The sequence below is a fragment of the Ictidomys tridecemlineatus genome, unplaced genomic scaffold (genome assembly GCF_052094955.1).
Source record: "Ictidomys tridecemlineatus isolate mIctTri1 unplaced genomic scaffold, mIctTri1.hap1 Scaffold_145, whole genome shotgun sequence".
Lineage (NCBI taxonomy): Eukaryota > Metazoa > Chordata > Mammalia > Rodentia > Sciuridae > Ictidomys > Ictidomys tridecemlineatus.
Window position 1 is genome coordinate 594,925 of NW_027521284.1, and position 72,089 is coordinate 667,013.

The 72,089-nt window shown below is 36.2% G+C and overlaps 1 pseudogene across 1 annotated transcript; it reads left to right on the forward strand.

Moving 5' to 3' along the window:
- Positions 1 to 26,072: 26,072 nt before the first annotated feature.
- Positions 26,073 to 48,147, forward strand: LOC144372686 (protein Spindly-like; annotated as a pseudogene). Its single transcript, XR_013432614.1, has 11 exons — positions 26,073 to 26,207; positions 30,566 to 30,742; positions 32,471 to 32,665; positions 33,248 to 33,397; positions 33,491 to 33,589; positions 33,676 to 33,786; positions 35,083 to 35,223; positions 37,409 to 37,512; positions 38,038 to 38,224; positions 45,276 to 45,597; positions 47,762 to 48,147. The product of XR_013432614.1 is annotated as a protein Spindly-like (transcript).
- Positions 48,148 to 72,089: the final 23,942 nt, after the last annotated feature.

Consider the following 72,089-nt stretch of genomic DNA (forward strand, 5'->3'; position numbering starts at 1 on the left):
TTAACAGTTTTGAAAACGTAATGGTGGAAGAGAGAAGAAAAACTAACAGTCTCAAAGTGCTTATCTCCCTCTCTTATTATTGGATGCAGTGTAAGTGTGTACAATTAGTTCCCCCTTTTAAGTGAGTTTGCTCTTTCTACACTATCATGCAATATGAAAACTGATTTTTGTCAACCCAGATAAAACAGCAAAGAACCTTTCAAAAAAAAAAAAGGTGCGAATTTCACTGTCAGATGGATTTAGATGAATCTTTGATAATAAAATTCCATGTTCCCTAAACACTGATCTGAGATGTTTCTGAGGATAAACCCATTCCTTCCAGGAAGAATCTGTATGATGTTGCCAAGATCATCATTTCTAACTGTCACAGTGCAGTACTCTGATGGATTTTGGACTGATTGCAGAGAAAGGAGGAAAACTTTCTTTTTCTAGGAAATGTTTCTTCTCCATTTTAATTAGACAAGATAACTGTTTTTCTTACCCTTAATATAAATCACACATCATCCTAAACTTGGCAAATTAATATCTATAATATATGAATACTTGGGAATTGTTTATAGCCTTCTGCAACTTCATTTTGGGGATGGGCTTTATTAAATGTAATTCACATTGAGGTTAGGCCTGTCTGACTGAGGTGAAGATGGAGTTAACATGGATTATTTATAGGGCTGCTTGATAGCCTATTTTACAGCATGTTTTCCTGGGGATGTCAATTTGTAACAACCTCTTTCTTCCTTGACGGCTATTAATGATATTTGGCACTGCATACTTAACAGACTATACAATTAAACACAGACTTTGACATTTTGACTGTGCCTTGGCTGAAATGATATGTGTGACTGCTGAGATTCTTATCCTAATTCACAAGATTTGTGATTAATAAGGATAAGCACCAAAACAAATAAAATATTCTGAGGTTTTGCTATAAAATATTGATTTTCAGTCCAAATCAATGCTTACTTTGAATCCACTAATTGATCCAGGGTTTTCCCATGAAAAAATTTCCTGTTTTCTTTTTTTTGCCATCCAAATGGTTTCACTGATACTGTAGGGACATCATTTACTAGGCACAATGGTCAATGCTTTCTTTACATACATGGTCTCTTCCACCACTCATCAGTAATATTGTGGAAAAAAATACTATTATTAGCCATATTTTATGGATGAGAGAATAGATGCTTAGAGGTGGTTAAGTGATCTCAAATTCACAGATTTATCATAGAATATGGCAAAAAGCTAAAGCTACACCTATCTCACCTGTACCCTTGTAGATTATGTTGGGCTTATGATAATAGAATGAACTATTAAACCTTAACTATGGTTGGAAAACAAAGAAACAGTTTGATGACATGAAGTGGATACAACTTGAAAGTTTTTAAGTATAACTTCATCTAAAAAATTGTAATTAGTTTCATCTTGGGTAAATTATTTGTAGCTATCCAGAAGCCTCATTTTGACTACCATTTTGAATTTCCAAGCATCTGTTTCTCTCTTGTTTTCCTTTCCTCTCATTTGCCACCATATTTAGAGCTGACAATTAATGTAGTCCAACCTAACCTGATCAATGGTAGAAGAGGTTTCCATTAGTGCCATTGGATATCAGGAATTTACATCTTCATGAGTGTGAGCCAAACGCTCAAAGGAAGAAGTGGGGGGACAAATTTCTTGACAATTGTGCACCAGGGGAATTTCAATGACGTTCTGGCTCAGGGTGCATTCCAGAACCTCCTTTACCTGGGATCCCACCAGAACTTCATACCTTTTATGAATCTAAGCTTCATTGTAAATAAGGTGGTAATATTCATTTCACAAACTTTCTGGTAGTTTTCTTGAAGATTTATTAATTTCAGTAACATAGATAATGTATAACATATAACAATATCTCACACATTAAGCATGACCCAACCCGAACATCTGAAAACATTCTCCATCAATACTATTAAAAAACATCCATACAGTTTGCACATTCTTAATCCCTCATTAGAAATTCAAAATGGTTCAGAATGCAAAATATTTTATGTGCTGACATGATGCCACTAGTTAAGAATTTCACATCATGAAACTTTTGTTTCATGTACAAAATTATTTAAAATATATAAAATTACCTGTAGGCTATGTGTATAAGAAACACGAATAAAATTCCTTTTTAGACTTGGGTCTCATTCCAGGACACCTCATTTTGTGTATTCAAATATTCCAAAATTTAAAAAAAAAAACAATCTGAAATACAAAATACCTTTTGTCTGAAGCATTTTATAAAGGGATCCCCATCACATTCCACCATCATCATTATTATCCAAAGTACAGATATGAAGAGACAAATTGGTGTGAATATACTGTTTACAACCAGAGATATGTAAATTGTGCTCTAAATATGTAATAAGAATTATAATGCATTCCACTGTCATATATATATATATATATAAAGATCCCAAACCTCAGCCTTTCAATCGTAACTGGACTTTAATTTAGGACTGTTCTGTCTAAACCTGGCTTCTCAGACCTTCTGGTCCTGTTACATGGCTTCCATTGGTCACTTCGATGTCTCCTGGTGCTAAAGTTTGTTTTCTCTACCTCCTGTTCCAGGAGTCATTGTTTGAATGACAGCATTTTCTCTGTTTTCCTAGTTTGATTTTGAACAAAGAGATTATCTAATCCCTGAGAGTGAGTGTTATCATAACTCCATCAATATTAAAAATTGAAGGTTCCAGGGTAGCAGGGATATGAAGAAGTGGTGGGCAATGCAGAGGATAAGAACGTCATTATTTAAACTATGTGGGGATTTAAATTGAAATGTGTTCTGAAAAGGCACCACCCCTGTTTATACAAGGCTCTTTAGAAAAGGATTTAAAGTTACAACATACAGATTAGCTGCACACATTTTTTTACACCAGCTCTGCACATGCTGATCAATGAGGCATAAAGATATAATTGGTTTATAGACACATTTGTTGGAATGTATTTACCAGGCTCTTAAATACCACCATTTAAGTTTGAGCCTAAATCATTATCAAATGAATTTCAGCATAAAAAAACAGGAATTTCTCTGAGATATTATTTTAATTTATTTGTAGATGAATATTAAACTGTTTTCCATCTTATTCTAAGAAATTCAGTATAAGGAATGCCAAGAAGGAATTAATTAAAATTCAATTTGGCAGTACAATGTCTTTATGGGAAAGTCCAGAGTCATGTCCTATAGAAATCATCAGACATGTAGTTTTTTTTTTTCATTTCTTTTTATTAAGTGGTTTGTTCATATTCCTAGGTCTGAGAAAGAAAGGCAGAAATGAAAATTTGGCAGTGTTGGGGCCTTGTTTTCTGGATGTCTCCATCTTATTCTTGATTAGTCCCATTTCAAATCCTACATAGAAAATAATGCATTGAACATGAGTTCTCCTTGTTATACAACTCTCTGAACTCAATCCCTCCTGGTATTTCTGCCTTTCATCTCTATTTACAGCCAAGTCATATTTGCATTCTAATGTCAATAAATACAGATTCCCCCATTGGCATGGAGTGTGTGATGACTCATTAAACTCTCTTCCATGTGGGACTTCAGATTCCATAGCGTCACAGTGTTTCCAGGCAGCCACTGCCAATTGGTTGATGTGGACTCATGGAATGAGTATTATTTGTCAGCCTTACTATGAAACATTAGGTAAGGATAATAACACAGAAGATGAAATCATTAGATGCAAACATTTAAACATTTTGTGAATGCTAACTAAAAAAGATGAATGTCCTAGATAAATAATGGCATAACAGGAATATAAAATAAATTTAAAAATTAAAAATATAATTATATCTTAATTGATCATGAGAATTATACTTAAAACTTTTTCCATGGGTTTTTGCCAAGAATTCCCATTATTATGGTGTTATCTCATTTAAATCTTAAAGCCATTCTTTCATGGAGATATCACTATCTCTTTTGGATGGAAGACAGATAGACCATAGATTGGCTGTGTTTTTTAAGGGAATAAAATTAACAATGTAAAATCAAGGTTAAATCCCAAAATTCTATGATTCTTTATCTTACTTTTTATTTTTATAAATGTACTTTATTCTGTGAATAAGCACCAATATATATATATATATATATATACTATTAAATTGGCAGGAGGAAATTTATTTTATTAGAATTACGTATTTAGGACTATTTTACAGTTCATCTGTCTCACACCACGACTGAATAAAATAAATTCCAGAGTATTATGATTTGCTAATATTAATAATAATAGTTTAATCTTAAATGTACTTTTTGTACATCTGTGTGCTAAATGCTCTGCCAAACCATTTCAGTGGTTTCAAAAAATTCACCCATTGTTATCATTTATAAAATTCTTTAAATTAAGTGCTATTCTTATCTCCATTTTATCAGTGAGGAAATTGAGATGTGGACAGGTGACAATTTGTTAAGCTGAGAAAGTTAGAGATGGGGTGGGTTCTATGTCCAGATTCACTATGTATGCAGCTTTTCAAATGTTATGTGTATATTGAAATAAACATGTCTTCAAAAGTATATGGGGCCAGGTGCAATGATGCATGACTGTAATCCCAGTTGCTCTGGAGGCTGAGGCAGGAGGATCAAAAATTCAAAGCCAGCCTCAGCAAAAGCAAGGTGATAAGCAAACTCAGTGAGACCCTGTCTCTAAATAAAATACAAAATAGGACTGGGGATGTGGCTCAGTGATTCAGTGCCCCTGAGTTAAATCTCTGATACCCAGGGGAAAAAATTGTATATGATATCCAAATGATTTTCCATCATTCCTTTCTCCTTTTTAAGGTTGCATTGCAAAAATACAGACACTGCTCTGCTTTATCTAAACAACTGTTTCTACTTGTCACTCTCTGTTGTTTTGTTTTCTTTAAAAAATGCCACACACCTCTGATCCTAGCAGCTTGGGAGAGTAAGGCAAGAGAATTGTGAGTTCAAAGTCAACTCTAGAAATTTAGCAAGACCCTAAGCACCTTAGTGAGAACCTGTCTTAAAAAATAGAAAAGGGCTTGGGATATGGCTCAGTGGTTAAGCAACTCTGGGTTCAATTCCTGGTACTGGAAAAAAAAAGACAAAACAAATATATATGCACATACATACATATATTCTCACTGTGTCAGTAAAGTTGATATGCTAATAAGTCTGCTTATTTGATAATCAATTCCAAATAGTATTAGAAATAATTAAAAGTATTATTTATGTATTAAGTGACTATCTATTTCATGAAATGAAAAATGAAAATAATTTGTAAGAATGTATTATAAATAGTGATAAAAATGTCCACCAATCATTAGAATTCACTAAAGCACTTTAAAGTCTGTATAGTAATGCATTTCTGAGATTACAAATAAAACCACCTTAACTGTAGAAACCACCCAGGGAACTGTTAAGTGCTTTAAAAAAAAACTTGCTATGATAATGAGAAGACAATGTCCCATTAATCACTCTGTTTACCTATGCATTGAAGACCCTACAATGATTTCAATGAATTCTGGCCAAGATTCTCCCAAGAGGTTGGTCAACTATACATAGATGTTTTATATGGTGTCTTAAATGCATGAGTGTACATGTGCCTGCCTCTGGGTATGTTTGTGTGTGTGCATTTTACATGAGAAATTTACTCTAATGCTTATTGAAAAAAAATGATTTCATCAAAGTAAATTATTAAGATAACTGAAACTGAAACTTCAAAATAACAGACTACAATCTACCCTGGATCCTTTCTGAAAGTTGTTAGGAAAAAAATTATAACTTATGCAAAATGACAGTCTCAATACATAAAATATGGAATGCATTTTATTAACAATTAGTAATATGAGGTATTTCTTAAGTGTTTTCCACATAGTAGGCACTATTTGGTTATATAGATACTAATTTATTTAATGTCCATCATAACTTCATGAAATGGATGCTATATCCCCAATTTTACAATGGAGTAAAGTTTGTCCAAAGTCAGACCCCTAATGAGAGTTGACTATGTTCTAAAACTGTGCATCCCTGCTTGGTTCAGAGCTTATGTACTGAAGAATCTCACTCATATGCCCCATTATGCTCCAGAACTCATGCTTTTAAGGATTAAATTCTGCTAACTCAGGGAGTGAAAATATTTTTAAAGGAAAATAATTTTAAAAAATGATTAACAACAAGAAAGAGTCTTGAAGAATGGCAGAGCAGACACTAAATCTTTTTGTAATGAAAACACAGAAAAAAGAAAGCAAAATAAAAATAAATGAAAAAAATGGAATTACGAGATAAAGCAACTGAATCACTGAAACAAGGGCTTATTTTTTCTTATTTTGCTGAAATATTATGGTTTAATTTGTGGATTTTTTCAGTATTTATTGGATGGTGAATAAGATAGGGTTAATTTTTTCTTGGAGATAAATGCTGTTGGAAAGAGAAAAGTAATTAAAATATACACACAGATATAGAAATGGTACAGATATGGAAATAAATATGGATATGATACAGATATAGATTTAGATTTAGACTTCTATACACACATGAGATCATGCTACGTATTGACAGGCATCTCAACAAAAGTAAAGAATATAGTATGTTGTACCAGTAAAGGGGAATGGGAAACAAGGTTGCTGATGTGTCTCCCATAAGTTTCAATGCCCTTGGCCTTCTAATGAACCAAACCTTGACTATTTGACCTTCAGGTTAAAGGAAATGCTGTGCCTCCATTCCCAGAAAGGAGGAACTCCCTGAAATTAACCTTTCACTTCCAACACCAGAAGACCTATTTGACACTGATGGTCAAGTGTGGGATTATGGAAATGTATGACATTATAGAAACTAAAATCCCTTGCCTCCATTGGGGGGAAAATGCTCAGAATCTAATATATACTCCACAGTTCCCCTATATGGTCAGGTTTAAGTTACCTTTACTAGAGTTTACTCACCAGGCATCTTCTCCTTCCATTTCCTGATTTTCCAACAATCCATTCAGAATATTTGGGGAGTATGTCCTTAATAAATCTATATTGACTCACTGTCCTAGTTTGTTTAGGAATGCGGGCAAAGACAGACAGACAGAGATGGTAGGTTATTCTACAAGTTGACCTCCAAGAAACTGATTTAGACCATCAGGGAAAACCTCTCCAAGTTGACATTGTTTAGGCTGAGAAGGAGATAGCCATGTGCAGAGATGGGAGGAGTTGTATTCTGGGCAAAGAATATAGTGAGTTCAAATTGCAGGAAAGGTAATTAATAACACATTCAGCAAGAAAGACCTGTGGCTGAAGCAATATGTGGGAAAATGTGTGATAGCTGAACATAAGTAGCCTGTAGGGATCTGGCAAAAAGGTCAAAAAAAGAAGTTTGTTTTATCGAATTACATAAACTGTGGATAATTTTATTACATAAAATAAATACATACATGTGTCCTTCTGTGTGTTTATGTGCATGTTAAAAATTAACAATAAACTTAATAAAATAAAAATAAAACCATGGTTGGTCTTGAAAAGGAAAATTCACTTTTGAAAAGGGTAGTCTTTTATCTAACTGTAAGTCTGGGTGTTTGGAACTTGTATCTAGGAGGCATATGTTTTGATAACTTCACAATAAATCCATTTGAGAACTGTTTGTATAGAGGTATACCTGGACCCTCTTGCTTGATTTACCACTGTAGAAGACAGCACAAGGTGAGTTTTTGTTTATAGCTTCTATACTGAAACTATGACTTGAGGTGTTGTGGGGTTTTATTTCTATCTTCGGTACCTCTGCGGCAAAACCTCACTTGTAGTTTCCAGGAGACGCATCATGGAAGAGCTCTGCAGAAAGTTGAGTAGTTCTGGAGAGGTTCTTGGCTATGCCACTTCTTTGATCTTTGCTTTCTTTTTGCTGTTGTTCAATAGCATGATAACTTCTGAGCTCCTGAACCCCGGTTTCTTCATCTTTACAAAAGCAGATGGGAATGTTGTTCTGAGGGACAGAACCATTTTATGCAAATCATAGAGCATTATTGTCTCTGGTAAGCAAATTGATGCTTAAAATTTTCATAGCTACTGTGCCTCTATGGACCATTAACCCTCTTCAGACATAAGGTATTGTAAAATGAGTGGCAGAAGATAATAGTTAGGAGTGGTTTGGGAAGTAAAAATCTGAAACTTAGACTGGATTTCAAGAAAGAAAAAAAAAGCCTGTGGGTTTCACAATATTGTCCCCAAGACACTTTTCCTTATATTGTAACTTTTGAATAAAAGAGTTTACTTAAGAAAATCCTTATGGGGACAAAACATAAATGATTTTACATTATTCCAAGAAAAAGTTAGAGAACCTAATAGGTCTTATTTGTTGGCAATTTTCATGTTTTTATTATAATTGAAATGTGCAAAATGTAACCTTATACTTGAGGAAACATTGAGTCAAATTGTATTATTGACACATCCATGTAGCCTCTATTAACTTGAATAAAAGCATATTCACGAGAAATTAACCCTCTATATGCTTATACAGAATCGCCTTTCTACTATTTTCTAAATGCTCTTGCAATTAATTCTCTTCTGGGGAGTTAATGAGCTTACTTTAAATGCTCTCATGCATAAAAGTAAAATAGACCTACACATAACTCTGTACTAAAATATTCCCTCATATCTAATATACATATCTATACATAAATATTAAAAAATGAAATATATCATTAAAGTGTGTGAACAATATTTGCCTTATAGATAGCTTAATTTAGCTGGTACAAATTTCATTCAAAGAATAGGAAGTAATAGTATGTAGACAGAAACCCATTTTATATGAAGAAATTTTCCAGAATACCAAATTTTAAAAATGTTCAGTTGGAAAGGTCAATAACTTCTGTGTTTATACACAGAAAACACCAGCAGTGTTACTTTATAACGTCTCGTTGGCGAATTTATTGGAGCATCTTATGGCTGGCATAATGAGATAATTTTACTTTCAAAGTAGAGGTTAGTAAGCTAATTAACTGACTTACTTCCTAAAGAAGGATTTTGTGTGGCACTAAAAAAAAAGATATAAATTTGGTGGGAGGTAGGAGGTGGGAGGGATTTGAAACTGGGTAAATTTCTGGATTAGTTCTTCTGTCTTTATACATCTAACATGTAGTTGAATAAATACATAAATTATTGAACAAATACCTGATACATAATACCTGGCCAGATTCATATGGTCACAAATTTAAGTTCAAAAGGCATGCACTCTTCATTTCTCTAGGGAAGATGGGGAATTTGGCAATAAAAACCTCAGTTTTTTCCCCCAGAGGATAATGAACGTGGGATCTTGAAAAACAGGCTCTAGGTTTTTATGCCTCATGGTCATAAAGTGATATATTGTATTCTTTTCTCCTCAAGGGCCAGGCAGTGCTCAGGATTGAATTAAATGGAGACAATTTTACGAAAATCAGACCCACATGAATTCAACAGAATTAAAGGTACGCATATGTGGGCCTTGAATTCCATCGCTATTTGGATGATAACTGTATGAGATGTTCAAATATTACCTGTAGGAATATTCAGTGGAATGGAAAAAAAATTAAATAGTGGCTTTCATTTTTTAGATTTCTCTGCAAAGTCAACTCCAAGGCAATAGTCTCCCACATCACTCCCTGACTTTCCACCTCTGGGGCCTTCTTAAAACCACCCCTGGAGATGAGTGGTGTTCCCTTCCCAGGACTGAGGGTGATGCTCCAGTCCCTCTAATTTCAACCAACATGTCAGCGACCACTTGAGCAGCTTTTTTTCCTGTCCACAGATTCCCATCTCATACTTGTAAGAAGACAAGGCCGAACCTCCAGCCTTTCCCTTACTTGAGCCACCCATCTTGCTATCTCTGTGTTGCTCCTGCCATTGCCCAAGCAACTCCTGGGGAATGGGTCTCTTGGGAGATCACCAGGTCTCATGGTTGAAGCAGTGCAGATCCTGCCAGCTCTTTATGCATGTCTTTTATCCCTTTTTTTTCTTTCTCACTTTTCTATCTCCATCCTTTCTAAAACCAGCAACTTCCTTTTGAAAGTTTTCTATTCCAAGACTTCTTAAACACATTTGGCTCAAAGTTGAACGATAAATAAAGACTAACCCACTTTTGCACTGGGAAGTAATGTTTTAGTTTCTAGTTATCTCCACCTAGGAGTCCAGCATGCACTATATATCCTACCCACTCCTCTTACTTACACCCCTTTCAAGAACCCTCAAAGCATATCTCATTGTGCATTTGAGCTTGTTACAAATATGTCACGGGAAAACTCACATAGGAGATAAAGTTTATTTGAGGATGGTCACAGGGTTCTAAATCAGTATCACATCTAAAACTTTACAGAGTTGTTTAGTTGTTTGTTTGTATATTTCTTCTCCTTTTCCCTACTCTGCTAACTCGAAGATAAACATAGTATTTAGGGCTAAAAAATATTTTAATTTAAAAGAAAGAAGGCAGTGCTTAAATCCTTGGATTCTCAGAAAAAGCAGAAATAATGAATCCATTGCCATTTATAAAGACAACCAGGCTTCTTGGTAATGAGAGACCATGGGGTCAATGGATTTCTCAGAGAAAACGGGACTGGAATTGATCATTAAAGGAGACTTGGTATTTGAACAAAGTGGTTAGTATCTTTGCCAACCCCAACAGAAAATCTTTGACCACAATGAAATTATTTAATCCCTGCAAACTTTTTTATTTCCTCTTCTGCATTCCCTCCTTTGCTGGTTGCTAATTATGCCTAGCACCATGCGTAGCATCCATAGGTTTTCAATAGATACTTGTTGAATACACTTAGGCTGTTCTAATATATAATGCCGTTTTATTGCAAACTCTTACACATGGGTTTCTGTCTTATTGCATAAAGCTATTTCACAGAATATCAGTGCTTGAAAAAACGTTTGGGGTCATCTATATCCTTCCTTTTTAAGGGGGGGAAACCCACGACTAGACTGAAGGTATCAGTGTCTTAAAACTATGTATATTTTTGCTAAAAAAGAGACATGTTAGTCAACAAGTTCTAATGATAAGCAGAAGTCAGTTTCACAGAGGTCATTTAGTTTCAAGTCAAAGAAATACCCTTGAAGGTTACTGAAGAAGAAGAAGAGGAAGAAGAAGAAGAAGAAGAAGAAGAAGAAGAAGAAGAAGAAGAAGAAGAAAAAGAAGAAGAAGAAGAAGAAGAAGAAGAAGAAGAAGGAGGAGGAGGAGGAGGAGGAGGAGGAGGAGGAGGAGGAGGAGGAGGAGCAAAAAACAACAACAAAAACAACAACAACAAAAACAAAGGCACAGGTATGCCAGGATTTAGGAGGCAGACAAAAAAGAAAGCAAACAACAAAAGTGACACTGCATACCCAGTTACTCTCATGCTAATGAAATAGTGATTTTCTCCATCTTATCTTTTAGATTCTACCCTTCAAATAAGTTTTTCATTTCAGAGCTGCTTATAAACCACAACTGCATGCATGCTAATTGGATTAGCAGCCTGTTACTGTTAGCAATGTGCAGAGGGAGTATTTTTATGATTGTGTTGTTTCTGTTTTGTTTTGCTTTGTTTCATGTAGCCGTAAACACTGTTCTCTTACATAGCAAGGGTCACCTGTAGGGTTTTTATGAAGGAAGAAATTAAAGCAGAACTTAAACTAGTCCCAACTCATTCTAATTCAAGGATCACTGAGATGACAAATTATCTTCTGCTGAAAATCGGATGCTTCCATTATTCTGTCATCTATTGAAACCTTTCAATCAAATCTTATTGCATGCCTGGCCCTCTCCTTGGCTGTGAGAATACAATGGGGGAGGAAATGCATATAATACCTGCTCACAGGGAGCAGGTTAAAGAAAGAGAGCATTCATGAAATGTTCATGTGAAAGGATTAATAAAAATAAATGTATAAACAAATGTACACACTGAGATCATTTGCTAGGAATGACAGCATTGGTGACACTATGAATGCAAAAGGCCAAAGTTAGAATGAGAAAGGGAGAGAGTAAAAGAGAAGAAGGGAAGGAGGAATGAAGCAAGGGAGAGAGGGAGGGAGGCAGGCAGGCATGCAGACAATCTTACCTTACTTTTGTCTTTTCGTTGGTACATCTGAGATGGTTCCTTGAAATGTGACCTTAGAGCCAAAACCTAAATAATGAGTATCAATTAATTTGGGGGAAAATCATATGTATTTAGGCTCTGGGTATTGTGTGTGTATGTTTAGTTTATAATAACATAGAATGTAGATATTTTTGTTCTGTTTTGCATTCAGAACAAAATTGATTTTTTTAAATAAGAACATCTAAATTCAGGTTTAACTTGCATACTGACTTAATGGAATTGCTTTGAGATCAATACCCTTTCAACTCTAGGTGTGCTTAGTAAGAGGCACTCAAGGTTGCTAATCTACTTCAACAAGATACAGTAGTATCAGAATATGATGATGCAGAGGCAAAGCATTAAAAATGCAAGATAGAAACAGAATAAGAAGTGCATTACCTCTCATGATACCATTCTGCCTTCTGTGGAGATAATACAAGATCAGAAAGTCATATAGTACTAATAAAAAAAGATACTTCTAAAAAACACAAGCATCTTGAATGCCTGTATTTATGTATGTTTTCCCTCACATTTCAAAAGCATTTGGAAATTCTCTAATTCTTCATTAAAAGATCAAAATGAATTTTTGCAGAGTTAAGAGAAGAATTCATTTACAAGCAACCTTGTTATCAGTCTTGGTGAAAGTCTTACTTGAAATCAATACATAAATTACTTATTGGGCTGACAAAGGAGGGCCTCATTAAAAAAGGAGCATTAGTGACCCAGCTCATTAGTGTGGATGGCCAGGTGGAGGGCATGCCTATTCTGGACCAAGAGGTGGCCAGAAAGGGTCTTGGGAGGTCTGTTGAGATCAGTAGTGTTAACCATAAATATCTTCATTCATGCATATTTAAGATAAACATCCATATGAGAAGAGCATGTTTCATAAAAATGCCTGAATGTTAAATTCTAAGAAATTTGTAGTCTAGTTGAAGACAAAAAGACTGATTCTAAGTGGAAGCTATTGCTGTATATTTGTGTTTGAAGGGAACATTTATATCTTGGAATGCTTGTCCCCAAAATAGAGCCAATCACATGAATGCCATCGGAATAAGACACTTATATTTGGTAAGCATAAATTCACACTGAAATGCCATTTCCCTAATAACCATTTTAGTTGTTATTCTTGTTTGCCCTGGAAATACTAATGCAATGATAATAAGAAAATGTTCTTATATTTTCCACTAAATTTAGAATTTTAGTAATCGAAACACAGATTCAGGGGCTTTGGCAGGAAATTAATTTGGTGTTAAGTGCCTTGCTAGTGTTAGATATGCATAGTTACTCAGCATGGATGTATTGTTTGTACCAATGCTGATGTGCACATGATGCCACACACCTGCCCATCCACCCACAGAAATAAAACTGAAAATTCAAAGAAACATGGGCTGACAAAACTGAAAGTATATAACATATTAATGCAGAATTATGATTTGTTATCTATAAGTATGTTCTTTAGGATTTTACATAAATGGTTTTTCAAGAATTCTGTTAAATTTTGTCTTTGTAGCAAACATCAGCTGAATATACTACATAACATTCAATAACTGAAATTCCTTTAATGCTGAAAATCTTACTTTTTCCTATGGGTGACAGAAGTGAGGAAACATGGATTGAAATCTCAGATTTTTTCCTGCCTTTACAGAATAAAATTTTGCTTGTTACCATAATGAACTAAGTTACTTACTTGCTCCCATCAAAAAATGATTAGAGACTATTGTAATCTAGGCAATATACCTAGATTACAGGTATAATGTGTCAGGAAGTCAAAGAAATGGCTAATGAGAGGGGTTTCCTTCCTTGGAGAGTCTATAATCTAGTGATAAGCAGGTGTTGATGAATAACTTCAGTGATATAATTAATTTTGAGGAAAATGATCCAGTTTTGAGAGGAGTCATTGATCAGTAGTGTTAACCATTGGAGGTGAGAATTTCAGAGAAGATTCACCTGAAGAGGTAACCTTGGCACTGTAATCTGAGGAATGTTTAGGGGCTGGCTAGAAAGCTGTGTTGGGCTAAGGGCACTCCTGGTATTGGAAAAGACCTGCATAGTGACCTCAAATGACAAAAGGCTTAGCAAATTTGAGGATAGAAAAGTAGTCCTCAAGGTGACTATTAGAGACTTCTAGGGGAAAAGATGAGGGATAAGCCTATAGAGTCAGAGCACTCCCCAGAAGTCATGCATTTTGATCTTTAGCCTAAAAAATTAAAAATATTTAAGAGTTATAGTTAGAAATGTTGTAGACAGATTTTCATTTTTAATCAATTGTTCTATCTGTTTTGTGGAAAACATATCACATGAATGATTTAGGAAGTGACAATGTTGTGTGCTAATCCAGACCAGATACAATAATTCTTGGTTAGTAGGAAATAGAGAGAAGAGAAGGAGAATTTTGTTATACTTTTGAAGGAAAAGTCATGGGAATTATTGACAGATGAGGCAAAGAAAGATGATAAGATGATCCCTGGTTTTCTAAGTTAGCTCACATCACAAGAGAATATACATTAGTTCATGGTTTTTATAATCACTAATGGGTGATGTCAATCTGGAAGATGGATAATGCTCATAGATGTTAGAGAAGAAATTGTGTATAAAATATAAAAAGTCAATCATTAAGGATCAATTAAAGCCATGGACATCAATGAATGGAAAAAAAATGTACAGAATATGCCTTAATTAGCATATGTTCTATAGCATTTAGAAACAACTCCTAAATTGCATTGGCTTAACAAAATTTTTACTTTCCTATTTTTGTTTTTCTTATTTACTTGAATGTATGTATATATGTGTGGGTGTTTTACTTTGAATAATGTTACAAATTACAGATGATTGAGGAATTTCACTCCACTTAGTCTCTCAGAGAACCAGGTGGATAGAAGCCCCATCTTGTAGTTTAGGGTAACTCATATTGGGGCAATTGTCCCCCAGAGAATGGTTGGCAATGTTAGAATATATTTCCTTATTGTCACAACTGGAGAAAATGTTAGAGGGGTTATAGAGGGTACTGGTCAGAGATGCTCCTGAACATCCTACAATAGGCAAAACCATCCTGCTCCACCCCCAATCAGATTTTCCTAGGTCACAATATCAATAGCATGAAGGCTGAGAAGCCCTGTGGTATCTATACCAAGAGCACACACTTTGATGGCACCATGGGGAAGAAAACTGCTGGGTTCTTTTTTTTTTTTTTTTTGGTACTGGTAGCTATACCCAGATTAACCACTGAGCAACATCCCTAGACCTTATTTATATTTTATGCAAAGACAAGGTCTCCCTGAGTTGTATAGATCCTCACTAAGTTAACTGAGCTGGCTTTGAACTTGCAATTCTCCTGCTTCAGCCTCCTGAGCCACTAGGATTATAGGTGTTTGCCACCTTGCCTCAGTGCTTCATTTTGGAAACAAAATAAATCACTCTGTCTGCCACTGTCAGAGTCATGTGCCTCTGCTTAAATGCAAGAATTTTGGAAAATATGGTGAAGTAGATGACATGTTTTATAAGGCATACGAGGATTTCCATGATCTAAAAACAGGATCATACTGTAAATATATAGTGCCATTAGAAGCCCGTCTCTTTAATTTATGGTATGAAAGAATCAGAGCAGTGGACGTGAGCAAGGTTGACATCTGATCCAAATGCTGTGAGAATAAATGTGAGTCTGCCAATGATTTCAGACAATCCTGCTCTCACATTGAGGTATTCACTGAAACCTAGTGAAAAGCAATATATTAACTTTCCCATGTAATTTTCTCAGATATGTGTGAAAGTGCAATTCATTATACTTAAGAATTGAATATTAAGGATAATTAAAGAATTTGGCAGCTCTTTTATTCTTAGCATTAGCTGGGAAAATTCCAGTGTTCACCAAATGTAGCAAGTTTTCTAGTTTCCAAGTCATTTTTTTTCAAGTGGAAAAAGTGACTGAAAAACTATCTGCATTTTTTTTATTCCAGAATATTCTGAACATCTAATGTAAGGACATAAAATAATTTTGGAACAAATCATAATGTTATGAATTTATCATCTAGTTATTTCCTTTTTCTAGCAGACATTTATTTCTTTGAAATGAAGATCTTACAGACAGTAGTGAGTAGGGCACAGTTATGCACGCCTGTAATCCCAGCTACTTTGAAGACCAAGGCAGGAAGATCACAAGTTCAATATCAGTATCTTCAGCTTAGTAAGACCTTGTCCCAAATTAAAGTAAAAAAAAGTGCTGAGGATATCGCACAGTGATAGAGTGCCTTTGGGCTCAACCCCAAATTTTGAAAACAAAGAATAAAATTATAGCAAAAGATGTTTTGTTAAAGCAGTGAAATGCAATTATCAAGGGAATAAATTGTAAAGTACTGACCTAGAGGTCCATCTCTGTTGGCTGTTAGGGGCACATACCTTGGCTTTGTATTCTTTAACTTTAAAATGACTGTCTACTTCAAAGGAGAAGATTGAGGATGATTTTTTTCCCCACAGCAAAGATCTTGACACCTTTCTCATGTGAAATAAGCAATGTAAGATTATTATTGTTATTTTTATTTTATTATTAATTTCAGATTTGAACTAATCTTTCATTCTATGAGCAATGAGGCAAAGCACAAAAAATGGCTTCATTTCATCCTTGGATAGGATGTTAAGACACTTGTGATCAAAGGTCAGAGGTTAGCATCCTGTTTTAATTTATATCTTTGGTTATTTTATGAAGGTCATATGTCAATCAATGTCCAGAGAGGAAACAGAAACCACGTTAGTAATATAAATGATGTGATGATGTGATGAATTTACTATATGGCTTATTATTATAAGAGGGTAAAGAAGAAACTAAGAAGATCAAAAATTGCAAATGCAGGAAACAGAAAATATGTGTAAGCTACGAAACAAAAAAAAAGAACTGAGAATTTCAAAGACTAAAGGCATGGGTCAGAGCTGGTTTGTAGGAACTATTCACCAACAGGCAGAGGACTTTCTGCCAGAGCTGCTAATCTTTTGCTTGTCAATTTACTGGCTTCCATATGGGTACCAGGGAATAAAGACCAATCCTCCTATCCTTGTCTGTCCCTCTAATGCTGTCTGTCACCAAAGACTAACAGAGTTAAATAGGAAAGGAGAAATGTTTATAGGACCCAGCTCCAATATTATTAGCAGGAAAGTGAAATGTTGTGTGATTGATAACTACACAGCTAGTCCTGTGCTGGAGCTGATGATAACAGCTTGCAGGAGATGAATGTGAACACCACTTACCCATCCTACATTCAGTAACATGTAGGATGTTATGAAATTGGTCATACGCAAAGTATCTAAGCAAGAGAAATCAGCAAGCATTATCATTTCATGCTTGTTGTTGTTGTTATTGTTAGTGCTGGAGAGAAAGATTCTTTTTATTTCTAAATCAGAACCCTTTACTTCTAAAATTGGTATGGAAATAGCATTCATTTCTCAGGAAGTTTGTGAGAATTAAATGAAATAATAAATACAGAGAGTATAACATAACCCTTGGTGCACAGCAAAAACTCAATGAATATTTCTGTAGATTGCTTAGTATAATGATGAGGTTGGAATCAAGAATCAACTAATATGCTCCCTACAGAATGATTCTTTTTGAAATATAACTGATACACACTCTGCCAATTGGATCTTCCAGATTATTTTTAAGAAATATCAGATCTTTGAAATGGTATATGTGCAATTGGTGTTAGAATACAATACTGATAATATAACTACGTTTGTACAGGAAGTCATCTGCCTGATATACCTTAGAAATGATTAGTTCTTCAATGCCTTTGAACAATCTATTGTACTGTTCCCATTTTGCTATAATTTTTATGCTACCATCCAGAAATTGTTTTAATCTGACCTGAGAATTACCAGTAAATTATAACACCAAATTTGAAAACAAGAGGATCAACTTCCCAAAAAAACTGGTTGGACTTTGATTGGCATTCTATTTCTTAAAACAAAAAGTGGCTCCCTTCTCTGTGGCCAGCGTGTGAAATGTTACAGAGGATGTATGCTACAGCTAAGGCACACAGAATACATTTCTTTCAGTGAATAGGCAGTTGTCATGATATTTCTATTTATAAACCTGTCTGTGCCTCCTGACAGCTTTGGAAGAAAACAAATCCAGGTCTCAAAAAAACATGACAAAATAGTTGCTAAAGCAATTTTCTAGATGTTTCTGATCAAAGTAGGTTTGGAACTCACAGGAACCTATGGAGACCTGATTTTAAAATGCCATTGAGACTGACACAGACATCAAAGTCATTTGAAAAACAATCAAATAATTTATACTGAGTAAGTGTCTGATGGAAAGTACATTATTTGCTATTTTACAAATATTACTCTCACTATGTGGGGAGTAAATGAACTTTAATTCTGTGAGAAAAAAAGGTCCCATTTTCTCCACTGTATTGTTTTTCTAAATCTCAGTTGCTTCCAAAAGCAGGCTTTATCACTGGGGCAGAAAAATAATAAGAACAAAAGAATTGTTGAAAATGCTGAATGACAAAGTTAGAAATACATTTATTAAATTGGATTACCATTTAGTCATTTATATATGATGTTGTAAAATTAAACAATTATGATAAAAGGCCAAATAAAAGGGACTGAAAAACTGTGTTTGCAGGGTTGTTTTTTTTTTAACTTTTCAAAGAAAGCACACAGAAGGTAGACATGATAAGTATATCAAGAACATTGCTACATTGTGGATAAGGTTGTAGTTCAGAACTAGAACACACACCTTGCATGAATGAGACCATGGGTTCAATCCATAACATGTGTGAATTCATGCATGTGTGCATATATACAGGATGTTAATATGACACAGAATCCTAAGCATTGACCTTTGGGAAAATTAAGGGACTTTTATTTCTCTCAAAACTTAGTTTTGTAGCAGCACACACATGACCTTATAACACAAAAAGAAATTATGGGTTTTCTTATTCAAAAAGTATCATAAGCCAGGCATGGTGGTGCATGCCTCTAATCCCAGCAGCTCAGGAGGCTGAGACAGGAGGATCAGAGTTCAAAGCCAGCCTCAGCAACATCAAGGCACTAAGCAACTTAGTGAGACCTTGTCTCTAAATAAATACAAAATAGAGCTGGGGATGTGTGTCAGTGTTCGAATGCACCTGAGTTCAACTCCCAGTTCCCCTGTCTCCGCCCCCCCCCACACACACCAAATACTATCAACTTCAACACAGAGAAAGCAGAGGATTAAACCAGGCCCAGACTTCTGCATGACTGCACGGGTCATAAGCCCATGAATGAGGCCCTGCTTTCAATTTGTCATGTTTGTGTGCAACTGAGCCTTTATCTTTCCAGCTGTGAGACCTTTTTTGGCTAAAGTTTCATTGATTTTCAACCCTATCATTATAGCTCTCTAAGTTTGACCTCTGCTGTTTTTTTATTCACTTGCCGCCTTTCATTTGGAAAGTATTTTCATGTCTTTGGATTTTAGTAAACTTCTTTATGAGGATCCTATTCTGCTGCAGTAGGATATAGGTTTCCGTTTTATTTTGTTTTGTTTCTGATGAAGAAAATGGGGACTGGCACATACATATTCATTGTTTGCTTCCAATACACCAAGAACTGAAACCTGTACATCAGGTGGAGAATGATGAATAAATTCTGGCCTCTGCCTCAAAGAGTCTACAAACCAGGAGGAGACAGAAATCCAAACAAATCACCGTAAAAACAAAGCACCAGGAGGTCTAGAGGCAAGAGAGGGGTGCAAGAGAGGGGTGCAGGAGAGAGGAAGGGACAGTACATTGTTATTGAGCTCTCATTCTTCACCAAAAGCATACATTGTCCATTAGAAATCCTGGATACATCTCCATTTGTAAGAGTTCTGCTTCTTGATTTCCAGAGCCATTTTGTTTTCCACAAGTACACAATTACGGCCCCAATTCCCACATCTGTTTCAAGACAAGAGTTCTCATAACCTGGGCAGTAGATGGTGGGCAGGGCCAGGCTGGAATGAGAATGTATCCTACCATGAAGCAGTACCATTGGATTTCATAGTTTATTGTGTGGTGATGTTTCAAAGAGATCCTGCAGATTACTAACAGTTCTTTAGGAATGGATGTTTTCTTCATGTTAAACTCATAAGGCAATGGGAACAATAAAATCTCTCCTAACAGTAGAGAGAGATCACAGTTCAATACCAAATCTTTGGCAGAAATCAGGGAAAGGAACTACTCACCTTAAAAGAAATAAGATATTAACAGAACCCAGGAACAGAGAGGTGGCCTAAAGGGAATATCTTGAATTTTTTTGTAATAGTGATCAAATACCCCAAAATTATTCAAATGTGCTATAGTATGAGAGCATTTTGTTCGTTTCATATTGTTACTATGTTAAAAATGTAATGGAGTTCTAAATGCTTCTTTTGGGCCCAGAAAAGTAGGTTTTGATAATTTCACATTTTGTGTGTGGTGCTGGACATGAATCCCAGGATACAGGATGTTCCTGCCCAGCAAGTGCTCTACCACGGAGGTACACCTCCAACTCCATCATACTTGCGATTATAGACAATTTTTCTTTAAACCATTAAAACATCTTGCTTTACATAAAGTCATCATGTTATTTGACATGTAAAATTTAACTATTATTTTATATTCATCATGAAGTAATTATCAACATAAACTGATATTGTTTCATTTAAATGTTCTTTTCTACAAATTTTTTCCATGAGTAATAAATAGTGCCATATATTTTAATTCTCTTATGTAACCAATTTGTATTTGTAATAGAAATTTTGGTGGTGTATTACATGGATGGACTCCAGTGAACCGTGTATTCTAGCATCTCTCCTTGTGTAGAGACCCTTACCTTTGTTTCTGGGTTAAAAACGATATCTGCCTTCCCTACCAGGATGAAGTAGGGATAAAGTGAAGGCTTCAGTCCCCTTCCTGAGGCTTATCAAGACCTGGAAGCTTCCAATTTTGCCTCTTGGGGAAATCCACAATTCTAATTACCCTCATACTACCCAGCTTCAAAAGCTCAAGCTCACCATCTAAAGGAGATCCAAGGGATCTAAAAAAACATAAAACCTGAGACATATACTTATGACAATAACAAATAATAAACATTACTTCATATTTAAAGTGAGTTTCAGGAGGAGGCACAACAAATTGCTTGGCATCTTCTAGACAGATTCTTGACATTCATGTGAACTTTCTTGTAACTTAAAGCTATCTAAATGAATCATCTTAAATAATAATCTGCTAACACAGCTTGGAGTGTCCAACCATTTTGCAAAATAAGTTTGAATATTGATTCTGATTCATTTAGGATCAAGTTTCTTAATTTTATGATTGAATTATTGAAGCACTTTCTCTGTAGATTTTCAATTGCTGTCAACAAAACTAGAGCCTGCAGAGAACATTCTAGTATACATCACATGATTAAATTATATGCCTCAATTTTTCAAGTTTAAATATACATATATATTTACCAAGGGGCTTGGGAATATCTATTTTTTTCATATTTAGCTGCTCATCAAGTCTCACTGAAATTTGATTTGGTACTTCATTTCTCCTGGAGCTTCCTAATGTACTCCTCATCTTCTCCATAGTGCACAAATTATAATTTCCTCCTGACTTCTGCTTTGTCCTTGACTTTACCCACCTTAAATCCATCCTTCTCATGAGTGAATAATGTTCCTTCTCAAGCGGAGATCTGACCACCCTACTCTCTAGTGCAATTAATTGCATAGAATCTATTCCTCAGTGGCTCATGTGCTAAGAATCTTGATTCTTCCCCAGTGTAGTTTCGAGGATATGGAACCTTTGAGAGGTGAGGTCTATTGGAAGGTACTTTGGTCAAGGGGTTGCTACCTTCGTGAATGGGTTAATGCAAGTTACACAATAATTAATTAGTTCCACTAGAGTAAATAGTAATAAAACAGTAGGCCTGATCCCTCCTCACTCTCCTGCTTTCTGTCCTGCCTTCTTAAGTCCATGTAACTCATCCCCACGTACATGGGTTCCCACCTGATGCCATCTGAGATGTGGTGTTATAATTAGAGGCCTTCACTAATGGCTGGACAGATGGGGCCTCCCAGACTAAGACTTCCAGCATCTAAAATTATAAGATAACTAAACATTTTTCCTATATAATTTACCTAGCCTTGGTATTTTTCTATGGCAACAAAAACCAAACTAATACAATCCATTTTGTGACCTCCAAACCATGACATTAGATGACTTTTCAATTTATGTCAATAAATATCAATTTTACTAACACATTTTCACTTTCAAAATGTTCTAATACGGAGTCATGAAGAAATCAAAAGCCAGGTTTTCCTTTGCTTGCATTAGTTGATAGATAATAAACATAACATAATATGTTTTCTTATTCTCTGGATTCAGAAATGTGTATTTGGGAACTATTTCTGGGGGAGATGATAGTGGCCATGTAAATAATTTCTAAAGATGTTAATTTTTAAATAAAAGACTGGAAAATCAAGAGAAATTGTTCTGCATTATAAAACATGAAAATCCTTGGGTCTTTGAGTTTTTCTTTGTGTGTGTGTGTGTGTGTGTGTGTGTGTGTGTGTATTCACACATGTATGCAACCTGTTATACCTCCTACACTGTGTGTGTTGGTAGCTACAATTCTGTCCTTTCAAACACAGCACCCTTGTTTTAGAAAAGAATTCTCAACTAAGCTTATATATACAATTGTCCTTTGGTGTCTTAAAAATTACTGATGTTTGAAACCTACCTTCAAAGATTTCGATTTAATCATCTTGGCTTGCAGTTTCAATGTTAGGAATTTTAAAGTCTCTCTGGGTGATATTATCATGTTGCTAAAGTTGAGAACCACTGCTTTAGGGTTTTCTATTTGGAAATCCTCGAAAAAAAAGTTTATAACTTCCTTATAGCTGTTCATGTTGAACTTTTGTATTCCTTAAGAAATAAAGGTTGTGACCAAGAAGTCTCCAGATTCCAAACTCTTCAAGAGTAAGTAGGAGGTGGAAGCCAACTTCAGGGTATTCCACACAGCAGATGAAAAGCTCTGCTCACAAGCTCTCATCAGTCTTCTAAGTTACATACCCAGATCCACAATGAAACCACAAGGAATATGTAAAGGAGAGCGAGATACTTAGTGCTCTCAGTCATCTGGGAAGACTGAGGAAGCTCAGAAAATACCCCGTAGAAAACTGCACAATAGTTATACCTCTCTAATGTTTGCATTCAGAAATAGATGTGCTATGCATCTCTGTTAGAGGAGTGCTTTGGGATTTTTCAAAAGCATGAGTCAGCAAAACAGTGAGGGGTCAAGTCCACCCAAAATTAATAGAAAGAGCAATTATGAAAGAGCAATAGTTTCTACTTTTTATATGATTTTTAAAATTTTTTAAAAGGGATAATTATATGAAATTCAAATTAGTGTTTCTAAATAAAGTTTTTTTTTTTTGAAGAAGCCATGAACATTTTCCTCTCTGTTTTCTATTGCTCCGTGACTGCTACAGTGACAGAGTATAATCATTGTGAAAGAGATCACAAAGCCTTCAAAACCTAAAATGTTTACTCTTACCTTCTTTATAGAATAACTGTGGTGACCCCTGATCTAAAGGTGTTTGAGATAAAACTGATTTATACTCTAGAAATCGCTATGCAAAACACTTAGCTCATCCTGTGCTCACTGTATGAAGAAAGTAAGAAATTAGATAGTATCAAATGCCATTCTCCATTACCATAAAATGAAGTTGATAAGCTAATGGATTTTCAAACAGAAATAAAGTCAACATAGCATATCTTTCAAAATAAAACAAAGCGAGCAGAGAAATATAAAGCCTTGAAACAGTAGGCATCTGTATTCAGACAAGTAACAGAGTTTGGATGTGAAGAGTTACTTTCTGTTAAAAAAAAAAAAAAAATATATATATATATATATATATATATATATATATATATATATATATATATATATACCACTGTTTAGCACCAGACTTAGGAATGATCTGGAAAAAAAAATAAAGCAAGCTAAGTCTGAAATAGCTAAGATAAGAGTGGCAGATAATCATACTAATCAAGAGAACACCTTCTTCAAAAAAAATCCTCATTTGCTATCAGTGAACACATACTGATATACCACTTTATTGTGAAGAAACATAATAGGTTGTACAAATGAAATCCAGGTGTCAACACCTACTTCATGTTTTATTACTCATTAATAAGAGACATTGTTGAAATAGAGAATTAAAGCTTTGGATTCTGAGGCAATTTCCCATTCCTGCTGATTCCTAATGTGCTGATTCCAAATGTGCTCAGGGGCACTAAGTCCAATTCATTCTGTTGATACCCTAGAATCATGTGCATGATTCTTTGATAGGAAGGAGATGACACACCAAGGAAATGAATGCTTGAAGACCTGGGAACAAATCTTACCATCTACCACTCTCTGGCTTTTTAACTCTAGTAAATTATCTAATCTCACCCATTTAAGCTATGTATTTGTAACAACCATAGAGCTTTAACAGGGCCTGATGAAAACAAAACGAAACAAAATTTAAAAATTTGGAATATAAAACTACGAGAAAAAAATAATGTAAAGTGCTATCAATAACAAACACTATTTTCAAAAAAAATTTCCTCCCTGTGTATGGGTGGATAGAATCAGTGGTAGCAGAGAGGAAGGGATGAGTCTGTATGTCCTAAAAATCCTAGCCTTTCTGGATTATATCGGGGGATTTTCTTAACCCTTGACTGATGGGTGATATTCCTGTTGAATAATAGGAGGCTCTAGCAGGAGACCAAAAGGAGGAAAGAGAGAGGGGTCCAGGTAGTTGAAACGATTAAATTTCATGTGTCAACTTTGTTAAGATACCGTGCCTAGTTGTTTTATGCACCATTAGTCTAGATGTAGCTATGAAGGTAGTTGGAGATGGAATAAATACATAACATCACTGGAAGCTTAGTCAAGATTAACCGTTTTGGAGAGGGTGGGCCTCATTCAATCAATTGAAGGCCTCAAGAGCCCAAACTGAGGCCTCTTAGAAAAGGAATTCTGTGATATGACAGAAATAGTACCTGAGCTTCCAGCCTGCCAGCTTGCCCTACAAATTTCACACTCAAGACTCTAACATCCACTCCTGAGTTTCCAACTTGCTGAGCTCCCCTGCATATTTCAGACTTGCCAGCCCCCACAGTTGCATGAACCAATTCCTCAAAATAAATTTCTTTATATATCTCATCTATATCTATCTCTATAGCTGTCTATATTTACATGTCTTACAAATTTCTTAAATGAATCTTATAAATCTCTCTTTCTACTGTAATATATAATATAATGTTTTATATATTGGGAGATACAGAGAGGCATCGCCTATTAATTTTGCTTCTCTGAAGAATTACTGGAGCCCGTTTGTGTTCTGGGGCTCTGACTCAATGCAGGCATCTGTGTCCATCTGTGTATATAATGGGATTCCCGCATTATATATTTCTCGGACCCTATATCTGAGGTATAATGTGCTTTGGTTTCTCTCTGCTCGAATGACTCTGATTTAAGCGTCTTAAGTATTTCTCACTTGGGCTCTGATAGGGCATGTCATGAGTTATCAGAATAAAAATAAGAAAGTCTCCAAAAAGTATTGGGACGAAGGCCCTCCACTATGAAAAGTCCACAAGAGATTCTGCGGGAAGGTCCTCCGAGGGCACGCGCGCAGTCCGTTGGTGGGTGGACAACGCTGACAACGGCCCCCAAGGTCAGTCCCACCCATCCCTGCCAACCGACACTGTCCCTCCAGAAGGCCCTGTCATAAAACCACAAGCCCCACAAACATAGCAATTTTAAGCAGACACCTAGACGAAAGCCTGGAAAACCACCTGAGGTAAAACTGACATGCCAAGAGGCCAGGTCTGCGCCTGCGCCAGCCCAGGGCTCGCCACTCGCACCTGCGCAGTCGTTGCGGGGGGGGGGGGGGGGGGGGGGGGGCGGGGCGCTTCTGCCGAACGCTCCCTGGCGTTGGCTTTTCTCGCGCTGTTAGAGGAAGGTTTCCTGAGAAGTGAGAGTTCTCGCGGGAACTGTGTTCAAAAAGCCCTGGCGCTTACAGGACTACTAGGTAAATGAATGGGAGGGCAACTCTCTGGCAGGCTGAGGTTAGCATCACGGATCTGGACGCCCAGACCTCTCAGCTCTTGCCAGCAGCTGGGGGAAGGAGTGAGGACGACAGAGGTAAAGACTAGTGAGAGTGGAGAGGAGCGGTAGGCGGCGGGGAGCAGGGCATGAGGAAGCCTGGGGCCTGGGTCTTGGCGGAGGCTTTGGCCGGAACGCTTCGATCCCGGAACCCTAAATTCTTATAAGCTGGCTTCCAGTCGGGCCCCAGTCTTCGGTTGGACGTTCTCGCTTCTCTGGGGAACTCTGGCTAAATATGGAAGGCCAGGCGGCTGCTGGGAGCCTCAGACTGATGGCCCCTGGAGGTGCGTTGTCCAGTACGATGGCCCCCTAGCCACTGTGGCAACCCGAATTAAATGTAAATTGTACACTGGATTTTAAAGGTAGTATCCCACAAGAGCTGTATCTCTGGCAATTATTATGATTACGAGTTGAAATGATATTTTGGATGCATTGGGTCAAGTAAAACGTCAAGATGAATTTTGTCCTTTGTTTACTTTTTTAAAACGTTGCTCGAAACTTTTAAATCATGCGTGTCTCCCTGCCCTATTTGTATTCCATCCATTATCATGTTTAATGTTCTCAATAAGCCTGTAAAATGGTCATTACCCTCCTTGTATTGAAGATGATGAAACAAGGCGTTAAGTTACTTGTCCGAATTCGTGCCACCAGTAAGGGATGGAGGTGGAAGGGCCCAGGCAGCTTTGACTTCTAGAGCTTCCTGTGTTCCAATGTTTTTTGTATGCTGTTTTTTTTTGGGGGGGGGCGGGTGGAGCGGTGTACCGGAGATAGAACTCTGGGGCCCTCAACCACTGAGCCACATCCTCAGCCCTGTTTTGTATTTTATTTAGAGATAGGATCTCACTGAATTGCTTAGGGACTCGCCGTTGCTAAGGCTGGCTTTGAACTTGGGATCCTCCTGACTCAGCCTCCCAAGTCACTGGGATTATAGGCGTGAGCCACTGCACATGGCTTGTATGCTGTTTTGAGAGGCCAGACAGAAATGTGAGCACCAGGCTTTGGAAATAGACTCTGGTTCCCATCTCATTTAGCTCCTGAGTGACTGATAACCCTGAGCAAGTTACTTAACCTTTCTGTGCCACATTAAGATTGCATGTTTAAAATGTAAGTTCTTCTACCCTATGAGATCTTTGAGAACATTGCTAAGAAAATGTACATAGAGTACCAAGCAAAATTTATGGCACATATTAGTTTTAGTTCGTCCATGGCTAAAGGATAGGTTAACTCTTTGCAGGTTGATAGATTAATTCTTTTTTCACTCATTAGAGCTCAGCTGAAAAGTCACGTAATCAGGGAACTGTTCCCTCTTGTTATAGGCTTAGATACCACCTTAGTTACAGCTCTCCCTTTTGCACTTATCACACTTGTAACATTATAGTTTAGTTATTTGATTTGATGCCTTTCTACAAATGTACTATAAAATTCAAGAAGACAAAATATTTTCTAGTGTTTGGATCATTATTTTATCCTCAACACTAAGCGCATTGTCTGACATGTAATAAAATTCCAGCAAATTTTTTGAATGAATGAGAACTAATGTTTTGGCTTCCTTGTGTATTCCTTAATGGGAGGCCTTGAGGTTAACCTCATTTTTATTTTGATAGATGGAGATAATAATAATGGCTTAACATGGGCTCATGAAGAGCATTAAATGAGATGATGTATTTGAAGCACTTCTTTTAGCAGGTGGTAAATCCCCAACAAATATAAGTTATTGTTAATAAAGCAACAGTTAGCTGGCTAGCTTCACTGTATATAGGTTTTGAAAAGGTCTTGCATTTTAAAGTAGTCTGCACTGGTTAGTTTATGGTATCTATTTTACCCTATTATAAAACCCTATATCTCCTACCTACTGATTCTCAGTTAAGAACTTTGTTTTCTAATTCAGTGATAAGTGAGGCATTTAAAAGGTCACACTAGGGTTGGGGATGTAGCTCAGTGGTATAGCACTTGCCTAGCATGGGCCAGGCAGGCCCTGGGTTCAATCCCCAATACCCTGCTACCAAAACATAAATGAACAAAAAACCAACTAGGTTTACTTCAATATACTCCCTACTATATCTCCCTAGTTAATCAGTATCTATATTGTATGCTTTGTTTTCATTTTAGAGAAGATATCCATGCTACATTCTCAGTACATTAGACCTCATCCTCTAGTCAAGGACATCACTCTGGCAATTCTCCAGTATCTCCTATGTCATCTTCTGTCATGAATTTATCCTAGGGTATACACACATATTGTTTTGTATCTTTAAAATAGTAAGTAAATTTGTCTCTACTTCCATTCCAGCTACTATCCTATTTGCTTTTTGAAGCAAAACTGTATTTTCTGTCACTTTTTCATCTCCTACCATTCTCTATCATACTCATTTCAAGTGGGCTTTTACCCCATCTTCCCACCAAAATTCTCTTGGGGTCACCAGTGACCTCCATAAATTCAAAATCCAGTGGCCAATTTGACTTAGCAGCAGCGTTTTTCCTTCCAATTCTATTTTCTAATGTATTTAATTATTATGCTGTTACTTATTATTTTCCCCTCTTGGAATGTAAGTTTAATGAATGAGTAACTTTGCCAGTTTTGCGCCATAATGATCTGAAGTGCCCAGAATGACTTTTTTTTTATATGTTACTAATGACATATAGTTTGACTATATGTCATTAGTAACATATAATTTATATAGCATATAAATTATATGTTACTAATGACAGCTCTTGTTTTTCCATATGGTACTGTTCTTGACCACGAGCTCAATACCTAATTATAAAGCAAAGCAAAGAATTAAAAATCTAATAGTAGAAAATAAAACCATGTTATATATAATTATTTGGAGAAATAACTTATCAAAAGTGGAAGTGCTTTTGGAGAAATAATGTTACTTGTTTTAGGTCTTTTTTCTAGTTTCATTTTATCTTATTCTTTAAAGCTTCATGAAGGAGTTTGAACTAATACTTCTCTGTCAATGCCTTCTATGGGGTAGTGAAGCAATTACCATATCTCTATCATGAACTTTACCATACAGTAGGCCCCCTCCTTATTTCTAGTTTCACTTTTCTTAGTGTGGATTACCTCTGGACAACTGTAGTCTAAAAATATTACATAGAAAGTGCCATAAGTAAATAATAAATTTTAAATTGCATGCCATTCTGAATAGTGTGAGGAAATCTAGTGCCATCCTACTTTATCCCACCTGCTCCACCTCACTTCCTCTCCTCACCTAAGCATAGTACAATGAGATATTTTGAGAGAGATCATATTCACATACTTTTATTACAGCATATTATTATAATTGTTATTAGTTATGTTACCAATCTCTAACTTGCCTAATTTAAAATTAAAACTCATCAAGATATGTGTATACATATGTATATATGGAGTTTGGTTCAACTTGTGGTTTCAGCTATCCACCCAGGGTCTTGGAACATCCCCTGCATATAAAATGCAAATGATATCTGATCGTGTGTGGAGCTCAGACACCTGAATGATCTGACTAGTTAAACAGTTGTTCACTTTATGATGTTCTCTGCATCAGAACGTAGTATGTAAGCATGTGTCCTAATACTTTAAAAACCAATATAGACATTACTTTTTTCAGGAAGTGTATTCTGAGCTAGCTTTTACCAGTTACTGTGACTTAATGTAATTGCTGAATTGTGTGTTTATTGTTCCTTTAGACATTGATCCTCCTTGAAGTCAGGCATCATTTTTTATATTTATCTGAGTTTCTCTGTTACCTGGCATATTTGCTGGGTTCTTAGTAAGTATGTGTGGAATAGATGGAAGGTTGAATGCCTAAGACTTTGTTTCTGGTCTTTTGTTACCAAAAGTCCCTTTACTTTTTCGTGTTCTCTCTCAGATGGACTCCAGATTTGAAGGTTGTGCTATCAAACTGTACAAAATAATAAGTAGCTTATTTTCCTAATCGTCAAACAAATGCCTAGTTTTGGGTCAGCATGAGATAAGACATGCTGCTGTGACAGTTGATAATGTAGCCAAAATCAGGGACATTTTAACATAGCCTGATGGTACTCATCATACAAAGTTTTATTCAGATTTTGGAATCCAGAGAATGCCTCCCCAGTTACGTTTTGCATTGCGGGTTACTAGGGCATCAGAGCCCCAGATTGGAAAATGGTTACCTTGCATCTTTTCTAGAGTTGATGCCTGTACTAACTTCAGCCTGAGTGTTTTTGACATTACTGTACTTTCAGAATATACCTTAGGGATTCACTAAAACTGATGAGCTACAAAGTTATTCCAGATTTAACATGTGGTTGTACCTCAGAAAGCAGCAAGTGTATGAAACAGAAATAAGCCAGTTGAAGGTTAGAACTGATTATATGTAATAGTTTTAAGTGATTTTTTTATGTAATTGAATTGTAATTGAATCTATTTTCAGAATTATGAACAAGAAAAATATACTCTTCAGAGAGAAGTTGAGCTCAAGAGTCGCATGTTAGAAAGTTTGAGCTGTGAATGTGAAGCTATTAAGCAACAACAAAAAATGCAGCTAGAACAATTAGAAGAGCAGCTAAGCAGAAGCCATGGACAGGAAGTGAATGAACTAAAAAACAAGGTTTGAATATATGTATGTTTTCAGAGCAAAAATACCCCATGTTGATGCAACCATCTGTTAATGTAAGGTGATAAAGATTTTTCTCAAGTATCACTATGAAAATAGCATAGATCAGTTTTCTGTCATTTTAATGTTGAGAGTAGAAACACTGAGAAACAAAAACTTATAAAATGACTTATAAAAGTGAGAATTGTATCAATATAGCCTTCTAATTACATATAATTTTCCAATTTTGATAACAGCAATTTTTTTATGATCCATTTATTTAGTAACTACTGAGGCATCCTTGGTCATAGTCAAGCAGTCTCCTTTCAGAAAGAGTTGTCCCTTAGCCTTTACTGCAGCTAGTGGTGTGCTTTGTAATTCTGTAGAACAAATCAGTAGTTCCTTATAAATTACTATATATTAGTATTGATACCTTATAATTTATTTTTTGAGGAAAAACATGATCCAGTTCTCAAAATATATTTTTAAGGGAAATCCTATTGTTAATTCCATATTACTGATGAGAAAACCAATGTTTAGGTAGATCAAGCAAATTGGACAAGGTGAGAGCTAGAAATTGTCAGTTGTGAATTCAAGCAAGTTTTCCTCACACCAAATTCTGTGTCACTGAGTGTCTACATAATCTGATGACACATTACATACTAGCTCCACTTCATACATAAACACAAAATAGACAACAGCTGTTCATGAATGCCCATTCCTTTCTAGCATCCCCACCCATCCAGCCTTCAGATTGCTACTTAAGAATCCAGAACTTCACCATGGCTCCTCTTCGTGTGGAATCCAGACTTTTACAAATCCTTTCTTTCAAAACTCGCTTGAATTTTTATTGTCTTCTCAGAAGTCTCTTTCAATTTTTAGATTTTTTTATGTAACATCTTCTAAGATTTTTTCCATGTCTGTGTACAAGCTATACTGCTGCCTTAATTCTTTATTGATTTAGCTCTAAGTGTTTTTCTATTTTTAGTAATGAAATCACATATTTGAGTTGGTTTATTTTTTCCTAATAGACAGTAAAACAAACAAATAATGCTTTTGTGAAATACATAGTCATCCTGCACATTACTGACAAATAGTCTAGCTTGTCTGGAACTAATCTGGTTTTAGACAGTAACGACTGGTAATGATGCATTTTCATTTCTCCTGGTGGGTTTTTTTTTCATGTAGCTTTCATTACATAAACAAATGTAGCAGTATAGGGGATATTTTTTCAGGGCCTGAAGTAAGGACCAACTGCAGAGATGGCTTAGGTAGTAGAGCAAAGAGTATATCAATACAAAATTTTCAGTCTTACTGATGTTCTTAAATCACTTTTGCCAAAAGTTTGGCTTTTTTTTCCCCCCAGTACCTTTCTCTTCTCATGTTGAATTTATCGGCCTGTTGTGGGGATTTGGCCAACAGAATCTTGATGTAGGCTACTGTGGCTCTAGTCCCCACCATCCCCTCTCCCCTAGACTGTTGTGGTAGCCTTCCAATCAGGCGTCTGCTTCTACATGGCTGGTCACAGCATCGTTTACACAGCTACACAGTGCTTCTGGTAGCTTTAATGCATCCAAACCACTTGGATGGCTAGAATGGACTGTTTATAAAACAAGGTGGGTCACTTTTGGAGTGTCCTTGGAAGCTCTACTAGTTTCTTGTACAAGTTTAGATAATTCGGTGATATTTTACAGAAAGAAAATACCTTTTGATTTATAAAATTGTGATTTTTTTTTACTTTAGATAGAAAAACTGAAAGGAGAGTTAGATGAAGCTAGGCTTAGTGAAAAGCAGCTAAAGCACAAAGTAGACCACCAGAAGGAACTCCTGTCTCATAAATCGGAGGAAATACGGATGATGTCTGAGCGAGTCAACGAAAGCATGTCTTCAGAGATGCTGGCTCTTCAGGTCGAGCTGACTGAAATGGAAAGTGTGAAGGTAATTTTTATGGCATGTGTTTTCTTAGATTTTTAAATTTTTCTTTTGCATACATTTTATGTGTTTTTATAATAATTCTAATGAGCTAGTGTGGAGGAAGAAATGTTTTTTTGACCTACTTTTATCTAACTATCCAAAAAATGTTTTATGTAGTTTAGGTGAATTACTTTATTTAAAAAAATAGTATTAGGTGACCTGATTAAATAAGGCAGACAGTACCTTTAGATTAATGAAAGCTCTGAAAGGACATAGACATTTTCTGATCCTAGTTTGTGTCATAATATAAAATGTTAGTACAGTGGAAGTTGAAATTTGTGTGAACATAGATTTTTCATTTCAGACTATGAGTCATTAAAAATTAAAGCCCTGAATTCACAGTCAGAAAGAGCAGTCTCTAGAGCCTTTTGTTTGGTTCCCTGTTGAAAAATTAAGTAATTTTTAAAATTTTAATAGGTATCTGACAACTTTGACAGGTTTTTGTAGTTTTAATTTGAATGTGAACCACTACAGATAAGTTAGCTGAGCAACTGCTAAATTAAAGCATTTTCAAGAGAATTTTGTCTTTCAATTTCTGTTGAATAGAATGCTCTCAAGGAAGAAGTGAATGAACTACAGTACAGACAGGAACAACTAGAACGTCTTAGTACTAACTTAATGTGCCAGGTAGACCGACTTAAAGAAGAAAAAGAAGAGTGGGAGAAAGAAGCAGTTTTATACTATAATGCCTTAGAGGTATTATGATTACAGTAGTATTGTTTCCAGTTTTTAAATTGTTTTCATGCTAATTTAATCTCTGCTAGCTAAATTATTTTCTTTTGAATTTAGAAAGCTCATGTAGCAAATCAAGATCTGCAGGTGCAATTGGGCCAGGCCCTCCAGCAAGCCTTGGATCCCAATAGTAAGGGCAACTCTTTGTTTGCAGAGGTACTTACAAGTATTCTAATAATTGAATTGGGTAAACTATTATTTCATTTAGTACAAGAACAATTAAACATATCAATGTTTTCCAGGTAGAAGATCGAAGGACGGCAATGGAACGCCAGCTTATCGGTATGAAAGTCAAGTATCAGTCACTAAAGAAGCAAAATGCATTTAATAGAGAACAGATGCAAAGAATGAAGGTGTGGAATTACCGCTCTTAAATGTTTGTTAAAACTACTTCATATTAGCATTATATAGATAAATATATCACAAAATCCATCTTTTCCTTCAAGGGGTATACTTTTATATTTTTTTCTAGAACTGAATGATTTTTTAAAAAATTAGAAATTCCAGGTAGATCATAAGATACTTTTATGTTTTCAAAAAGTTAATCTTGGAAAAACATTAATGTGTTTAACAACTACTAATTGTTTATTTTAATGATCATTCACTAACCTTGCCAGGGAGGTTTAAATCTTTATAGAATAGGGAAAAGGAATTTAAAAGTGTTTGTTTCTTACTTATTCTGAGTCTTTCTGGGTTCCCGCATCAAATGAGACTAGCTTTTGCCATTTCTCACTTCTCATGAAGGCTTATTTTAGATGGAAATTTGAACTATTTAGGGTTCTCTTTTCTTGCAGCTCCTCAAAGCATATAATTAACCCCTTTAATTTTAAGGGTTTTGTTGGTTGTTGCTGCACACAAATAAGAAGTAACAGAAAACCTTATGGCAATTAGAAAGATTCCAAGATTATAGCAGTCCTTGGAATTCCAATGTATGGTCTGTTCTGCCTGATGTTCCTAAGGTGGTGTTTGGAAGAAAGTTTAGATTTTTTTTTTTCAAGATGTCAGTATTACCAGAGAACTGAGAAAGGTCACTGATTGAACTTGGAATTAGATGGACTGGATTGAAGCATAATTGTCATTTGCTAGTTGTGTTACCTTGGACATATATTCTGAGAGCATCTAAAAGGCATACCTCATTTACAAAGTAGAGGTGATAGAACTTGCCTCTCAGAACTGTCTTGGGGTTAAAGTGTAGAAAAATACTCATATGGTACTTCCCATTCTTATCATTGTGAATATCATGTTTGTGACTGAGCTGCTTAACAATTTCCCCTACTTAAGTAAAGCTAATGGAGAATTTTGAGAAATCGCTTTAACAGGAGTTAGTATAGGTGGTGAATAGCAGGCCACATTTATCCAGGCTTACTTACCAGTTAAATGACACCCTCTGGACCACAGTCATGCTGTTCAATTTTGTATCACAAACTAGGTAAAACTATATTAAAGACTTCAGATATCATTAAAAAGTAGAAGTACTCCAAAGTTATGTCTACAACAAAACTAATTGATGTATATTTTCCAAATATTAGACTAGAAATAACTAATTAGTTTTCAAAACAAGTTCTAAATAGTATTAGTACAAAATACAAATTGTTCCAGATATATGCTTATCAGAATATCTCAATTTTGTTGTGGTGGGGGGATTCTAGTTACAGATTGCTACATTGCTACAAATGAAAGGATCTCAAACTGAATTTGAGCAGCAGGAATGGTTGTTTTCCATGTTAGAGCAGAAGAGCGGTGAAATAAAACATCTTTTAGGTGAAATTAGAAATCTGGAGAAATTTAAGGTATGTATAATATCTTGAAAAGATGTGGCTGGATTTTTATTTGAATATTTTAAATTTTCAGTTTAAATAGGTTTCTCATCGTATAATTGACTTTCAGTTTCAGTACATATTGACCCAATATTTAAATTATTTTTTTCTTGTCTCTGCTTTTCAGTATTATTGACCATGCTTCTTTTACTAAAGCAAAGACAAACCAATCTATTCTATTTTTGTTGTTATTATCTGGTTATTGTTTGTAAGTACCTATATCTTTAGTGTACAACTCAGTGAGTTTTAACATATATATGTTTATATACGCACACACACACACACATTTATATCTGTATATGTATATTCTTACAATTACTATCAGATTACATAAAATATTCCTAGCACTCCAGAAAAGCCCCATTGAAATGAAGTGCTCCCACCTCCTAACTTTGTGTCAACATTATGTGAACATTCTGTTGAACTTCATATAAATTGAATCATGTAATATATATACCCTTGTTTCTGTCTTCTGCTCAGTGTTATGTCAGTGAGATTTCTTGCCTGAATGTCATCAGTAATTATTTTTTAGTGCTATCTGTTCCATTAATTTTAGAGCTTTGTCAATTCAACATTGTATATCCACTGGAATTTATGGATGTCTTTAATAAATTCTAATAAATTTATTTTATTTTTCACTTCTAGGAAAGTGAAAGTACTTCTACATGCCTTTGACTCAGAGCTCCCTATTTCTTATTTGTACGCTTGATTTATAACTTTTTCTGTTTTTATATGTTTTTTCTTAAATTTTGAGACTGAGTTCCAAACTAGACGTCCTTTTACCCCTAAGCACCATGATGTTATTGGAGATATAAGCAAATGGTCAAAATTACAAATTAACATTGATATGCATTGAACCATGCTAGTAACCAAGCTACTTTTTACATTTTGCCAGTTATCATTGATACCCTGTTATGGTTTAGATATGAGATGTCCTTCAAAAGCTATTGTGTTAGTGCAAGAATTTTTAGAGGAGAAATGTTTGGATTATGAGAGCTTTAACCTGATCTGTGGATTGATCCACTTAAATGGATTAACTGAGTAGTAACTTTAGGCAGGTAGAGTGTGACTAGAGGAGTTAAGTTACTGGAGGAGTGACTGGAATTTTGTCCCTGGTGAGCAGAGAGCTCTCTCTCTCTGCTTCCTGATTACCATTTTCTAAGCTACTTTCCTCCCCCACACCCTTTCACTATGATATTCTACCTCACCTTGGGCCCAGAGCAATAGAGTGGATTGAGACCTGAAACCATGAACCCCAAGTAAACTTCTCCTTACATTGTTCTTGTTAGATCTTTAGGTCACCGAGACAAAAAAAAAAAAAAAAAAAAAAGCTGATGAAAACATACCCTAAGCAAATTTTAAAAGAAAAAAAAAATCTCTTGTTTTCAATTCTAGGGCCTAATCCAAGGTTGCATGTTTTACCATGAAGTCTCTTCAGTCTTCCTTAATCTGGAACAGTTTCTCTTTCTTTATTTTGACATTTTTGAAGAAAAATTTGTTTATATGACTTTATCTCTGTTTCTTCTAAAAACTATTAAAAGTATTATAATTTTAGCTAAATTTGCAGTGTGTCACTTGGCAGGTATAGGTAGTCTATCTCTGGGGCTTTGTGCTATACTTTGAAAATTGTGACCTTAAATTAGGAGGATTTTAAAAAGTGCAATCTCTGAAATTCTTTGCAAGTTTTTAAACATCTGCTTTTTTTTCCAGTAAAGAAAATATTCAAAGAGTGAATCAGAATATTTAAAGCGTGGATACCAAAAATAACCTCAAGAATCTCCTCTCTTTTTTCATATTTTTCCATTGTATAGCTTTGTCATACCAGAATTCAACCCCAAAAGCATTTGCTTCTCTCATTCTAAAAGCCAGGAGAGTGAAATCCTAAGACAGGTATAGTTGGGACTCAGAGATATGAGTGCGAGTTAGATCTGGATTCAGAATCTAGCTCTTGATTTACTTGCTGGTAGTACCTTGAGCCACTTTTCTTACCTTAGGAAGGACTAGTGGTTCTTGTACCTACTGCACTCAGGTAAGTGGGTGGATCTTTGAAGAGTATTTGTCAAAGGATGAGAGATTAACATGTGGCTGCTGCCACTGTTAATAAGCATACAGTAACCTAATTTGTTATGTAAGTAATAAGAATTTTTGCTTTCTTTAGAATTTATATGAAAGTATGGATTTAAAACCTTCAGGCAACTCTGGTGCTCTGGAAGATAACACCTATTATACAGATTTACTTCAGCTAAAGCTTGAGAACTTAAAGTAGGTGTCTGGGTTGGCAGATGGAAGATAAAGACTTTTTATTTATTTTAATAGATGGTATTCAAATAATAACAAATTTTTAAGTTCAAATTGCCAAAAGAAATTTCCATAGAAAAGAAAGTCAATAACATGTCTTTGTGTAATACATGAGTTTTATGCAAGATTTAATAATTACTAATTACTGAAGAATACTTTCAGTAAATAATTTGTGTTTAGCTTTTTAGATGGGTAAGTAAAAAGGACTTTCATGTAGAAAATATTCTTATAATCCAAATTTCTCAAGAATAAGTATCTCATAACTTAAAGGGAATTTATGCATGAATCACCTTGGAATAATGTATGAATTTTGGCAGCGGGGGATGCTATTGTTAAACTTTAATTATTTGTTGTTTCTTTGTTACTAGAAATCCCAAAGAAATATATTTTTAACCAAGTGTTCAAATATAAAATTAAAGATTCATCCCACTAAGTTATTCACAAAATTATATATTAACATTCCTTGGTTCTTCTTTTCTGTTACTGTAGCAAAGAAAATAAAAGCAGCAAAAGTGAATTGTCCATACAGCGGAGGAAAGCATTGTTTGAGAGCCAGCTGGCCCTGGATATCGAGCGAAAACTTTTGCAAATGAAAGATGCCTTCAGCTTGCAGAAAGTGAAAATATGAAACTGAGAGCTAAGCTAGATGAATTAAAGCTGAAGTATGAACCTGAAGGTATGCAAGTTTCGTATGTTTTTGTCTTTTAAGTCCTAAGTAGCACTGAGAAAGTGTATCAACATTTTTTTCAAACTATAGCTTTTAGCAAATCTCATTACAAACCAATTTTGTGGTTATCAATCTGTAGTTAATAAGGGAAATTTACAGCTGAAAAATTCAAAGGGAACTAGGTATGCATGAATGTGATATGTGGCTTTTTTGGATGTCTAGGCTTCATCATACTGTCACTTGAGGCTTATCCACTTAAAATCGTAGCATATTGTCATACCGAAAAGTTAAATAAGCAGCTAATGTTGGAAGTTATGCTAATTCAGATTATTTATAGAAGATCTAAACACAGTTTAGGTTTAAGTGCTTGTGATTATTCTTCCGCCGATGAAAGTCTAGGAGGCATTGCAGGATTCAGACTCCTTTTGTGTTTGTCTGCCAGTATCCCATTGAGCAGAGTTGATTTATGTGGCCTTGCTGTCACAGCAAGGCAAGATTGAGAAAATTCAATCTTGATTCTCAGGGGCCATGTTCCAACTAAATATTGGGAATTCTATATTTTTTATTGACATATAATAATTGGACATTTATTATGTTTCTATTTATATATACATTGTGTAATGATTAAATGAAGGTAATTAGCATGTGATCACCTTAAATATTCATTTTTCATTGAGAACACTCAACTTCTACAAAATCAACCTGGTTTGGATTCCACAGATGAATAGGAACGTGTAGTGTTTCCCTTTTTGTGCCTGACTTATTTCATTTAACACAAGATCCTTAGGTCATTCAAGTTGTCACAAATGACAGGATTTCATACCTTTTTTATGAATGCATAGTATTCCATTACTTATACATATCACATTTTCTATCTCCATTTATGGGAGTTCAGATATCTGGAAAAACACACACACACACAAACACCTAGTATTGGGATTGCTGGGTCACATGTTAATTCTATTTTTAATTTTTGAGAAACTTCCATACTATTTTCCATAATGACTACTAATTTATAGACCCACTCATAGTATATGAGAGTTCTCCTTTCTCCATATCCTCACCAGAATTTCTTTTTTTTTCTTTTGGATAATAGTTATTCTAACTTGGGTGAAGTAGTTTCTCATTGTGGTTTTAATTTGCATTTTTCCTGATGTTTAGTGATTTAGTGGTGTTGAGAATTTTTTTGTAAACCTCTGTATTCTTTAGAAAAATGTCTGTTCAGGTCTTTTGCCCATATTTAAAATCAGATTATATGAAGGGTTTTTGCTATTGAGTTCTTTTAGTTCCTTATAGATACTACATAGTAATGCTTTGTCAGCTGTATAATTTGCAAGCAGTTTCTTCTATTCTGTAGTTTTTCTTCACTTTGTTGATTGTTTTCCTTGCTATAGAAACTTTTAGTTTGATATTATCCGGTTTGCTTATTTTTGCTTTTGTTTCTCTTGCTTTTGAGGGATTGTCTAAAAAAACATTTGCCCAGACCGAGGTCATGTAGCATTTCCCTATGTTTTCTTCAAGTAATTTTGTAGTTTTTAGTTGATTTTTGTATATGATAAGAGAGAAGTCTGGCACAAAAAGACAAACACTACACGATCCTATTCATCTGTGAAATTTAAAAAAGGTTGATTTTGTAGAAGTTGAGAATGTTCTCAATGAAGAAATAATGAATATTCATGGTTCTACATGTGGAGATCCAGTTTTCTCAGCACCATTTATTAAAGGACTGTCCTTTCCCCAGTATGTGTTCTGAGCTCCATTGCTCTCTTCACTGTTTTTGTGCCCGTACCATGCTATTTTGGTCAGTTTAGCACTGTAGTATATTTTGAAGTCAGGTACTAGGATTGTTCCAGTTTTGTTCTTTCTGCTCTTTGACTATTTGAAATTTTATTGTTTAAGACAGGTTAGGATTATTTTTTTCTTATTCTGTAAAGAAAATTATGGAATTTTGATGAGGATTGCATTGAATTTGTAGATTGCTTTGGGTAGAATGAATATTTTAACAATATTAATTCTTCTAGTTCATGAATATGAGATATCTTGCCATGTTTTTCTGTCTTTTCAATTTTCACCAGTGTTTTATGGTTTTCACTGTAGAGCTCATTCATCTCCTTGATTAAATTTTTTCCTAGATATTTTATTTCACTTTTTTAAAAAAACCATAGCTTTTATAAATGGGATTACTTTCCTTATTTCTTTTTCAGATAATTTGCTATTTTTGAATGGAAACACTACTGACTTTTATATATTGGCTTTAGTATCTTATATCCTTACTGTATTTATTAGTTCTAATAGTTTTTAAGTAGAGTATTCAGAATTTTCTGTAAAAGATTGTATTATCTGAAAACAGGGATGGTTTCCTTTACAATTCGGCTGCCTATTATTTCTTCCTTTTATCTAATTTCTCTGGCTAGGACTTCAAGTTCTGTGTTGAGTCATAACAGTGAATGCTGGTGGCATCCTTGTCTTGTTCCAGATCCTAAAGGAAACACTTTGATTTTGACCCTGTTGAGTATGATATCTGTGGGTTTATCATCTATGGCCTTTAATATACTGAGATGTGTTCCTTCTATGCCTAATTTATTTAGAGTTTTTATCAAAAAAGGATGTTAAGTTTTATCAATTTTTTTTCTATTGAAATGGTCCTATGGTGTTTGCCCTTTTGTCTGAAATGTGATATATCAGCTTGTTGATTTGTGTTTTAAGCCATTCTTTGATCCTAGGGTGAATTCCATTTGATCGTGGTATTTAATTATTTTGATATGCTGTTGCCTTCTGCTCTCCAGAATTTTTTTTTTCAGGTTTTCCAATTAGTTTGTATTTACTAGTTCTTAAAGTTCTTTGTTTCTGTGAGGTCAGTTAAGGTTTCCTTTTTCACCCCTGATTTTTTAAAATTTATTTGAGTTTTTTTTTTTTTTTTGGTCTGGCTAAAGATTTATTCATTTTGTTTATCTTTTCAAAAACCAATTATTCATTTATCTTTTATTTTCTTTTTTTCCTCTATTTTGGTTATTTGTGCTCTGATCCTTACCATTTCTTCCTTCTACTAATTTTGGTCTTATTTTTTTTCTTATTTTTTTCTAGTTTATTGAGATGAGACATTGAGATCTTCCTTCTTTTTTAAAAAAAAAATTTAAATTGTTTTTGAACCTTTATTTTGTTTATATGCAGGGCTGAGGATTGAACCCAGTGCATCTTACGTTCTAGGCAAGCACTCCACCACTAAGCTGTTCTCTTCCTTCTTTTTTTGAAGTAGGAGTTTATTGCTATAAACTTCCTTCTTAGAATTGCTTCTCTGAAAGCATAAAGTTCTGGCATATTTGGTATATTTTCATTTTTACTTGTGAAAAGAAATATTTAAATTTATCTTTTAATTTCCTCATTGACTTATTGGTTACTTCTAAGTATGTTTAATTTTTACATCTTTGTACAGTTTCTGATGTTCTCTTTTGTGGCCTGATATGATACCCTTGAGAACATTTCATGTGCAGTTGAGAGGAATGTGCTGCAGCTGGTGCATGGAAAGGTCTGTAACTTCTGTTAGCTCCATTTGGTCTAGAGTACAGTTTAAATCTGATGTTTCTCTGCTGGTTTTCTGGCTAGATGCTCTTCCATTGCTAGAAGTGGGCTGTTAAAGTACCTTATCACCACAAAAAAATTGCTGCCTATCGATCTACATTTAATAATGCTTGCTTTATGTATTTAGACATATTTACAATTGTTGTATACTCTTTTTTTGTTCTGTAATGGCCTTGTCTCCTTAGTTTTTGACTTGAAGCATATTTTATTTACGTATAACCACTCCTACTCTCTTTTGGTTTCCATTTGAATGGAATATCTTTTTCCATTTGTTTACTCTCTATCTATTCCTTACAAGTGAGTGTCTTGTAGGCAGCAGAGTCAGATTTGGGTACTCTCATGTAATTACTTGTTTTCTGGTTGTTTTGTACATCTTTGTTCTTATCTTCCTGTCTTCCTTTGTTAAGTGATTTTTTTTTTCCTATCAGCATGTTTTGATCCCATGGTTCTTATTTTCAGTGTATCTATTTAAGGTTTTTGCTCTGTGATTACCATGAGGCTTTCACAGAACATCTTATAATTACAACAGGTTATTTTGAGCTGCAACAACTTAATTTCAAAAGCAAAAAAGAAAAAAAGCCTTCTACTCTTCAACTCCATTTCTCTCCCATATTTTGAGTTTTTGATGTTAAAATTTACATCTTTTTATATTACATATCCCTTAGCAGATTACTGTATTTGTATTAGTTTTGTCCTTTAGGCTTCTTACTAAGGATATAAATGGTTTACATTCCCTAGTTCCGTGTTATTTTGGATGTATCTGAATGCTCACTTTTACCTGTGGGTTTTTATACCTTCAGATGTTTTCATATTAGACATTCTCATCTTTTTTTTTTCTCTTTGCATTTGAAGAACTCCCTTCAGCCTTTCTTGTAAGATAGTCTGTTGCCATGAGTGCATTCAGGTTTTGTCTGGGAAGGTCTGTCTTCCCTTTACTTCTGAAGAAGCTTTGGTGGGTACATTATTCTTGGTTGGCAGATGTTTTTCCTTCAGCAGTTTGGATATCATCTCATTCCCTTATGTCCTTTGGGTTTTTGCTGAGAAGTCCACCAGTCATATTAGAATTCCCTTCTGTGTCACTTTCTTCTTTCTTTCCTCTTGCTGCTTTCATAGTCCTCTTTGTCTTTGACCTTTGAGAGTTATTTGGGTTGAATCTGATTGGCAACCTTTGATTATCCTGTAATTGGGTGTTTGTATCTTAGATTTGGAAAGTTTTCTGTTATATTTTTGGATAAACTTAATTCTAACCTTTTGTCATTCTCTAGATCCTCTTGGACACCAATGACATAGATTTGCTGTTTTAATGGTGTCCCAGAGATCTCATGAATTTTCTTCATTCCTTCTCATTCTTTTTTCTCCTCTGTTTTCAAATAGCCTGTTATCAAGCTCACCAATTCTTTCCTCTTCTTGATCAGTTCTGCTATTAATGCTCACCAGTGGCTTTTTTATTTCATATTTATCAGCTCCAGAATTTGATTTTTTAAAATTATTTCAATCTGTTAAATGTCTCCTTATAAATTTTTCTTAATTGGTCCTCTGTTTTCTTGAAGTTTCTTGAGATTTTTTTTTTAAACCAGATATTTTAAATTCTTTGTCTGCCAAATCATGCATATGAATGTCTTTTGGGTTTATCTTTGGCAATATGTTTTGTCCACTTGGTAAGGACATCTTTCCTTGGCTCTTCTTAATCCTTGTAACATATATCTTTGTCTCTGCATTGATGAATTAGGTATCTCTTCCTTTTTTTTTCCCAATCTGGACTTGTTTATGACTATTCTACTCCAGTAGGCTTGTTTAGACATTTTTAGCAGACTGCCTATGGTATTCCATTTCAGCATTAGAGGGCACCCTGAGCTCAGGTTAGATGCAGGTTTTTTGACAACTCTGCTGCTGATGCAGTTTCCAACCTGGATGGACCCATGGGAGATTCATGGAGTACACTCAAGGCATGTGGGAGAGCCAGTCAGGCTCTTGAGTCCAGAGGATCTATGAACCCCGCCTCCAGCAGTAAACATTTCTAAACATTCTGTCTGCTAGCATGTCTCCTCTGGCAGGGATGGAGGGCCAGTGCCAAGTTCTGTGTGCTAGTTCGAGCCCTACTTCTTTCTCCTTCCTTCTAGCTGGTCTCAGGAGCATCCCATGGAGTATTCTCAGTGCTTGCTGTGAGCCCATGCAGTGAGACTCCCACAGAGGGACTCTGGTGGTGAGGAAGTCAAATATCTATTTTTCTTGCTTACTTTTTTCAGTGTATACACTGAGTTCTGGGGGCTTTCTGCAGGTGGTACCATGAAAGCTTGGGGACAAAGTGTTGCAGTAACAGGGAACCTTTCCCCTTGTGGGCTTCACAGTCTAACTTACCTTTTCTAGTTTTCTTAGTTCTTGTGAATGTATTTTTGTGGCATATAGTTATTTAGCTTGGTCGTTCTGTAGGGGATTTATCACTGGAGATTTCTACCCGACCTCTTCTCTTACAGTTCTAGCCTTTAAGGAAAAATGTTTGGACAGTTATTAGAGCAAGTCACATCACCAAGAAAAAATAGCTCAGTACACCCTCTGCCTCTTGTATACTACAAAAAATGAACTTTACTATGTATAAATTTTAAAATAAAAGGGAAAATGTAAAGAAGTCCATGAATGTGATGTTCCTAACTCCCTCCCCTCCCCAAAAGGTATTGTCAACATGTTTTAGGTTAAGGACTCTCAAGGGTTTCTGCCCCCGCCCTGTTGACAGGCTGAACTCTGTTCATTGTGGTCAATAGTGGGGAAAATGTAAACAATGAGAAGTTTTTTATATTGTTTTAAAAGACTTCTCTTTCTTTTGTCCTTTTTCTCTTCCCTGATCTTAGTAAGCTCCTGTGAGTAAAAATTACCCATTAGGAATTTCAGGGGTAGTGTGCTGAACTGAACACAGCAAAGGGACAGGAGGATGGTTAGTAAATCCAGATGATCTGGGTTTCAGAGGAGCAGCAAGGGATATCCAATATTTAGAGTTTGACCTGTTCTTTTCATTTAATCCTTGTAACAGACAAAGCAAAGTAAGTATTTTTAATCCGCATTTTGCAGATTTAGAAACCTTAAAATGTAGGATGATTAAATACTTTCCTAAGGTCATCCAGCTGCCAAGTGTCAGACTTGACCCTAAACTCCCTGACTGTTTGCCACTGCATCTTTATCTCCATGGCACCAAGGTCACCCTTAGGAACCATCTCCCCTTAGAATTTTTTATCAAAATACCACAAGAGAACATTTTATTCATTCCTAGAATTCCTGTATTGAGTTCCCAAGGAAAAATTTATGCTCAAAATAATCTATAAAAGCTTTTATTAATGCAGTCTATGAAAAAGGAAGAAAAACAAATAGATTTCAGTGAGGTGATGAGTGGATTTTGAAAGAATAAAGGAAAAGACTTTATGTATAACCGCTCTCCCTTGGTCTGTCTTTTGTTTATTGACTGGATTTTTCTAATGGTTTTCATTCTCAGAGAAAATCGAAGTTCCTATACTCAAAAAGAGATGGGAGGTGCTACCTCTGGATGTGACCCCTGCTGAAGACGAATGTGCCAGTGGTGCTGCCGGGGAAGGAACTTCTAGATTCCCACCTCACAAGGAGACACAGTCCTGTCCTAACCCTTCAGAAGGTGACTTGCAGTTAGAAAAGTCAGTATCTGCAAACACTCCCACTGCCCCTCTCTCTCCTCACAAAAATCTGCCCATGGATGTGCAGCAGCCAAAGAAGGAGAAAAAATGTGTGAAGCTTGCTCAAGCCTTAAGTGAAAGAAGTGAGAACATGCCCGGCTCTCTCAGGTCAGTGTCCTCTTTTCAAGTCAGCCAGCAGCCCTCCCTTTCTCTCCCTTCTCGCTGCATGAGCTATGCTCTTTGTCTCTTTATCTGTCTTCTCAATATTGCATGCAGTCTAATCCCCCAGTTTCATCTGCCTGCCTTCAACTTCTCTAAAACTTTGAGAAAGACAAAAATGATTGCAAAGGGAAAGGACTCCTGAAGAAGGGAGTCATTAGAAAGCCACACATCTCTCTTGTTGGTTTGAATAAATGTGCTATTACTTTTCTCCTGGTAAAGGAGTAGCCATGAAGGAACAATCAACTTACCTTCTCAAAGGTTTTACAGTAATCTGAAGACAGTTTAGTTAAGAAAATGTAGGTGAAGTTTTCTATGGCTTTTGATGATGTTTATACCAGTCCTTCAGACATTACTTTTAATTATTTTGACATTTTAAAATATCCAAGGTAATTTGTTTCCATTTTTTCTAAAACATCAAAGCCTCCAATTTCTGCATAATTGAATTTGTGACTTAAAAGAGAAAGTGTCAGATATGTGTATCTGAAGGACCAGTTGAAGGGCCTTGTCCTTTAAAAGGAATAGAAGTGAGAAGGTAAGAGCAAGTGAACAGAGGGAAGAGGATGTAACTGGCTGCAGCTGGAGTTCTGGACATGCACAGCAGGATCTGGGTAGGATAAACAGAAGTGAGTGAGGGAAATGGAGGGGAAATCAAGATGAAGGTTGTGTAATGCAATGGCAGGTATATTAAAAATAAATACTTTTAGACATGTAAAATTCAAACTTGTTTCTGTGAAAGTAGCCAGCTTGGGTTGTCTCCAATGAAGTGAGGTTTTTAAGGTGCTACTAGGGCTACTTTGTTCTTAGAAAGAAGGGAACAGAGTCAGGCATTTTCTGTGTGCATTTGATCGAAAAAGTAAAACAGTCCATCGTATGTAAAAGAACTTCCTTGTATGTTTTATCTGATTTTTCTTTAAATTTTCAGTGCTTCTAAATGTACTCAATAATGATAAAACTCAAGCTGCTATTGTTATTGTAAGGAAAACTAATTAATTATTTCCTTCCTTGAGTTTTTTTATAATGTTGTAAGTCACATAAAATAAGAGCTTGATATTCTTGAGGAAATGACAAATGGATGCTACCTGACAGTACCCATAGTGCTAACTGTTCTGAGGCGAGTTCTGCAGGCCGTGCATGTGTGTGTGTTGCTCACTGTGGGAGTGTGCATATGGCCAGTGCGGGTTTGCGTGGCTCACGGTGTGGGTGTGTGTGTGGCCTGTATGGTCTTCCAGAGGTGGATTTCCAGAACCGATCAGTGCATATCTTGCCAGCTATGTTGCCTTCATTTCTTCTTCTGCCCTTTTGTGCTTGAAAAAAATATTGCTTCAATGTATCTAATTAAATTGTTTGACTCAAATTGCATATTGGAAACTATTTGCCTTGCTAGTTAAACAAAAACAAATAAAATACCACAAAACACTTTATTTTTATTTATTTATTTTTGTGTGTGTGTGTGTGTGAGTCCATCTGCTCACTGCAGACATTTCCAACCTTGTGTCTTGCATGCTTAACTTAGATACACAATCTGAAGATGATTTTATAACAAGTGGCTTTTATTTGAAACTTCACTGTTGCATGCTTTATAAATTTAATTGATGCGCTTCTTTAAAGTGTTCGCAGGCCTATTTTATTATCTCCCCACTGTTTATATTTTTCTTTAACTATTCTCCTAGTTGAAACTCAGTTTGAGTGTGTTTTCATTGTCTGAGACAGACATCTGTGCAGCCAGGATCCCATGGTGTTTTCATCTTGTGCATGGGCCTTTTGTGTGTCATGTTATCTTTAAAATACTGCTCCAGCATTTCAATTTTTGTGTTATGTGTACTTATCATGATAGATATCTCATCAGATTTAATTATTTAATCTAGGCCTTAACAGGCCTTTTTTATCAACCTTAACATATTTACTAGACATTTAAAAATCAAGTCTATTGATAAGAATAATTCCTTTCAAGAGTCATTTAGTATTTTAATGGTACTGGAGTCGACTATTTTTTTTCTTATTAAAAAAATAGCACCATTCCTCCTTAGAGGCTCAATATATTACGGGTTTGTTTCTCTATTTTTTTCCTTAACTACATTTGAATTCAAAGTGGATGCTTTAATACCTGTAGGTTAGCCGCTGAGTCAATGCTTCAAACAGACGTTAATGAAAGGAAAGAACCTGCAAGCAAATTGGAAAAAGAACCTTGTAAGAAATCACACCCTATTGTATATGTGTTCTCCAAATCCACTCCGGAGACCCAGTGTCCTCAGCAGTAAGGACTTCTCTCTGATCAGAGGGAGGTACTACTTGCCCTGAGGTTACTGAGGAGTTTAGTTAAGAGCCAGAGTGGTACCAGAGTTCCAAATACTCATGTCTCCTCATTGTATCAAGAGCCGGCATTTCCATGCTTCTCAACCAGGCTTTCAATTTTGATTGTGATCCTAAGGAGAGTTTCTTAAGTGATGACCCTTCATGGATCTTCTGTGATTCACACTGAATAAACTGTTAACGGAAGGAAGACTATACTTAATTTAAATCTACATGCAGTGTAGTGTCTGGATTTTTTTCAAGTGAAGTGAATATTTTAACCTACCTTCAGAGCCATATATTCAGAGAATGAGCTAATATACTATTATATTTTCATATGTAATCTTTTTATGAACTTAGTTTTTCCTTGTATTGTAAAAATAGGAAATTTGATTTGAAAATATATATTGTTATAGATTTTGTCAGTGTTTAAAGCACCTATATGTATCTTTATTTATGTTCACTTTATGACTGAAGCATATGAGACAAATAATTTTAAAATATGAAATAAAATTGCAACAATTTCTCCTCTTTGTGTTTTCTTATTCTGTGTAGATAACAGAATATTATCAAAAAAGAATAAAGGTGTGGTCAAAAAAAGAAACTTCAGGGATTCTCAATTCCTTGATACCTATGATCTTACATATAAATATATGTATTTTATATATAACTTTATATTTTGTGAATATATACCTATATATTAAAAAAGATTTAATGCTAAACTTTCTAAATGAATATAGATTGGTTCATAGCAATTTTATGTATATTTTCTATAGGTGGGTGAATTAGGGTTCTTCCATGTACATATACCTACATATTTTCACATTCATTCATATTCAAAAGCATTTCTGAATCCAATGTGCTGAATTAGAAATGTTTCATTTAGTAAATTAAGTCTGAATAGAAATCTAGGAGCAACACACAAAGAGTTTGGGAAATGTTTTTTACAAAGAGACTTGCACAAATATTTAAAGAAATTAAGCAGCCAATTGAAGGTTGAAGAACTGGGTCAACAAGGTAATCTCATACATTGAGGCTCTGCCTTAATCCCTAGAAACTGAGGCAATTCTGTTGATCTTGAGTCTTCTAGGAATATATTGAAAAATCACTGCTGTAGATGATGGGAAACAAATAATGGATATAAGCAAAATAGTGTCCTCACTCAATTTATTTTAGTAAAAGCTTTGCGAAGTCATAATGGAAAATGGATTTAGAAAAAGCTAAGAATGGAGGCCAGAAATGGCAAGGTTTGTCATTGGATAGTACAGTTAAATACACAATGAGACTGAGGCAGTAGGTCAGTAATATAAAATGAGAGTTGGATTCGAGATACAGTTTAAAAGGAACAGAATGGTCAATAAGTGTTGAAAATGAGATGTGGGACTCAGATATTAGTGGATAAATGGTGGTGGTAATAGAATGTAGGAGTTGAGGGATTCAGTTCTAGTGGACACTTTTACTCAAGTACATGCAGGGAGCTGGGCAAAATGGCGCACACCTATAATCCCAGCTGCTCAGGAAGCTAAGACAGCAGGATTATAAGACACCATCTCAAAAATTAAAGGAGCTTGGGATGTACCTCAGTGGTAGAGCACCCATAGTGTGTATGATTTGCAAAAATAAGTTTTTTTATTGAAACTTAATTTTGAAAGGAAAATGTGAACTAACATATAGCCTTGTTCTAACAGGCACATTTCTCCCTCATCATTACTCCAAAAAGTAGCCTTGGTTTATTCACTATTAGACAGAACCTGGAGTACAGATGGCAAAACTATTTTGCCTCCTTGAGAAAGGTGTTAGTAGGAGGGAATAATGTTTGATTTGCTAGATATTTTATGTTCTGCTTCTCTTAGCATAATAATAAGATTGTAGCATTCTAGGATATCTGAACCCAAATCTCAACTTCTCAGCATAAAGTTAGACTTGGGCAACTTTGTCTCTGGGAACAGTTGCTTTGGGTATTGCTTTTTTTTTTAATAGTTGTAAGTTTTTTTTAATAGTTGCATTACATTTATTTTATTTGTTTATGTGGTGCTGAGGATCAAACCCAGCACCTCCTCACGTGCTAGGCAAGCATTCTACCACTGAACTATAACCACAGCTCCTGTGTATTGCTTGTTTAATATTTTATTTTTTTATAATTATTTATAATATGTAGATCCATAATCTACAAAATAAAATATATTTATAAGAAAGGTTGCTTTTATCCTTGTGTATGACTTACTTTTTCTCCCCTAACTTTTATGTAGACAAAATAGGTAGATAGACTTTTCACCTCCTTTCTTAGATTAAAAATAGAATACTGAGAGATGTCAGAGAAAAATGGTGTACAGGGAGCTTCAATGGACCACCCGTTCCTCTACAAAATTAGCCAATTAACTAAGGAATTGTAGAAAGCATAATGTGACTGTAGGAACTCTGGAGATTGATCAAGAATGTATAGCAGTGAGGGAACAGTCAAGGAAAAAATCAGCCTGAGTGTCGGCATTGAAGGAGATCTCTGATGATCACTAGCAATTACACAGCACATGCTTAAACCACCAGTGGGGTCAAAGAATCACAAAGAAAATACTTTTAAAGATGAATTTTAAATACTTATGATGAATGAAAGTGAAAATGTAATAGAACTTAGAAGGAGATGTAGCAAAGTCAGAAGGACTCAGCAGGAAATTTATGCCTGTAAATTCCTGTGTTTAAAAAGGATCTCAGGCCAATAACTCAACTTTAAGGAATTAGAAAAAAAGAAGATTGAATCCAAAGCTAGAAGGAAAGAAAAAATCAGAGAGACAATACAAAAATAATAAGATGTATGTATGGAAACAAAACGTTCATTCTTTGAAAAAAAATCAATAAAATTGGCAGACTCAATTAGACAAACCAAGGGAAAAGAAGAAAAGACTCTAATTGATGAAATTAGAAATGAAATTGGGGCAATACTAACCATTTTGTAGACATAAAAATCATAAAAGAATACTGTAAACAGTTATTAATTAGATATATCAATGAAGTTGTCAAATTCCTAGAAAAAAAAAACTACCAAAATCTAAGAAAAAAGAAAATTATAATGTGGCATAACAAAAAAGAGATTGTAACAGTCAGTAGTTTAAATAATAATTTTAAAAATAAATAATATTTTTTAAAAAACTTTCAGAATAAGATTCTGGGACCTACTGGCTTCACGAGCAAACTCTATCAAATGTTTTCCAAACCTTGCCAAAAAAGTAGAAGATCATTTCCTGACTCATTCTTTTAGGAGAGTATTAGCCTTATACCAAAACCAAAGAAAAACTTTAGAAGAAAACTATAGACCGATATCAATGATGACTGTGGCTGCAGAACTCTGTAAGGTAAAGGAATAGATACCATGGCTGTCAGGGCTTGCATCTGAATTGCCCCCTAAAGGCTCATGGGTTGAAGACTGTCCCCAGTGCAGATGTGGGTCTTTGGGGAAGTAATTGGATCGGGAGAATTCTGACCTTCTATATGGGTTAATCCATAAATCCATAGCTGAATGGGTTATTGGACAGTGGTGGGACCTAGTTGGAGGGAGTGGGTCCTTGGCAGTGTGCCCTTGAGGGCTGTATCTTGTCCAGGGCCTCTTCCTCCCTCTGTGTTTCCCAGCTGCCATGAGGTGAGCAGCTTTGCTGTGTCATACCTTTCTGCCATGAAACTCTACCTCACCACAGGCCCAGAACAATGTAGCAAGCTGACCATGGACTAAAACATCTGAAACTGAGCCAAAGTGACTCTCTTCCCCCAAGTTCTATTTTGTCAGAGCAATGAAAATCTGACTAACACAATGACCAAGTAGGATTTGTTCCAGGAATTCAGATTGGATTAAAGTGAAAATCAATGTAATATAAATCGAAAGCTACCCCATGTTCAGGAATTGAAAAGCTCAATATTGTTAAGATGGCAGTACTCACTGTCTTAGTTTGGGCTACTGAATCCTAGGTGGTTCAAGCAACATTTTTCACACTTCTGAATGCTTGGAAGTTCAAGACAAAGATACTAATAGATGCAATGTCATGAGGGCCCACTTTCTGGTGTGCAGAGCAATCATTGTATATTCTCATATGGTGAAGAACAGAGAAAGTAAGTGCATGTCTCTTTATAAGGTCACTAGTCCCATTCATGAGGACTCTACCCTCATGACCTGATTACCTCTTGAAGCACTCCCCGCCCCGTACCATGACAGTAGGGGTTAGCATTTCAACATAGGACTGGGGAGAGGGCACATTTGGTCCATAAGATGACCCAAGTGATCTGCAGAATCAATGCAATTTCTATCAAAATCCCAATGGCCATTTTTTTGCAGAAAAGCTAATTCTAAAATTTAAGTGGAATTGAATGGCATCCCAATAGCTAAATTCAACTTTAAAAAGAAGAAAGTTGGAGGTCTTTCACAAATTTCCATTTCAAAACTCACTGTAGAATTGCAGGAAACAAGATACATGCTGCAATGTAGATGAACCTTGAGAACTGGCACAAAAGACATTTGTTTTATAATTCCATTTGTGTGACATATCTAGATAGGCTCATCCATAGAGAGAAGAGCTTCCTGGTTGGCAGAGACAGAGGAGAAGGGAAAAGGGAAAAACTGCTTGATGGACACAATTTCAATTTGAAATGAAGAAAATGTTTTAACTAGATGGTGGTGATGGTTTTGCAACATTGAATGTACTTAATTCCACTGAACTGGACACCTTAAAACAGTTAAAATGATGACTTTTATGCTACGTCACAGAAAAATTCCTAAAATCTTGTAGAAAGCAGCTTTCAGAATGTATAATGTGCAAAAAGAAATGCCTCAAATTAACAGTTTAAACTTTGAGGAAAGTAAAAGAAAATCTAGCAATTAAATCTTTAAATTTTCTTTTGAGAAAGAAAGTACATTAATAAGAAGAAATCAATGAAATAGTGTATAAGTATGTAGTAGAGAATCCACAAAGCCAAAAAATGATTATCTAAAAAGATTATAAAACTGATAAACTCCAAACCAGATTTATGAAGTCAAAAAGAAAATACAAATTAATAATATCAGGAATAAAGAAAATACATTACAGAATTTACTGATTTTTAAAAGATAACAGGTGGATGATCAGGTTACACCAACAAATCTGACAATCAAGATAAACTGATTAAATTTCTTGAAAAACACTTATTTTAAAAAAACATTAAGAAATAAAATTTGAATTACCTAATATTAAATTGACATTTTAACTAAATGCTTTTCCATAAAGAAAACTCTAGGCTCAAAACTTGAATGAATTCTTCTAATCATTTAAAAAACAACACCAACCTTAAAATTATTATTATTTTTTTATGTTTGTTATTAGTAGTTGCGAGGGGTGCTGAACCACTGAACTACAGCCTTTTTTATTTTTTATTTTGAGACAGGGTCTCACTAAGTTGCTAAAGCTAGCCTTGAGTTTGCAATCCTCTGGTTTCAGACTACTAAGTCACTGGGATTACAAGTGTGCACCACCATACCTGGCTTAGAATAGTTTTTGCTTTATATATAACTAATGCAAAAAGGCAAGAAAAAGAAAATTAAAATATACAGCTTTGAAAGGAAGAAGTAAAACATTTTATAGGTGACATCATTGGGTAGAAAATCACAAATAATCAACAGAAAAATACATGCTGACAGGGCACCATGGGACACACCTATAATCCCAGTGAACCAGGAGGCTGAGGCAGGAAGTTCAAGCCCATCCTTACCAATTTATTGAGAACCTGTCTCAAAGTATAAAATAAATAAATAAATAAAAGGCTGAGGATATAGTTCAGTGGTAGAATGCTGATGGGTTCAACTCCCAGTACCCCCAAACAAAATCTGCTGAATCTAATAAGCAATTATACCAAGTTTATAGGATACTTTGGGTTTTGTAATGGCCCTTTAGATACAACACCAAAGGCACAAGCCATGAAAGAAACAAAAATTTTAATTAAAAATGGGTAAAAGATCTAAATAGACACAAAACTACAGATGATAAATAATAACTAAACATATGAGAAGATGCTCAACATTTCTATCATTAGAGAATTGCAAATTAAAACAACAATGAGATCCCATTAAATTTCTATTAGAATGGTTAAAACCCAGTACACTGAAAACAGCAAATGCTGGTGATAATTGGGAGCAACAGGAACTCTTATCCATTGCTGACAGAAGTACACAGTGACAAGCTACGTTGGAAGGCAGTTTTCTTACAAAAGTAAATACAGCATTACTACACAATCCAGCAATTGCTCTCCTTTCTTGGCATTTACCCAACTGAATTAAAACAACAACAACAAATGTTCACAAAAATGTTTATAGTACACATACACCTACATTCAGTGCATCTACTCAGAAGTGTTCACAGTAAATTTATAATCGTCCAAACTTGGAAGCAACAAAGATGTCCTTCAGAAGGTGAATGGATAAACAAATGGATATGCCCATACCATCCAGTCTTATTCAGTGGTAAAAAGAAATGTTATCAAGCTACAAAAAGACATGGAGGAACCTTTGACCTAAGGTTTCCTAAGGGAAGGAAGCCAGTCTGAAACTGCTACAGACTGTGATTCCAAATGCAAGACATTGTGGAGAAGGCAAAACTACAAAGACAGAAATCAGGGGTTGCCAGGAGTGAGGGGAGAGGGTAGGAAGTGGGATGGTGAGGTGGAGCACAGGGAGTTTTTAAGACAGTGGAACTACTCTGTATGATACTGTGTGGGTGGACTCATGTCTGTCATTTGTTAAAACTCATGGAACTTCACAACATGAAGCTGAGTCCCTAAGGTCAACTGTGGACTCCATGATAATGTATCAGTATGGATTCATTAATTCTAACATGTTCTAACATGCTCCATGTAGCAATTACACAGCACACGCGAATTACAAAGAAAATACTTTTAAAGATGAATGTTAAATACTTAAGATGAATGAAAGTGAAAATGTAATAGAACTTAGGAGGAGGTGTAGCAAAGTCAGAAGGACTCAGCAGGAAATTTATGGCTATAAATTAAAAAGGATCTCAGGCCAATAACTCAACTGTAAGGAATTAGAAAAAAGAAGATTGAACTCAAAGCTAGAAGGAGGAAAGAAAAAATCAGAGAGACAATACAAAAATAATAATACTAACCATTTTATAGACATACAAAGGTCATAAGAGAATACTGTAAGCAATCATTAATTAATTAGATATATCAATGAAGTTGGTGGAGGACACCATTTTATACGGAAAACTGCTTGTGGGCAAGAACATGTACAGGGGAACTCTATTTTCGGCTCAATTTTCTATAAATTCAAAATTGCTACAAAAAAGCAAACTAGTTAAAAAAAAAGAAACAGTTTCCACCCAATAAAACAAGAGGGGCTTTCTTTTAGATTAGAAATACCCCTCAAAAGCAGATAAATCTTACTCATGAGAACTGTGTACAATGTTTCCACTTACCTAACAAGTAGAGCTATTTTTAAAATTATTTTTTTATTTATATATGACAGTAAATGTATTACAATTCTTACTACCACATATAGAGCACAATCTTTCATATATCGGCTGTATACAAAGTAGATTCACGCCAATTTGTGTCTTCATACATGTACTTTGGTTAATAATGATCATCACACTCCACCATCATTTCTAACCCCATGCCCCCTCCCTTCCCCTCCCACCCCTCTGCCCTATCTTGAGTTGGTCTATTCCTCCCATGCTCCCTTTCCTTACCCCACTATGAGTCAGCCTCCTTATATCAGAGAAAACATTCAGCATTTGTTTTTTTGGGATTGGCTAACTTCACTTAGTACTATCTTCTTATTTTATTCCACACACACACACACACACACACACACACACACACACATGCTTAAACTGTGGAACCAACCTAGATGATGTAGCATACATGCACAATAGAATATTACTCAGCAATAAAAGAGAATAAAATAAGATTATATATATATAACCAAGGATTTATATATAAAGCCTTGGTATTTTCTTACTTTAAAAGGAAAAGGGGCTGGAGTTGTGGCTCAGTGGTAGAGCACTTGGCTAGCATGTGTGAGGCACTGGATTCAATTCTCAGTGCTACATGTAAATAAATGAATAAAATAAAGGTCCATCAACATCTAAAAATATATTTTTTTAAAAAAAGTGAAAGGAAAAGAAAAGTGGTAGAACACTTACCCAGTTATGTGAAAGGCCCTGGGTTTGATCTCCAGCACTGTAAAAAATAAAAATGGTTATCCTTTAGTTATAAAGGCTATAAGAAAATCATTTTAAATATGTTGATGCTGAGGGCCATTACCAAGTAGGAATGACGCATCGAAATTTCCTTGCCAAGCGTACCCCATGCTGCTTAGAGGACATTTGATGGAACATTGCATGCATGCTTTAATAAGGTGACCTTGCTCAAGGACCAAGGCGGATCTGGGTTTAGAGCTGATCAGGTTTGAGGAAGTAACCGGCTCCTTGAGTTTAAGGCGTTGCCAGTTTAAGATAATGGGTTTTAGGGAAGTTGGAAGTTGAAGATTATTGCTGGGATTAGGGTGTTCCTGCTGCTTGTTCCCATTGAGTTCTCGTGAGATTAAAATGGGATTTGGAGAGAGCCTCGTGGAGTAGGTGAATTGTGCGGGTAGACGGGAGAACGCGTTTGCCCCTGGACCTGTGTGGAGGTGGTGTGAGAGCTAGAATAAAGAATTGCTGTTTGAACCTACAAAGCTGTGAGTGCCTCGTGATTCTGGTGCCAAGCCGAGCATTGACCTTTGGCTCTAAACCCAAATCCGCCTTGGTCCTTGAGCAAGGTCACCTTATTAAAGCATGCATGCAATGTTCCATCAAATGTCCTCTAAGCAGCATGGGGTACGCTTGGCAAGGAAATTTCGATGCGTCATTCCTACTTGGTAATGGCCCTCAGCATCTCCCCCTTTCTGATTAATTAAACAACAAGCAATGTGGCTTAGGACCGTGCCTGGTAGGTTGTCCAATTCAACATGTGGTTCTTACCCGTCATGGGAGAACTGACCTTTACACGTCAATTTCCTGTCTTAGGTTGAATCCACTGCAATCAGATCAACCCGTCGCTGACTACCGGTCCAGCATTCAGCCATGCTTGTGGATAGGCCTAAGCACCAGTGGGGGGGTGAGGTTCTTGCCTCACCTCTGTTGGCCCCCAAATTTAACCTTGGTGCCAGTGGGGGGGTGAGGTTCTTGCCTCACCTCTGTTGGCCCCCAAATTTAGACCATCACTAGTAGAAGGGAGGAAGATACAGAAATGCCACGACACCAAGCCAATTGACGGCTCTTTTGGAAAAATTGCTTCACTGGTGACACCATCAGCAAAGATGCCAGCATTACCACAATTAACATGGGGTGCGCTGGCAAGGAAATTGCATCACTGGTGACACCATCAGCAAAAATATGCCAGCAGTACCACAATTCGCTGCACCAGACGATAGTTCACAATGCATGCAACTGATATATAGTCCAGGCAAGTTCTGCAGGCAGTTCAAATCGGAGGAGTCTATCAATATGTCCATTTCCTCCCAAAGTAAATCAAGTCCTTGATTGAGCATTACTTGTTGAGTTATATTCATTGATGCATCAGTTTATACAGTTTACTGTGGTAGCTATCATAGAAGCTGTAGTTTGGTTTTCTTTGTCTTCACCGGCACTGGGATGGAGATGGGAATTCTGGCAATGATGTTAAAGAGACATTATCCTGAACAGAATTATTAAATATAATGAAAAGGAAAAGTGAAAGTAAACAAACAGATCTGTTAATCACCTTTAAAAACAATAGTAAGCAAACAGATCTATTAACCACCTTTGAAAACAATCATTAACAGCTGTTTACCTAATTAGATTAAACCACTTAAATCACGTGAATAAAAAAAAAAAAAATTCGGATCCATTTTTTCATGAGCGCTCCTCATATAAAAATATGGACATACACACATACTGACATGCAACACAAAACAGTGCAGACATAACATACAACACATAAGACAATAATAACGGCCTTGTAGCTTTACCTAGGTAAAATCTCCATTGCAATGTTTACAAACTCCACAGTCAAAAAATAAAACACAGTCAAAAAACAAAACTTATCAGAAAAACATTAACCTAGGTTTGTATGAGCTCAAAAAATAAAATAGAACTTTACGATGTGGGAAAAATGCAATAATAAAATAGATATTGAAAAAAGGCACCGTGGTTAATCACTGTCGCAGATGTAAGAATAGCCAAGCTGGAGCTCTGGATATCAGCTGTTATGGATTTCAGTCAAATCATCTTCTTTTTCTGTAGAAATTGTTTTGGTTAACCTCTCTGGAATCCAAATCGGCTGCTGTTCTCCCTGTGGGAACACACAAACGGAACCCCGACTCCAGACAATAACTGGGTCGGGAACCTTTCCATTGTCCTGTTAGAATATCTTTCCAAAGTACCTTAGGCTTATGTACATTTTTCGGATACATATGTCTTTCTGCAGCACTTAGTCCTGATGAATCCAAATTTAGAAAGTTTAGAGTAAAAAGGGTTATTTTAAGTTTATCTTTGGGGGATATATACCCCTTAAAGATCCTTTTAAATTTAAGTCTTTCAAAAGCATTCTGCCTTATTTTAGAATTATTTTAGTCCTTATAATTTTTAGATGTGGTTTTAAACCATAGTTGTCTTAGCCTTTTGCATTTTCTATCTGAAATACCTTTACTTGACATTTTTAACCATTTTCTATCTTATTTCTATCTTCTAGTTTTCTTCTAAGGTTTTTATATTTACCCTTAGTTGCTTTCTTCTCTCCTAGTTTTCTTGTGGGTTTAAAATTCTTGTCTTTCTACATCTTTTTTATCTTCCTATATCTTTTTTATCTTTCTACATCTTCTCTCTTTTTTTTACCTTCCTGTACTTCTGTTTTTGAAGTTTTCCACTTCAAATTTTTAATCTTCTTTATCTAAATCTTTTATCTTATTATCTTCCCATTTTCATGGGTTATATTTTTTTCTCCGTCATGAAGGCATCTTAACCACCTTCAATTTAACCTTTCAAAGCCTTTTGCAATGTACTTAGACATTTTACAACTTTTTACTTTACCACACAAAGATTATCTCATCTCCCTCTTTTTGGTTTAATAAGTACATTTTAATAGTTTGATGAGTAAAGCAATCTTTTTTCCACCATGAAGGTATCTCGACCACCTTCAATTTAACCTTTCAAAGCCTTCCAATTATCTTCTATACTGTACTTTTAAATGTACTTTTTCACCACTTACCGCTTTACTCTTTTAAACGAGGCTTAGATTCTGTATAAATCGCTTAATTGTTAGTTTACATGGCTGCCCTTCAACCAAAGGCTCTTTTTTTTTTTTACTCCATTAAGAAGCTTAAATCGCTTAATGTTAGTTTACATGGCTGCCCTTCAACTAAAGGCCTTTTTTTTTACTCTATTGAGAAGCTTTGTCTCAATCTGCCATGTACAAATACCTTTTTTCTTCTTTCTTCCTTTCTCAAGCTTTTAAAGTAAGTTTAGTTTCCTCAAAATCTTTTTAAATGGCATATACAACTTTTTACTTTACCATACAGAGATTATCTCATCTAGAAACATTTATTTAACCTTTAACCTTTTATATTAAAATATATTTCCACATCTTGAACCTTTTTATATCCCTTTTTTAACCATTAACACTTTTTATAAATTCACATTCTGAAACAACCCTTATAAAATTACTCCACTTTAATAAGATGAAATACTTTTGTTTTCTAAGGTACTATTATACTGTAATTAAAACCCAACTGAAACTTCTTATACTCTCTGTATATAAATTACACATGATAGAATCTTAACACTTAGTAACCTTGTTTCAGCAAAGACACAGACCAAAGCAATTTATGAAAACACACATAATGTTTAAATATATTACCTTATGGAACTTAATAAGTAAAGAGTACTTGATTTCATATTGAGTGGTTGATATTTTAACACTTTAGCTTTGTAAATTAATCAGATGTCTGTAAAAACCAAGATCTTAGACAAGTATAGTAAACAGAACTAGCCATTTCTTTCTTGTTGAAGAAAAATCCTTCTACAGGATACCATGATGGTCCTATAGATATACTTAATAACTCATCTTTAAAAAACCATGGGCTACATTTTTGTACTGTATCAACATATTCCCTAATTTTTCTTGGTCTTACTGGGGTGCCTCCTTCCTCTAACAATCTCTCTTCCTCGGAGGCGAAAAACTTCAAACCTTGAGTCAACCATTTTTCCCAGGTTGCCTGAGAAAGTTCTAGGAACAGGCAACTTGAAATAAAAACAAAATAAATCAAAACAAGAACACGTTGTTTTTTGAAATGGTCACCCATTCTCTCGCCTTCCCTCAGGGGCGAGCGATTTTACTCACCTCCAAATTTCAGACGTTCCGCGTACGGGCCACCAAAATGCCAAAGGTCAATGCTCGGCTTGGCACCAGAATCACGAGGCACTCACAGCTTTGTAGGTTCAAACAGCAATTCTTTATTCCAGCTCTCACACCACCTCCACACAGGTCCAGGGGCAAACGCGTTCTCCCGTCTACCCGCACAATTCACCTACTCCACGAGGCTCTCTCCAAATCCCATTTTAATCTCACGAGAACTCAATGGGAACAAGCAGCAGGAACACCCTAATCCCAGCAATAATCTTCAACTTCCAACTTCCCTAAAACCCATTATCTTAAACTGGCAACGCCTTAAACTCAAGGAGCCGGTTACTTCCTCAAACCTGATCAGCTCTAAACCCAAATCCGCCTTGGTCCTTGAGCAAGGTCACCTTATTAAAGCATGCATGCAATGTTCCATCAAATGTCCTCTAAGCAGCATGGGGTACGCTTGGCAAGGAAATTTCGATGCGTCATTCCTACTTGGTAATGGCCCTCAGCATGTTACAACTCATGGAATTTTGTAGCCATAAACCCTCCTTGAGGGATTTCCTAGAATGTAATCATCCCAACAGAAGGTGCCTGGAATAACTTTTGCAATAGGATTGAAAAATTGAAAAATAACTACACATGTTATGGATAATGGGGTCAGAATGTGCAAAGGAGGAAGGCTAAAACAAACTCTGTGGTGTTGAATTGGAATTGAGTTTTATGAACTCCTGGATATGTCTACTGAGAGGTCCTGGCAGCAGTATCACCTGAGTACTGGTGAGTACCCTTGGCACCCAGATCTTGATTTCTTAATATCATTCTCCACCAAAAAGGAACTAGAATTTTTTGAAAATTAGTGGACTCCAGGAGTATGGCTGGAAATGAATGAGATGAGCCTTATGGCATCTTATGCCAAAAAGTAAGAAAGTGCTCAGAGAATGGTGGGGCACATCGAAATGAACTTATCACCTTGAAGTGGCTCCCATTGGCCAAATCTGAGGACATTTTGAGCATGTAAGTTGACAATAGAAATAGGTCATAACATTGAGTAAAATAAGAAACCACAAGCCCATGTAATTATAAAAAAATAAAATACTAATGAATAAATGAAGAAAACCTTTTGCTCACAGTAGAATTGCATTGCATGAGCTCAGAAGAGAGAATAGATTTCAAAAATCTCTGGTACATATACTAGGTCATTTAGACAAGAATCACCAATAAATGCTATAATTAGTGGGATAAAAGTATAATAAGTTTTAGGATATTTACTTAGCCTCAAAATATTTACTGAGTAGCATCTTTCCTGGCTTGTATACTTCAAAATGCAGAGCATGAGTGATAAGTAAAGGTGGGAAACCTGATTCTGATTAGAGACCTATATCTGATGAATGCAATTTGTGATAAGAATAGTGGAACAACTGGCAAATTTGTACTTTGATTAGCTGATAGTATTGTGGGAATGTTCATTCCCTGATTTTGATTCTTATACTGCCTTGTTTTTAAGAAATGTACAATGAAATATTTAGGAGTGAATATTACTTATTCTCATGTCTGCACTTTATTCACAAGTGGTCCAGGAAAAAGAAAGTAGTTTTATATATTGAAAGAGACATGAAAGCAACTATATTGAAATGTTAACATTTGGGAAAGGTACTTAAAGAATCTACAGGCTCCATTGTTCTTGTAACTTTCCTGTAAGTCTGAAACTATGTTAAAATTAGCTTTTCAGTGTTACTATTTGCATATGCTTTGTAGAAAGTCTAAAATACTTTGTAGATAATCTATTAAAATTAATGATGAAATTTATTAAAGTTGCCTATCAAATGCAGGTTGAAATTTTATAAATCAGCTATAGCAGCTCTAAACACATGGAGAAATTTTTATTCAGTTTTATTAATTCTTTTTAGTTATGCATTACATTAGGATCCATTTTGATGTAACTATAAAAGTATGAAATATAATTTGCTTGAAGTCAGTCCCTAGTATTTCCCCTTTTCCCTTCCATCCTCCCTTCTCCCATTCCCTTCCTTCTTCTCTACTGATCTTTCTGCTGTTTACTTGTATTTTTTCTTTTCAATTAGTGCCTTATGAATATATGTAATGGTGAGAGCCACTGAGGTATATTCATATATGTACCTAGGAAAGTTGTTCATTCCACTGTTCTTCACTTATCCCATCCCTCCTGCTTCTTCCTCAATCCCTTTCCTGATCTTTATCCTATTTTGATGAAATCCTTCCCCTTTTCTTTTCTATTTTTTCCCTTATTTTTGACTAGCTTTTGCATATCAGAGAAAATATTCAGCCTTTGACTTTCTGGGTCTGGCTTATTTCACTTAGTACATTAGTCTCAAGTTCCATCTATTTATTGGCAAAGGCCACAATTCCATTCTTCTTTATGGCTGAGTAATACTCTCATATGTATATAAACCACATTTTCTTTATCCATTCATCTGTTGATGGGCATCTAGGTTGGTTCCATAGCTTGGCTACTGTGAATTGTGCTGCTATAAACACAGATGTGGCTGCATCTCTATAGCATGCAGATTTTAGATCTTTTGGATATAGTGAGGAGTGAGATAGCTGGGTTATATATTGGTTCCATTCCTAGTATTTTGAGGGATCTCCATATTGCTTTCCAGAGTGGTTGTACTAATTTGTAGTCTCACCAACAATATTGGCGTATACCTTTCCTCCTACATCCTCACCAACAGTTCTTATTTGTATTTTTTATAATTGCAATTCTGACTGGAGTGAGATGAAATTTCAATGTAGTTTTAATTTGCATTTCTCTGATTGATAGAGATGTTAAACATTTTTCATATATTTGTGGGCCATTTGTATTTTTATATTTCTTCTTTTGAGAAGAGTCTGTTTTTTAGTTCTTTTGCCAATTTATTGATTGGGCTATTTTTTTTCGTGTGTGTATATGTATGTGTGTCAAGATTTTAAATTTCTTTTTTCTTACTGGATATTAATCCTCTGTCCAGGGAATGGCTGGAAAGATCTTCTCTTATTTTGTAGACTCTCTCTTCACATTCTTCACTGTTTCCTTTGCTGTGGAGAAGCTTGTTAATTTGATGCCATCCCACTTTTTAATTTGTGATTTTATTTATTACACTTTAGGAGACTTGTTAAGGAAATCAATACCTGTGCCAATATGTTGGAGTGTTGGGCCTACATTTTTTTCCTAGCAATTGCACATATTCTGGTCTAATTCCTAAGTTTGTGATCAGCTTGATTTGTCAATTATAGGGGTCAATTTTCATTTCTCTGCATACGGAATATCCAGTTATACCAGCATCATTGGTTTTAAAAGGCTATCTTTAACCAATATGTTTTTGGCACCTTTATGTAGTATGAGATAACTGTATAACCAGGCATGGTGGTGCATGCCTATAATCCCAGCATCTTGGGAGGTTGAGGCAGGAGGATCACAAGTTCAAAGCCAGTCTCAGCAATTTAGTGAAGCTGTAAACAACCTAGCAAGACCCTGTCTCAAAATAAAAAATAAAAAGGCTGGGAATTTGCTTAGTAGTTAAAGACCCTTGGGTTCAATCCCTGATACAAAAATGAAAAATAAAAAATGACCGTTTGTATGTGGTTTGTGTCTGTGTCTTCTAGTCCATTGGTCTTTGGGTCTATTTTAGTGTCAATGCCATGCTGTTTTTTTCCTATAACTCTGTAATATAATTTGAGATCTGCTATTAAGATGCCTCCAGCATTGCTCTTCTTTTTTCAGGATTGCTTTGGTTATTCTAGGTCTCTTATTTTTCCAAATGAATTTTAGGACTGTTTTTTTTTTCTATTTCCATGAAGAAAGTCATTGGGATTTTAACAGGAATTGCATTGAATCTATATAGCACTTTTGGTAGTGTAGCAATTTTGACAATATTAATTCTGCTTATCCAATAATACAGGTGGTCTTTCTATCTTCTATGGTCTTCTTCAATGCCTTCAGTATTCTATAGTTTTCATTGTAGAGGTCCTTCACCTCCTTCATTAGATTAATTTACAAGCAATTTATTGTATTTTTGAGCTTATTGTGAATGAGATAATTTCTCTAATTTCTTTTTCAGCAGATTCATTATCACTAATGGAGTATATGGGAAAGTTAATCTTGTATCTTGCTACTTTACTGTATCTTTTTTTAACTCTAGAAGTCTTCTGATGGAGTTTTTTGGGTCTTCTAAATATAAGATCATGTTATCAGCAAACTGATAATTTGGCCTCTTATTTTACTATATGTATCCCTTTATTTTCCTTCTCTTGCCTAATTGTTCTGTCTGTGTTTCAAGGACTATGTTGAATAGGGTGATAAGAGTGGGCATTGTTGTCTGGCTCCTAATTTTAGAGGGAAATGCTTTCAGTTTTTCTGTGTTCAGTAAGATGTTGGCCTTGGGTTTGCCGCAAATAACCAAGAAGAAAAATGTTTGATCATATAATTGTAAATATACCATACGCCTAGAGATAAAGCCAACAGAAAAAAGTATAAGACTTCTCTATTAAGAACTTCAAACATCCCAGGGTAAAGAAGATCTACTTGGTGCTATATATTAAACTAAAAATATCACTTATTTCCAAATTGTTCTAAAGATTCAATACAATTCCAATAAATTCCCAGTAAATCCCCCCTCACACTAGAACACAACAAGTTGATTCTAAAATTTATATGGAAATTCAACAATCCAAGAATAGGCAAGAAAATCTTGAAGAATAAAGGAGGAGGGCTTATACAAACATACAAAAAACATTAGTGTATAAAGAAAGAAATTGAAGAAGACCTTAGAAGATGGAAAGATCTGCCATGCTCTTGGATAGGCAGCATTAATATTGTCAATATAGCCATAATACCAAAACTGTCATACAGATTTAATGCAATTCCCAATGACATTCTAGAAAAAGCAATCATAAAATTCATTTGGAGAAATGAGACCCAGAATAGCCAAAGCAATCCTTAGCAAGTAAAGAAAGAGATATCACAACATCAGAACTTGAAGTGTACTACAGAGCCATAGTAACAAAAAACAGTATGGTATTGACACCAAAACAGACATGTAGACCAATGGTACAGAAGACATAGAAAAAACCCCACATAAATACAGTTATCTCATGTTAGACAAAGGCACCAAAACATTCATTGGAAAAAAGACAGCCTCTTCACCAAATGGTGCTGGAAAAACTGGAAATCCATATGTAGCAAAATGAAATTAAATCCTTATCTCTCACCCTGCACAAAACCCAAAGTGGATCAAAGATTTAAGCACTAGAACAGAGACCCTGTGTCTAAAAGAAGAAAAAGGAGGGCCTCACCATTTTGGCTTAGGAACTGACTTCCTTAATAAGACTTCTAAAATGCAAGAAGTAAAATCAAGAATCAATAAATGAGATGGATCCAAACTAAAAAGCTTCTCAGCAAAGGAAACAATAAATAATGTGGAGAGAAAGCCTACAGATTGGGAGAAAATCTTTACCACATGCACCTCAGATAGAGCATCAATCTCCAGGATATATGAAGAACTCAAAAAACTTAACACTGAAAAAAAAATAACCCAATTAATATATGGGTTAAGCAACTGAAAAGATAATTCACAGAAGAAGTACACTTGATCAACAAATACATGAAAAAATGTTGAACACCTCTAGCAATTAGAGAAATACAAATCAGAAGTATCCTAAGATTTTATCTCACTTTAGTCAGAATAGCGATTATCAAAGATAAAGCAAAAAATGAATGTTGGCAAGGATGTAGGGGAAAAGGCACCCTATTACATTGCTGGTGGGACTGCAAATCGGTACAACCACTATGGAAAGCAGTTTGGAGATTCCTCAGATAATTTGGAATGGAACCAACTTTGACACAGCTATCCCATTCTTTGGTTTATACCCAAAGGACTTAAAATCAGCATACTACAGAGATGCAGCCATATCAATGTGTATAGCAGCTCAGTTCGAAATTGCCAGACTATGGAACCAACCTAGATGCCCTTCAACAGATGAATGGGTAAAGAAAATATGGTATATACACACTAACGGAATATTACTGTGTCTTAAAGGAGAATGAAATTATGACATTTGTGGTAAATGGATGGAGCTGGAGAATATCATGCTAGGTGAAATAAGCCAATCCCAGAAAACCAAAGGCCAAATGTTTTCTCTGATATGTGGGTGCTAATTCGCAATAAGAGGGTAGGGTCTAGGGATGAGTTGAGGTACTTAGGGTTAGAGAGAAGGGAGTGATGGGAAATAAGGGAATATGAGAACAGGAAGGACAGTAGAATGAATTGAACATATATGTCCATATATGATTACATGACCAGTGAGATTCTATGTTGTGTACAATTGGAAGAATGAGAAGTTGTACTCCATTTATGTATGATGTGTCAAAATGCATTTTACTGTCATGTATAACATTAGAACAGTAACAAAAAAAAAAAAAAAACCTTAGTGTAAATAGTAATTGGTTCAGCGTGGTTTAAGAGCAAACAGAGACTCAGTCATAAAGAAGAATGTAATTATGGCATTATTTGCCGGTAAAAGAATGGAACTGGAGACTGTCATGCTAAGTGCAATAAGCCAATCCCCAAAACCCAAAGGCCAGATATTCTCTCTGATATGTGGATGGTAACACATGATAAGGGAGGGGGAGGGAAAAATAGAAATTCATTGGATTAGACAAAGGGAAAGGAACGTAGTGGGAATAGAAAGATAGTAGAATGAATCAGACAGAAGTTTCCTATGTTTGTGTATGAATGCATGATCAGTGCAACTCCATATCATGTACAACCACAGGAATCCTAATTAGAATAAGTTTTACTCCATGTATGTATAATATGCCAAAATACACTCTACTGTCATTTATATCTAATAAGACCAAATTATATATATGTGTATATATATACATATACATAATATATGCATAATAATATATATGCCCAGTATATATATATATATATATATATATATATATATACACATACATATATACATATCTATATATGCATACAGAGAAATAAACCAAAGAAAGAATAGAGAACCTGTAAACAGAGTGAAGCATGCACATGCTCTCCTATTTCATAAAAGACCACATAGTGCCAGAGGGAAATGATAGTCTTTTTGAAAAATTGTGCTGGGGAAATTTGGGTAGTGCATGGAGAAGACCCTTGATCCTCTCTCCACTTAACACAGTTATATGGGTGTTACAAAGGCAAATGTAAGGCCCAGTCAGTTTACTTGAGAGCCTAGGCTGAAATCTAGACTCTCTGGCCCCACATGGACTGTTGCTTTTAGTAATGTTGATACTTCCTGTGAGCCTTGAGGGATACAAAGAAAAAAGAGAACAAAGAAAAGGCAGTAAAGAAAATATAAAAGAGGCGCGCACACCCGAAAACAATTTCAAAGAAAATAAGGATAGTGAAATTTAAAACCTAAACAGGTGATTCCACTTAACTGAACAGGTGGCTCTTTGAAACCCTGCTTTTTTCCTGTCTGGTTAGAATAATGCTTTACCATGAATCATCTGTTCTTCGCATTTCCTCTAGATCTGTTCTTAAACTCATTCTTTGTCTTTCTCTGAAAAATAACTTTATAAGGAAAGGAAAGTTGGCATACCTGTTTTGACTACAAAATGGTTACAATGTTGAGAAATATAGAATCAACTTATGTTTAAATAGTATATTATTTATACTTGCAAATAATATGTCCCATGGGTTCAGCAAGATACTCTTAAATTAATGAGTCTAATTGGCAACCTGGAAAAAAATCATAAAAACAGGGAAAAAGTATGACTGTATATTTTTTAAGATTAACAATTAAACCATTAAATTTAGAGTACTCCATCCCAAAAGGTATCAGAATGATAAAGAATATCATATTGAGTGTGTTATTTTACAAAGCAGGAAACAACTCTTGAACAATGTGCTTATCCTACCTTCAAGGACTTTGTGGACATCTTGTATGGTAAAACACTTTTCCACCTCACCTTTTAGCACATTTCTACCTCACCTAAGCAGCACCGTGAGTATGACTTCAGGTGACACTGCTGAATATCTATGTGGCCTTCTCTTATTTCATGGTTCTCTTTGCTCTTTGAATGCCAACTGAATACAGGAGCAGGGCAAGGACAAGGGTGGGCGTGAAAATTGCTAAGCCTAGTTCCATAGTGGAGCCCCACCAAGTATCCATTCCTGGAAATCCAGCCTCACTTCTGCCCTCTCATCAATTTTGCAACCCACTTAAAACTCCATAATTCTTTCTTTCCTAAGTAAATTGGTTCAAGTAGATCCTGTTCTCTTTATCTGAACAGTCAGCACTGTGATCCTTTTAGAACAAAACCACTTTAAGCCAATAGGATTCAGATACTAACCTCTACCTGGACATGAAAAAAAAGAGTCCTTGGAGCAAAGATAATCCCCCTGTGGCGCTAACTGACTTAATTGTTTGTGTTGCTATTTGTTCAGTGGAAGTGGGCTCTCACAGAGGCCTCCCACTTCTGTTCTGGAAGCTTCTGGCCCTTGACTTACCACTTTTTCATTGTCTGTCACAAAAGCCCTCAAGTTTTTCCTTATCTTAGATTCTACTCTCCATAATTAGCCCTTCCCTTCATGCCTGAATACTCTTCTGAATTTCCCTGGGAAGACCCCAATCCTAACTTAAACCCAGCTCTTCCCATGCTCTAGTTTGTGTTTAACTGTCCCCCAGAGGCCCATGGTTACAGGCTGGATCCCCAGCTTGGCACAATTGGGAGGCAGTGAAAAGAGGCAGGTCTGCTAGGAGGTCTTCTGCTCACTGGGGTGTGCCCTTGAAGGGGAGAGTGGGAGCCTAGCCCCTTCCTCTTCTCTCTCACTGACTCGCAGCCCTGATGGGAGCAGCTACTCTCGAGCATGCTCAGCTGGCCATGATATGCATCCTCAGGACAGGTCCAAAGAAAATGGGGCCACTCCATCATAGACTGAGACCTCTGAAACTGTAATTATAAATGGGTCTTCCCAGGTATTGGTTACAGTGACAGGAACATGTCTAACACAACTGAGTATCTTCTAAAGTCTCCTAGACCCTCTTCCCAGATGACTGCAATCAGAATTGGGGTGTGGGGGACACTGAGACTGAGATTCCAATGTACATCCAGAGTGGAGACTCCCTGGTCTAATCCATGTCTGCACTAAAGTGATTAAATGTGGCACAAGAAAACCATTTGATCATCTTGAGTTTTTCATGTGAATCTTATGACCAATAAGCAGATGGCTTCCATGTCTTCAAGATGACCTTCATTTCTCTTTCACTCTTCCTAGTCTCAGCTGATGACCTTCGTATTTTGCTGAAAACATAATAATTTGCTGCATATCATGTGAAAAACACTAGTGTTCTATATATATTTCTAAATTGATCTGAACTCTGGAGTAGGTGCCACAAGATTGTTTCATCTTCAAGAAGTAAAAACTGAGTACAAGAAACGTCACTTTCTGTGACCAAACTCACAAAGCTTGGACTTGAAGTAATTTCCATTTGAACCTGGAATCCATCTCTCACCCACCTCACACTCCTTTTATGGAGTGCTGAAACAAAGAGAAAAAAAACACCTTTGTCTGATCTCACATTGACTGACCAATGTCTCTGCATCAATGTCTTCTCTTTTCCTTACCTTCAGCGCACTCTGTGCATACAATCCACCCTCCTCAAATCCAAGACTTGTTAGCAATAATAATATCATCTACTTTGAGTGGAATACTTCCAGGTTCCTGCTTGGATCATGAAATGAGGATAAAAGCACAGTCCACTGTGGCAGTTCCATACTACAGAGTTAACATGAGCCAGATTCCAAAGAGAGCATAAATGAACTATAAGGAGAGCACTGGGAGCACATATGAGGGAAAGCTGCAGGACACAAGAGGAAGTACCAAGTAATGAGCATATGTGATTCAGGTAAGGGGAGGAGAGGAGAGAAAATAAAAAGGGACAGACAAAATAGAGAAAATGGAAAAAAAGAAAGGGAGTGAAAGAAAGGAAACAGGAGAAAGGAAGGTAGGATAGAAAGAAGGAAGTACAGAAGTACTGAAAAAAAGGAAAAAGGGGAGGGAATACAGAAGGAAAGGGGGAAAAGAAGGAGACAGGGAAGAAGAAGAGAGGAGGAATAGGTAGAGGGAAGAAAGAAAAGAATGGAGGATAAAGGAAAGTAGAGAATTAAGAGGAAGGAACAGAGAGGAAGGAAAAAACAGGAGAAACAGAGACAGAAAAGGAAAGACATGAAGACAACACGAAAAAAAACAGAAAGAGGAACAGAGGACAGAATAAAAAAAGAAAAGAGGAAGAATAAAGGAAGGTGTTAAAAGCAGGAGGAAGAGCAGGTAGAATGATGGAGGGGATGCGCGATGGGAAGGGTAAGGGGAGAGGGGAAGGGGGGAGGGGAAAAGGAAGGGGAAGATGAGGGGAGGGTGGAAGGGTGGAGAGGAGGAGGGAAGGGAAGGGTAAGAGACGGTGGAAGGGTGGAGAGAATGCACATTGGGAAGGGTGAGAAAGGGGGGAAGGTTTCAAATGAGAAGGGATGGAAAGGGTGAGGGAGGGTGGAAGGGTGGAGGGGAGGAAGGATGGAAAGGGTGAGAAAGGGTAGAAGGGTGGAAGGGAGAAGGAATGTGAATGGTGAGGGAGGGAGGAAGGGTGGAAGGGAGGAGGAAAGGGAAGGGTGAGGAAGGGTGGAAGGGTGGAGGGGAGCAGGAAAGGGAAGGGTGAGGGAGGGTGGAAGGGTGGAGGGGAGCAGGAAAGGGAAGGGTGAGGGAGGGTGGAAGGGTGGAGGGGAGCAGGAAAGGGAAGGGTGAGGTAGGGTGGAAGGGTGGAGGAGAGGAGGAAAGGGAAGGGTGAGGGAGGGTGGGAGGGTGGAGGGGAGGAGGGAAGGGAAGGGTGAGGGAGGGTGGGAGGGTGGAGGGGAGCAGGAAAGGGAAGGGTGAGGGAGGGTAGAAGGGTAGATGGGAGGATAGATGGGAAGGGTGAGGAAAGGCAGGAAGGGTGGAGGGGAGGAGGGAAGGGAGAGGTGAGGGAGGATGAAAGGGTGGAGAGATGCACGCTGGGAAACAGGAGGGTAGTAGGGTGGAGGGGAGGAAAAATGGGAAAGGTGAGGGGAGGGTGGAAGGGTGGAGGGGAGGAAAAAAAAATAATGGAGGGTGGAAGGGTGGTGGGGATGCCCCTTGGGAAGAGTGAGGGGAGGGTGAAAAGGTGGAGGGAAGGAGGGAAGGGAAAGGTGAGGTAGGGTGGAAGGGTGGAGGAAAGGAGGGATGGGGAGGTGAGGGAGGGTGGAAGGGTGGAGGGGAGGTGGGAAGGGAAGGGTGAGGGGGGGTGGAAGGGTGGAGAGGAGGATGGAAGGGAAGGGTGAGGGAGGGTGGAAGGGTGGAGGAGAGGAGGGATGGGGGGTGAGGGAGGGTGTAAGGGTGGAGGGGAGGTGGGAAGGGAAGGGTGAGGGGGGGTGGAAGGGTGGAGAGGAGGATGGAAGGGAAGGGTGAGGGAGGGTGGAAGGGTGGAGGAGAGGAGGGATGGGGGGTGAGGGAGGGTGTAAGGGTGGAGGGGAGGTGGGAAGGGAAGGGTGAGGGAGGGTGGAAGGGTGGAGGAGGAGGAGGGATGGGGGGTGAGGGAGGGTGTAAGGGTGGAGGGGAGGTGGGAAGGGAAGGGTGAGGGAGGGTGGAAGGGTGGAGGAGAGGAGGGATGGGGGGTGAAGGGAGGGTGGAAGTGTGGAGAGGAGGATGGAAGGGAAGGGTGAGGGAGGGTGGAAG